This window comes from Culex quinquefasciatus, chromosome 2 (assembly GCF_015732765.1).
Source record: "Culex quinquefasciatus strain JHB chromosome 2, VPISU_Cqui_1.0_pri_paternal, whole genome shotgun sequence".
Lineage (NCBI taxonomy): Eukaryota > Metazoa > Arthropoda > Insecta > Diptera > Culicidae > Culex > Culex quinquefasciatus.
The window spans coordinates 141,006,749-141,078,837 of record NC_051862.1 but is presented as its reverse complement, the minus strand read 5'-3'; the positions used below and the strand labels follow the sequence as shown (position 1 = coordinate 141,078,837).

The following is a 72,089-nucleotide window of genomic DNA, read 5'->3' as shown; positions in this document are numbered from 1 at the left end:
AGCTAATTCTTTGATTTATGCTAGAAAAATGTAACATAGGGTAGCGTAGTCATCAATGAGACACTTTTGGTTTTTAACTTTCAACGATTTTTATATTTTTTTCATCAGCATGTTTCAATGAGCTTATTGTTGCATTTTTCTTTCTTTTAATGTGTTCTAACACTGTAGACGCACTTGGCAGGAACAATGAGACAGCTGGGGAACAATGAGACACTCTACAAAAATCAATACTTTTCTAGTAAAACATCGTGTTTTTATATTGTTCCATTGCAGGAGACTTCCTTTGAACATTTTCAAACAATTTTGTCAACATGAAACTTCAATTAACAAAAGTTATGCAAAAGTATTTAAATTTTGTAAAATCCTTATATTTTACGAAATAACTCTATATTTTTGGTTAAATGAAGTTCAAACTCAATAAATACGCCAAAAATCACTTCCAATTCATGTTTTGAAAGATTTCCATAGATTTTGAAAAGTTTATTGAAGAAAAATCAAAGTGTCTCATTGTTACCCATGGGCCGAATAGAGTGGGGAACAATGAGACAGCCCTGGATTCTGGGTATATTCTAATTCTTGGTCAAACCTAATAAAAGGACATTGTAGCCCAACTTATGCCCTGTGAAACGACGAAAGAAATTTGGAGAAATATTAGTTTTTGTGTTAATGGTAGCCTATGAGCGAAAATGTAATTTTTAGTCTAAATTTACTTTTACACCCCAGAATCAAACATGTATGAATAACTTGGCAAGGGAGCGCCCATAACCAAAGTCACTATTATGGCAGACGTGTATCTAGTAGATACTCCTTTCCCCCAAATATGAGCCAGATTGGTTGAAACTACGTCTTGTGAGAGCCATTTTATCATTGTTCCCCGTGTCTCATTGATGACTACTCTACCCTATATAATGAAAACATAGATTTTATGACTGCTGCAAAAAATATCCCGGGATCCCGGGAATTCCCGGGATTCAACAAATATATTTCCCGTTTCCCGGGAATTCAAAACCCGGGAAAATTGGACGCCCTATTAAAAAACCTTGTTCAGGTGGGGCAAGTTTACCATATGGGTCATTCCTCCTGAAGCGGAACACCATTTGAAAATTACCATCTCCGATTCTGCTCAAATTTGGCAGAGCTGTTAAGACTATCAAAACATACAAAAATCCCGAATTTCATCCAAATCGGACCACCCCCTCCATTTTTGTACCTCCCCAAAAAATCGACTTTTTGGCGATTTTTAGCGAAACCCCTATTTTCAAACGACGATAACTCAGGAACCACAAATCTTAGAGGGTCGGTCTTAGACTCAATTTTGAAGGAAATTGGACGTAGAATCCATTTCCGTGATCAAAATTTAGATTAAATTATTTTTGCTACCTGTATTGCGCAATTGAAAACTTTAAATGGCCGTATCTCAAAACAGCCCTATTTATTTTTTAAATTTGACCTCACCATCGTATTCCCCGTCCGATTTTACATAAGAATCACTTATCGACAGGAAGGAATATGTTTCGTTCCAGAGATATGGAATTTTAAAGTTTTGAGTATTTGAGATTACCTATAATATCTACACTCGCCGCATCTGCGAGAAGCACTCAGTCGTGCTGATCAATAATAACTACCTGGTGTTCTGTAAGATGAATTATTTTTTCAATTTTATACGATTTTGAGATAATCAATACCTTGAACAATCTATTTTTTGTTTAAGGAATATTTATTGGGTAATTTTTAATGCACTATTTTTCCTGATCTCAGTGTCATTGAACCATATTAAGTAAAATTTGAACTTTTAATATTTATTTGCAATACAATTTTCGAAAATTTATCATTATTCTATTATTTTCATATTTTTCCTAATTCCTCATTTCTTCCCACTTTATCAAATTATTTCTTTTATTTCTTCTTTTATTTGAAACGAGAACAAATGTAGAGCTAGTAGATGAAATAATTCTCATGGGTTCTAGAGCTTTTGCCATGTGCGGTAGCAAAATAGTGCCATTCAGCAAAAACCCCAAATTCTGCCTTAGGGTTTGAAAGATTGATCATATTAAACCGATTTTTATAATGTGTTTCATCAGAATAATTGATGATTTTTTTTTCAATTCTGGTACATTTAATTTCAAAAGCAATACCATATACTTCTGATACATGTGGATAGCAGCTGTATCGTCTTCCAAGATTTCGAAATGATTGACAAACAAAAAAAAAGATTATTGTTCGGACGGTGTCGAAATGAACACAACTGAATAATAACACAACTAGATAATAAATCAGATTGATCGTTGTGATTTTCTTACCTTTTTCCAGTTTTATACTTTCCAGAAATCCTCCTCCTTAATCATGCTTCACGAGAGTTTTATTCATATTAATTCATCATTTTTAACACGGTAATGTATCGTACACTTTTTCTTAAGTTACAAGATCAATTACAATTTCCTGCTAGCTCTGCGGGAATTCCATTCTGCCCTGTATTGCGTGTCGTTCTTGCTTTGTACTGTGGGCGGCTAGCACACAAATTCACCGTATACAGCAGTTTCCTACAGTGGTGTACATTACATTTTTGCCTAATTTGCTAATGATTATTTGGGTTGAAATCTTAATTCAATAAATAACCAGGTAGCAGTTATTGAACAGCGCTTCTGAGTGCTTCTAGCTTATGCGGCGAATGAAGCTAATGTAGGTAATCTCAAAAACTAAAAACTTTAAAATTCGATATCTCTGGAACGAAACATATTCCTTTCTGTCGATAAGTGATTCTTATGTAAAATCGGACGGGGAATACGATGGTGAGGTCAAATTTAAAAAATAAATAGGGCTGTTTTGAGATACGGCCATTTAAAGTTTTCAATTGCGCAATACAGGTAGAAAACAAATTTTAATCTAAATTTTGATCACGGAAACGGATTCTACGTCCGATTTCCTTCAAAATTGAGACTAAGACCGACCCTCTAAGATTTGTGGTTCCTGAGTTATCGTCGTTTGAAGATAGGGGTTTCGCTCAAAAATCGCCAAAAAGTCGATTTTTTGGGAGGGTACAAAAATGGGAGGGGTGATCCGATTTGGATGAAATTCGGGATTTTTGCATGTTTTGATAGTCTCAACAGCTCTGCCAAATTTGAGCAGAATCGGAAATGGTTATTTTCAAATTTGCATTTTTTCTTGCACACTTCAGGTGGAATGACCCATAGGGATTTTAAGTATGGAAAAAATACAAATTGTTCATGCAAAATATAGTGATATTTCAAAAATTTATCAATTATCTTCTACTTTTTTTTCGGAAATACGATCAAATTATTAGGAAAATAATATTATTTCATCTAAGGCTGGTACAAATTTTATTCAAAGTTGGTTCAAAAAATCAACAAAAATCAGGGGCACAAAAAATATGTTTGTCAAAATACTTCGAAATTTCAATAGAAATGTAAGTGCATTCAGCTGAAATCATATTTAAAATGAATTCCCCTGCGTTTAAAATCATTTTTAGCATGTTTGGGTTGATTTAAACATCTTTTAAATTTTTGAAAATTTTCGATGTTTAGTATCGCAAAAAGTTTGTTTTCGTCAAATCTTACATTTTTTTTAAAACTAATGATTGCAAAACAACTGAACTAGTGTAAAATGCATTTTAAAACACTTTTTGCATTCAAATGTTGAGACTATGGCTTATTATTTCAATTTTTATATATATTTTTTTGCCCCTCCCCCACTTTTTGACCAGAGCCAAGGGACAAAAACTTTAAAAAATATTTGCATCGGCCTAACAATTAAAGAATCAATAATTTGAAATCAAATTTTTATGGTGCATACAGGTTTTAAATGGGTTTTAACGAGCATTTCCTTAGCTTGTTACACTTGCCCCTACAGTGGTGTTACAATCATTAGTAATAAAAATTCTAATATTTGACGAAAAAAGATTTTCGGCGCATTTTTTTTTGTAAACCTGTGCATCGAAATTTTACAAAACATCAAAATATTTTTTGACTGTGTCAATCATGCTCAAAGTGATTATCAACGCAAAGAAATGCATTTTAAATAGTTTGCAGTTGATTGCACGTCTAATTTCATTAAAAAATTAGGCTTTTAGAAAAAAATTGTTTTTTGCTTCCTGATTTTACGAGCCATTATTTTTCGGATTTTTTTTTTGAGTACGCCATAAAATCGGGCGTAATTTTTTTTCGAAAAATCTATTTAAATTTGCTCAAATAATGTTGAAAACGTATATTGATTCTAATATATTGTTTTAAGTTTGTAAATGTTTTCAGGATCATAAACATATTTTTTCACTGCTTAAGAAAGATAAACTGTGTTATTAAGCTAAAATTTTCCATTGAAAATGTTTCGGATCGATTGTTAGTAAATCAAGTTATATCCTCCAATGTTTTTTTATTTTTTTATTTTGGAATCAATTTTGTAGATTAAAATAAAATATATTGAAAATGGGGAACTTTGGATCCACATAACAAAAAAAATGTTTTTTTTACAAGCTCCTAATTGTTTTTTAAATCTTTTTTCATGTTCAAGGCATGAAGTTGTGCTTTATGCAAAAAATAAAAATATTTGAATTAAGTATTTCGTGAATTTGATTTTCATACAAACAAATCTTTCCTTTTTTGTTTACTAATCTTTTGTGAAAAAGCAAGATTTGATCTTTTTAACCCATAAATTGTTCCATTTCTCCGAATCCAATTTTCTCCCAAACCCAAACCCTCAAACTCAAGGTCGTCCCTGTCTTGCTGTCGGGATACGTTCTCCACGTCCACGTCAAACTGACAACGGTGCAAGAAAAAAAAGTGCACCTCAGAGAAAAAGGAGGATCAGGAAGGACCACATCAAAATCCGCCTCGCCGATAAGCTCAAGAAGCCAGAGTCCAAGAAGTTTATAACAGATGCACCCAGTTATTACGCCCAGGCCTTAATAGTAGGATCGTGACGATATTAGCCCGAGGCGCGTGCCACAAATCCTTTTCCCCTGCTCTTTCTTTGCTTTTCTGTTCTTATTGTGAACTCTTGGTTCGTGGTGAATGGAGTGGGGCGAGAGTAAATGGGGGAGGTGGTTGATGCACCACCCTGATCTGTATATTGCATGCTGCTGCTGTTGCTGAAACGGTAGATGGTGTTTATGGTTCAGGATCGAATGCTCTTGTTTCGTTTTGGCTTAACTTGTTTCACTTCTTTCGTTTTCTGGTCAGTTTTTTTTTCATTGAGTTTGGCTTAATAACGCGCCGCCACATTTGTTGTTGCCCTGATTTCCCTCTTCTGATTTTGCGGTTATTGGTGCTTAGAGAGGGCCTTTACCTATTATTAGAGGGATCTCTTGATCTCTATTTAGTTGTTGGATTTTATGGAATTTTACAATGTGGTCAGACGCCTTACATATAACTGTTCACTGGATTCTTTGACGGCGAAAAGTGAAATCGAACATTTTAGAGTTCATGGATACTTTTTTTAAATGCTAGTGGAAAGGAAATTATGCTTGACAGGGTAGGACATCAATGTTCTGCATCAATAACTCAACATTGAGTTTATGCTCTAGAAACATTTTAGAATCAAAACGATTTTGCTTCCGCCTATTTACAATCAGCAGCACATAAAAAAACTAAAACATTTCCTTCCTTTTCGCTCTCTTCTTACAGAACTTTCGTGACCAGAGCATCGACGGCGCCGGGTTGCCACTGCTCACCGAGGAACACCTGACCAACTCGCTCGGCATGAAGCTGGGCCCGGCCCTGAAGCTCAAGTCGATGCTGGCCAAGCGGCTCGGCGGTCCCTGTCCGTGCGCGCTCTGTGCCACCCCGCCGACCCCGTCCAGCCGGATGAGCAACAAGGGGGACACGACGCCCACCAACCGACCCCCCAGCAACGGGTCGGTTGGTTAGAAATTTGTCAAAAAAAAATCAGAAAAGAACGTTTAAACCCATCCAGACCAGTGATTGATTTCCAATAATTACAACTAAAAGAAAAGAAAAAAAACAATCAAAATAAGGCGTGCAACACTGCCTTTTGCATACGTACTTAGAGACACGAAGAAGAAAAAGTTTATTAAAATTTCAAGTTAGGATCATTTCGCCGGGACATGTACAATATTACATTTTAATTCGTTACTTAGCTCGTAAGTCTTGTTATCTCCGAGAGACGCACGCGCCCCGTCGAAAGTGGGGCGATCGACCCTGTTCTGTAGCGATTAGCGTCGAATAGTAGATTCTATTAAAACATTATAGTTATTATCATTATTGCAATTATTATAAAGAAAAAAAAATATTATGAATATTATTTGTTACGACGATTCTTACACACAGATTCTTCCTCCAAAAAACAACAACATTTAATGCTAGTAGATAGTGAAGGAAAATGCACGCAAGAAAAACAAAAAAACACATATTTATTTCTAATTAGTTGCGATTTGTGGATCGAAAAGTTACAAGCAAGCGTTAACTTAAATAAACAAAAAACACACATAAAAGACTTAAACTAACTTTGAAGGAAAAGACGACGGTACTAGCGCATCGAAATTCTTCAGTTTTAAAAAGAAAACATTTGGTTTTAGCTGATGATGATTTACGAAATCAGTTCTTTTAGATTGTTTTAGGAGAAAAAAAATTCGTTTCGAAAGTAAAAAAACCCTCTTGTCAAAATTGTACACGTACACTTATATTTAATTTTTAAAACGTTATTCGGTAAGACCCTTAGTTCACACATTATTATCAGTATTTATCATGATTTATATATGGATGCGAAGCGAGAAGCGCAGTTGTACTGTATCTGTATGTTAGAGTTCTGCTATTACGCATGGAAAACAATAAAAATAAACTATGTTTTAAACACTTCAACAGTTGGTTTTGTTTCTTCTTAAAGAAATCTATCCGTATTCGATGGTTTATCCAAGGGTTTCCAGAAGCGTTTATTACTTGCCAGTCTGCCAATTAATTACTCAAATTACTGATGCAAAAAGATTAATTACTAAATTACTTTTCACTACGATAAAAAAAAACATTTAATTTAAATTTAAGTATTCGTTTCTACGGTTTTAACTGTTAAAAAAAATACTGTACTGTTTTACTTCAATATATGAATTTTAATATAATTAATTAATAATTCAAAATTGTTTTCAGTTTATTGCAAGTCGAATGCCTTTAAAATATAGAATATGTTTGAAAAAAAGCCACCTGATTTTTCGAACCAAACATAAATTTTGACAAATATTTGCAGCGGCTCTTCATGAAAATTGTGAAATTCATCAAAATAACGTTAAGTTTTAAAATATTTTTCAAACATTGGCTTGACATTACTTTGCATGTTTTTTTCCAAGCAAATTAAAAAAATCCGTTACTGAAAATACGGATGATGTGAAATGTGACATTAACATTGGATTTAATTTCTGCATCTGAATATTAGTCGATTTTAATTTCACTGAGTTTGATTTTTAACATTGAAACATTTGTCTCAGAAATATTTGGAAATTTTTCGGGAAAATAGCTTAGCTCTTAATAGAGAGATATAAGATAATTAAGTACATTTTGGTTTTAAATATTTGATACACATAAACTTCAAATAATTTTGACTGCCTATTAGAAAAAAAGCATAAAAAATTAATCAATTCTAATGTAGTTCTTGCAATTAAAAAACATATTTTTATAATGACTTAATAGAAATGAATTGATTTCGTATTCACAAAACATTTTTCACTAGGTAATAAATCATGGCGTTGCCTTTTGTTGTTCATCAGCTTCGATAAACAACATGATAAAAATAAATTTTAGGAGAGTTTAAGGAGAAAACTATGGTGAATAAGGCCTTCTACATACAGAACCGGTCTTTTTTATCTTTGTGTTTCACTCTTATTTGAAATTAATAAAATATTGTTATAATAGATCATATATAAAAAGTAAAAAGTTTCGTTGGAAAAGTACAATTTAAAAAAATCAATTAATTTAATTACTCAAAAATTACTTTAATTACCAATTATTTACTTTAAATTACTCTAATTACCATCAATTACTAAGTAATTAAAGAATTACCTAATTACCAGCTGAAAATCAAAGTAATTATTAATTACTTGCCAGTCTGAGGCCTTGCTGGAAACCCTTGGGTTTATCACTACTTTGGTTATGGTCGGAGTATATCATAAACACTTTCATTTCATTTCATTTTTTATCACACATCTAACAAAAAGACGTTACTAACTTTGCTGTTTTATAAAAGTGATGATGCTGAATAGAAATAATTTGAACAGGTTCCTTGAGCCATATACACTTACCAGGGAAGTAGAAAGGGGAGGGGATAGTATCATCTTTTTTATAAAATACTTTTTACCTTGACAATTATGCTTTAAAAAGTGAAAACTTTTTGAGTAGGTCAGTTTTTAGAAAATTTAGCCTTATTGGGGAGGCGAATAGAAAAAATAAATAAATTTTAAGCCATGTTTTCAACATTTAATGACTTCTATACTACCCATGTTCGAATAAATGTCCCATATGCATAAACAGCAGGGTGCCCAGAAAAAATGACCCCCTACTCCAAAAGCGGAAAACGTTTTTTTTTTGGGTTATTTTGAGCATCTGTGAAAATTTTGAGCGAAATTTTGCTCATATTTTGCCCAGAGTTCCTCAATAGCTCAAGCAACAATATTCAGCTTGTGGAGCAAGGTTTTGAGAAAAAGTGTCGTATTCTGGGCCCCCTAATAAACAGCCGATTGTCCCGCCCGTGAGGATCAATCGGACCGCGCACTGGACTCACAATCCAGAGGTCGCCGGTTCGAATCCCGCGGCGGGCGCTCTAAAATTAAATTAAGTGTAAAAATGGGTATCCGGCGCTTACGCTCCGTACTCAAAACACTTAGCAGCCCAGGACGGCGAAGTCCTTGTAGATTAAAAGGAAGACACTAGTGGTTGGTACTAGCAATGGTGGCCGACAGCTATAAAGTCAACTTCTAATAAAAAGCCATCTGGGAAAATGCAAGAAAAGTTTGTTCCACACATAAGGCTACATGTTAAGTTTTCACGAAATAACTGGATTTCCTCAAGATAAAAAAAAAAAGCACTGGATATTTTAGGTTTTTCTGAAAGAACACACGTCTTTGAACTGAATCAACAACTCGAAAGTGATGAAAATGCATATGGGATATTTATGCGAACAGAGGCAGTATTAGCAACTATTTGTACCGTCATCAAGGGTGACATTGGGTCTGGGGGGTGAGATTGGGTCATAAAAAAGGCTGAATTTTGTATGACCAAATCTCACCCCAAAATTGGATTAAGTTTGGAGTTAGTTATTTCTCCTCGACAATTTTTTTTAGTTTCCAATCCAAATTAACCAGATTTCTAGCTTTCTTTGAAATAACCCCAAAATCCAAGCTGGAAACCTCAAAACGACTGGATAAAAATATTGTCTTTGTACAATTCGTCATTAAAATATAGCAAGAGTTTTACCGGATACAAATTTGAGCATAAAACACAGCTAAACTGAGAGTATTTCATTTAAAAGCTAATAATTACCCAAAAGATTCCCAATATTTTTTTTTAATCCTCTGCCATATAACACTATGACATTTTAAAATTTTTTCGAATCAATCAAATTGTAGAGAACATTTTTCTGAACATTTTCCATAAAAAAGTATCAATTTTGGTTCAATATAAGTAGAGATATACCGTCAGTGGGGGTGACATTGGGTCTTTGGGGTGAGTTTGGGTCAAAGTATTTTTTTACGGATTTTACCATTTCTCAGGTACTTCTCAATGAAACTAAATTCTGTTAAAAGGGTTGTGCAAGGGACATATTAAGATAACATTGCTGAAAAAATCTCGATCTTAGAACAAATCCTGTCATTTTAGCAGCTGTCTAAAATTTAGGTACGTTTTTGGCAAAAAAAATGACCTCTCGAAAAATCAACTTTAAAAAAAAAATGTTGGAATTGATCAAAAAGTACCCAAATGATTGAAAATCTCTACTTCAAACATTCTAGCATGTCAATACGGATTCCCTCGAACAAGAAACACTGTTGGATGACTTGTTTTTACCATATCTTTGTATTTGAGCATCATTTTAGTTTCATTTGACCCAATGTCACGTCCTCTAAGGGGTGAGATCGGGTCAATTTTAAAAATATTGGCATTTAAGGTAGTGTTCATCAAAATCCACCATATTTTGGGAAAATGTTAGTAAACTATCTAAGAACAATTCTACGATAAAAGATTTTTGATGTTATTTAAATTGTTTTTGTTATTAAGAAATTACGAGAGGTCCAACAAAGTGCACACCTCAAACTACACCAGAAAAAAAAACTATCCAAGACACACACCCTAGTTTGAAACTGTTCTAAAGTGGTCGAAAGCATCAAAGCTCAGTCGAGACACGCACCACTCTAGGCGACCTGGGGGAGACCGGGTAAGATTTCAAGTGTGCAAATATTTGATGTGCAGATATTATTTGCAAGGGTGGAGAATTTGGTGCAAAGTGTGCAATAAGAATTTTTTAAAACTTCAAGGACTTCGCCGTCCTGGGCTCCTAAGTGTTTTGAGTACGGCACGGAGCGAAAGCGACGGATACCCATTTTTACACTTAATTTAATTTTAGAGCGCCCGCAGCGGGATTCGAACCGGATTGAACATTTTTAAACTTACAGGTTTGAAGATGATTCTGAAAACTCCCCTGAATGGGCTTTTATGGCCTACTAAAAACCTTAAATGTTGGACCTAAAATGTCCAATGGTTTTCAAAGATCAGAAATCGGTTGAAAATAAGAGTTTATGCTTGGTTTATGCAACAAAGTGCAAAAAGTAGATTCGATCATTTATCCAACAAGGCTCTGCCGAGTCGAGATCGAAGTTTTTCCTTGCCATTCTTGACCAAATTGGATGAAATTTAAATTGGAGGCAGTAAAAAAATCCTAATTAACATTGTGCAGGAAGAATGAGTTCATTTCATCCAATAGTTTTTGAGAAATGTGAATTTGAAGTAAAAAATTTGTGGTGCTTTGGTGCAACCATGGGCATAAGAGGTTTAAGCTTTGCTTTTTCATTCTTTTCATTGGTCGTAAATCCGAAAAACTACTCCAACTGATATTCTCATTTATATTTAAACAACATTCGATGGCAAGCTTCCCTGCACCGTGCGGTACACGCGGTTCAACTGTACCTCGGGTTTGCTTTGCGCCTGCTTTGTTCGGTTTACACCCGTACCCGACTCACACGAACCGAGGGTATTTTGGTTCATCGTACCAGCGCACCACGACACTCTCGGTTCGCCGCGTCGGTTTTGTGTCTGGCACTCACCCATGGCATGAACCCGGTATATGAGCCAAGGTGCTTCACTCGTTACGAGCCGAGGTACGTGCCGTGGTACGCGCTGGCGGTACAAAACGGGTTCAATACCACGACACGTACCACGGCACGCTGGGTTCATGCCATGGGTGAGTGCCAGACACAAAACCGATGGGGCGAGCCGAGAGTGTCGTGGTGCGCTGGTACGATGTACCAAGATACCAATACACAAATGGGTTCAGGCACGTACCGAAGCTAGAAAACCGAACCCGCGGTGTGCGTTGGCACTGGCGCATGGGAAGCTTGTTCGATGGCATCCCACTTTCAGCCTAAAACTAATTGCTTCTCATACTATGCATCTTGTTTTCGCTCCTCACCTTCACTTGCACACAAGTTAAGATCATGCAAGCAGTGGTGAGTTTACCGACGGCGAGCTTTTTCGTGCGGAAGCTTCTCGGAAGTGGAGTGCTGGCGATGCCCAGTGATTATTCACCACAGTTCATCACTAGCAAAGAAGCAGCGTGGAATTTCCCGGAAGTGGAATGCTTTATAACTTTTATCTAATAAATAAAACCTGAGTTTTCTTGTTGTGTTTTGGTAATTATTTCTATTTTAAAAGTATTTTAATGACTTTTTTTTTCTTGATAATTGATTTCATTTGTCTAATTAGTTTTCATTGTAGAAAAGGAGAACAAATAAAAACTCCAATATGATTAAATATGATGAAAGGAATCGTTTCTGTATCCAGGTTTTTAAGCGAAGATGGCGTTCGAATGGTGAACGCCCGAAATGTCAAAATCGCGCAGTAGCACCAACATTAGAAAAAATATGTGTCTGTCATGCCATATTACACATTTTCCGTAATGTTGGTACCACTGCGCGATTTTGACATTTCGGGCGTTCACCATTCGAACGCCATCTTCGCTTAAAAACCTCGATACAAGCATTTTTTATTATCATAAAATTCAAAACTTTTTGGATTTCTATAGAAGTAAATTTGTATATGTATTATGTATATGGGTCATTCCACCTGAAGTGTGCAAGAAAAAATGCAAATTTGAAAATTACCATCTCCGATTCTGCTCAAATTTGGCAGAGCTGTTGAGACTATCAAAACATGCAAAAATCCCGAATTTCATCCAAATCGGACCACCCCCTCCATTTTTGTACCCTCCCAAAAAAATGACTTTTTGGCGATTTTTGAGCGAAACCCCTATCTTCAAACGACGATAACTCATGAACCACAAATCTTAGAGGGTCGGTTTTAGACTCAATTTTGAAGGAAATCGGACGTAGAATCCATTTCCGTGATCAAAATTTAGATTCAAATATGTTTTCTACCTGTATTGCGCAATTGAAAACTTTAAATGGCCGTATCTCAAAACAACCCTATTTATTTTTTAAATCTGACCTCACCATGGTATTCTCCGTCCGATTTTACATAAGAATCACTTATCGACAGAAAGGAATATGTTTCGTTCCAGAGATATCGAATTTTAATGTTTTGAGTATTAGAGATTACCTACATCAGTTACACTCGCCGCATCTGCTAGAAGCACTCGGGCGCGCTGATCAATAACTGCTACCTGGATATTTATTGAATTCGCAAATTAGGCAAAAATTGAATGTACACCACTGTAGAAAACCGCTTTATAATCCTTATTTAAAAAATAGTATACGGTGAATTTGTGCTAGGCCACGGGACAGAGCTAGAACGACACGCAATACAGGGCAAATGGAATTCCCGCAGTCGATCTTTTAAATAACACTTAAGTGTACGATACATTATCGTGTTAAAAGTTATGAATTAACATGAATAAAACTCTCGTGAAGCATGATTAAGGAGGAGGATTTCTGAAAAGTATAAAACTGAAAAATGTAAGAAAATCACAAAGATTAATCTGATTTATTATCTGATTAAGATCAACTTCAGTGGTGTTGATTTCAACACCGTCCGAACAATAATCTTTTTTTTTTGTTTGTCAACCATTTCGAAATCTTGGAAGACGATGCAGGTGCTGTCCACATGTATCAGAAGTATATGGTTTTGTTTATCAAAATTAAATTTACCAGAATTGAAAAAAAAAACATCAGTTATTCAGATGAAACTGGCTCACAAATAAAAATCGCTTTAATATGATCAATCTTTCAAATCAGATTTTGGGGTTTTTGCTGAATGGCACTATTTCGCTACCGCACATGGCAAAAGTTCTAGAACCCTTGAGAATTATTTCATCTACTACAGCCAGCTCTACATTTGTTCTCGCTTCAAATAAAAGAAATAATTTGATTAAGTGGGAAGGAATGAAGAATTAGGAAAAATATGAAAACAATAGAAAAATGTTATTTTTTTGGCAAATAAATATTAAAAGTTCAAATTTTACTTAATATGGTTCAATGACACTGTGATCAGGAAAAACAGTGCATTCAAATTTACCCAATAGATTGTTCAAGGTATTGATTATCTCAAAATCGTATAAAATTATAAAAATAATTCATCTTACAGAACACCAGGTAGTAATTATTGATCAGCACGACTGAGTGCTTCTAGCATATGCGGCGAGTGTAGCTAATTTAGCTAATCTCAAATACTCAAAACTTTAAAATTCGATATCTCTGGAACGAAACATATTCCTTTCTGCCGTTAAGTGATTCATATGTAAAATCGGACGGGGAATACGATGGTGAGGTCAAATTTAAAAAATAAATAGGGCTGTTTTGAGATACGGCCATTTAAAGTTTTCAATTGCGCAATACAGGTAGAAAACATATTTGAATCTAAATTTTGATCACGGAAATGGATTCTACGTCCGATTTCCTTCAAAATTGAGTCTAAAACCGACCCTCTAAGATGTGTTATTCCTGAGTTATCGTCGTTTGAAAATAGAGGTTTCGCTCAAAAATCGCCAAAAAGTCGATTTTTTGGGAGGGTACAAAAATGGAGAGGGTGGTCCGATTTGGATGAAATTCGGGATTTTTGCATGTTTTGATAGTCTTAACAGCTCTGCCAAATTTGAGCAGAATCGGAGATGGTAATTTTCAAATGCTGTTCCGCTTCAGATGGAATGACCCATATATGTATAATTCAAGCAACAAAATTAAACGCCAGCAGTATCCGAAAATCCCACATGAAATTGGCCGAGCTCCTGTAGCCTAGTTCTACGGGTTTCGAATTGTAAGCGGAAGGTGATGGGTTCGATTCGTGTCTGCCTCAGAAAAATCAGATTTCCTTCAAAGAGTAAAACATGCTCACTGCGATTCCTGGAAATGATGAAGTTACTGAAGATTGAGCTTATCAACATCGACCCACCTGTGGAATGTGAACGACGTGCGACTGTTTGTTAGTCGATACATATCTAAGTTTATGCTTGGTCCTACGTGTTTGAAGAGGGCCAATATTTGCATATCCGTCTTGTCGGGCAGCTAGGATATTCTTTACAAATCATGTGAGGAGAAAAGGAGTCGTTTCATGTAGCAGACACCTTGTAACTATTGAGCTGGAGGCAATTTCCCAGGTTTGCGTGCAGATACAGATGTTGGTGGAGGAGTTTTGTGTACGTGAGGTTCCATCGAAAGTGTACAAACGAATTCTGTTGAAGTTGACATTGAATGTTTATCAGAGTTGGACAAGAAAATGTGCGACATGAGTCCTACCGCCGAACAGCGATTTTACCGAATTGAAAATTGAAAAATGTTGTTAGTTAAATAACATTTTCGTTCGTAAAATTTCGATCGAAGAATTTCTGGCTTTTGTCAGCCTACAACATCGATGGATAACGTTTTGGAAACAAATTTGAATAAAACTCATGTAAGACATCGTGAAAGTAAAACAGTAGCTGCCACATTTTATTAAACACAAAGAGTTCAATCTCACAGATGCTCTTACATCATATTATACAAATACTGGGAAAGTTGCGTGGGTAACAATTCCATCTATTATATGTGTTTGGCTGTATAAGTGTGCGAGTTTGCATATATATGCAATGGTACGTAATATTCATCAAATTTTCCGTCGCTTTTCTACATTTGTCACCTTATCGTTGTGTTTCCCATTTCCAGACCAGCAATCACCAAATTATCGGATCGAGTCCCTCAGATGATTAACTATTTCTTCTTGGTGCGAACTCTTGCTCAGCAAGGTGTTTCACTATGCTTAATTACGCTTTGGGGTGACGTCGTGACGACACCTGATAGTCACACCTTTTGCAGGGTGCAGTGGGGAAAAAGGAAACCGAATTGGCGAGGCGATAAAGATGACATCTTTTGTCTGTCTGTTGGGAGGAGGGATTGGCCCTTAGTGATTAATAGGATTCTTCCAGACCAGTCGTAATTCGAACCTCCCTTTAGATGATTTAGTAACTCTGTTACGCCACTACCTGTTGTGTTTGTTCAGTGGGTTTGAGTTGCTAACAAAAGAATTATGGTTTATTTAATCATTTCATCATGATTTCTACAAGTTTTATTCGTCTCAAGTAAATACAGTAGCGTGTTGCAAAATAGTAACCATTATGACACAGTTGGGGTCTTTTAATTGTATTATCTCACAGTGTATTTCCAATAAATTTACAAATAATTTAGTTATAGCGCTGACTAGTTTGATTAACTTCCTCAATCTTCTTTTTTGCTTTCCAAAGAGAAACGGGCAAATCGCCTCCGGGTATTGCACTCACTAGCGTTTGGTTTTATAATATTTATTTAGTTTTTCCTGTCTTTTCTGGTAAGATGACTTACTTAGCGAAAATCAAAGCAAAATTTCATTCACTTCCGGTCTTGCTGGAGAAGATGTGATGGTTGTGTGTGTGATTGAAGGTGTTGTTGGTCGCAGATCCTCCTTAAACACTAGATAAAAGTCGATTTGTTGGCTTTTTTTGTTGGTATCTTCTACAGAAATTGTCATATATGTGCTTTTGTGTAATGGGGGCCTGTTCTACGTCCTACTCCGTAGTACTAACGAGTAGCTCTTAACTTTTCCCTTAGTAGTACCGATGGTAGGACCATAGCGATTAAACTCACTGTCTTCAGAGTGGTTTCATTCATAAATACAAACAGTTGTGTTCTTACAACGAACTTGAGGGGGACAGTTGGGAATGGGGGAGGTATTAACAACTTGAGGTTTCTTGCATTCAAGTTAACATTCTGTGGTGTGTGGTGCGGAGGGAGACGCCTTACTTCTTGAAGCACGAGATCGGGTTGAAGTAGCACTGGCGGTACCGGATCTGGCGCTTCATCTCCGGTGCACGGTACAGCTGGTCCCATCCACCGCCGCCGCCGATGGCACTGAAAAATAGGGCAAATGAGAGGGAAACTGTTAAGACAAACAACATAATTGGCTTCATGGAATAGGAAATTGAAATGAATGATAAACAATTGATTATCGCTTAAAGAGTTTTTAGACCAAATTATAACAAAATTTATAATACAAAATTAACAATAACAAAAACACCGGGCAACTCGAATTTTCGCAACAAGACGAGTCATGTCACTTTTTTCTCACGTGTTTCACGGATTTATGAAACCGAAAAACAAATTAATTTCGAGCGTATCAACCGGAATTTTTAAACGCTGTGGCCCCAGAAACATGCCTAAAAATATAAGCTCATTTAGTTAAGGTTTAGTAGGTCCAGTTTTCTCCTGAAGTTAAAAAATAACAAAATGCGATTATTCGATATTCTTAAGACAATGTAAACATAAAAAAAAACTAAGCATAAATAATTCAGTGAGTTAAATATCAATAAAATTGATTCGGATTCGGTGGCAAAATTATTATAACAAAGCATATGCTTGCAACGTGGTGTAATTAGTAGGCCTTGCCTGTAAATTGTAAGAAATTTTGAAAATTGGCACATTTTTCTCCCTTAATTTCAAATTACTATCTCGACAATGAAGTGTCCAAAATTCTGAGAAATGTACTTGGGGAAATTTCCTACAAGCTACATGCATTGGTTTTACAGAAAAAATGGACTTCCCTAAATTGAATGAGCTTTTCTTAAAAAAGTTTTAAATAAATACGATTTTTTACATGAATCCGCCTTCTTAATTTGGTCAAATGTTGATAGTGCATCTTAATCTATGGACAGAAACCTATCATTAAAAAACTAAATTAAACAGATTGTGTATTGATTACGAGCGATTTTAGAAAATTTGTTACTTTTTCAGTAAACTAAAGAGAAAATGCGATTATTATTTTTTTCTTGACCAAGGATACATTTACCCTAACATCATATTCTATCATTTAAGAAGTAAACACCTAATATTCCTAGGAATGACCTCAAAATGGGACAAGTTAATTACATTCATTCAGACATGATGTTATTGATTGTCCAATTACAAGCCATGATTTCTCAGCTTAAGTATGTAGTATCTAAGAAGCATTTTAAACAGATCTCAAGAAATAAATGGGTTCATATCAAAAGCTTTGAATTCCGCCATCAGGGATGACATTGGGTCTAGGAAGTTAGATTGGGAACTTCAAATTTCTTTCTTTTTTTATTATTCATACAGTTTATAAAGTGAGTACCATAAATTGGGGTGACTTTGATAGGTTTAAGATATAAAGGTAAGGAATCATACTGATCGTGGTAAAGAAGTGTTCAAAGTACTGCTAGAAGAAGTTTTCATAGAATTTTGAAAAGTTGAAAAGGTTAGTTAACTATAATTAGGAAAATTTTGATGAATAGCATTATTTTAACATTCTCCAAGCGTCATGATTTTCTCAATGAAAATGATTTCAAATCGGAAAACAAAATGCATTTTCGGATTCTTAAAACAATTTTCCACAAGGAAAAGGTAAAAAAAGTTTGAAAATAATAAATTTTATGTGTTTTTTGAAACATAATTCAAAAAATCTTCAAATTTATAGGCAAAATTTCATATAAAATATGAAAGCTTTTGATTCGTGCTTCGAATTCACTTTAAAATGCATTATAAATTGATATTTATAATGCATTTTATTTAATATTTATTATATTTTGTTATACTTAGTTAAATAAATATAAACATTGATTTTTTTCTTTAAAAACATATCAGCAACCTTATTGATGGTACATTTGACTTAAGAGGCATTTTTTGTAAATATTGCTCGGTTTGTTCTAGAGGTCGTATCGATGTGCTCCGATTTGGATAAACTCATGCCAAATATGAGCCCTTTACGACAAAAGGAAGTGGGGTAAAACTGGCTTTGAAGTTTGAGGTCCAAAAAACACAAAATAAAAATAAGAATTTCTAACGCAACTATTTTTTAACCACTATTGAAACAACTTTTTTTTTAAATAATGCATGGACCTTGTGTGGCCACCCCAGTACATGTTTTAAAAATATTAGTCCATAACCTTACCAATTGGAAAATATTCCAAAAATAAATTGAAATCCTATCAATGTCACCCCGGTTTACGGCCGGAAATGGCACATTGTCACATTAAATTCCGTACAAATCGTGACTATACGAAAAACTCCTTTAAAAAATCCGGCCTGTTAAAAATCCACGAAGAGTACAGTGTGTTGCCTTGGGTTTTGGAAAAGTACGTGGTTTAAAGCCCATTTTTCATTATTTATTTGATGGAATCGGTTCTTAGATGACCAGTGAACATAACTTTGACAAAAAATAGGAAGAATATTCTTGCAAGTCGTTTTTATGTATGTTTTAAGTGAAAAACTGGTCCTTCCCGCGGGCTGGATTGATTTTTAACGTAAAATGCAGAAAAAAACGACTTGTATAAATATTTTTTAAGCTTTTGGCATAGTTTTGTTCACTGGTCATCTAAGAACCGATTTCATCAAATAAATAATGAAAAAATGCCCAATTGTTATTTTGACGACCAGAAATGTGAAAATTGAGCCAAAAAGGTTGGGCAGGCCAGGTTTAAAGTAAAAAAATATATATAAATGAGTACTAAACATAATTAAGAAACAATCGCATCAAAAACTCACTTGTTCTGCGCGTACTGGGCCAGCAGCTGCAGCTGTAACCGGTCCAGACCGTAGTCGTCCAGCTGGTTCGAAACGTACGGGTTGTAGTTGCTGTACATTTTCCGCAGCTCGTTCAGGTTCACCTCGGGGGCATCCTGCAAAAAAAAAATCCGAATGAAAATTATCGTGTAAACAAATTTCCTAATGATGACGACAATGATCCAAAACAGCTCGCCCACAATGCTCTAAGCGTCTGGTTTACAAGACGGTTGACAGTGTTTTCCATTTCGCAAAAAGAGTTAATTGGTTCAACATAATGATTTAGTTAGTGTGGGGGTGGCAAAAATTGGTGAGCCACTTGCCTTGAGGGAAAACTGAAAAGCTTAGGATCGCCAATGCCAACGGTAGCAAGCACTTTCTTTAGTGGAAAGTCATAAACAAAATGGCAAATTTAGTTCAAGATTTTGTTCAACTCACAGCATCATCAAGTTTCAGAGTTTAAATTACCGTCGATTAGTTCTGAGAAGAGCTCACACACACACAACCAGGAGATGAGGAAAATGTTTTCCGCGAATCTCGGATCAACGTTTTTCGCGGCTAATTAGCGAGAGAAAATAGTTTTACTCGTGGGAAGGGAAGGACAATTTTCCACCTAATGATGAGTGAAATTATGTAAATTCCTAAATTGGACGTAATTTTTAGCTGTGGGAAGGAATGAAAGGCTCTGTCAAGGTGGGTTTTTATAGAACTATGTGGATTAAAGTTTTACAGAAAAAGGTGACACAATTTTCCTTGAAGTTAAGAAAGCAATAATGTTCGCTTTTTCCGTGAAATTGTAAATGTCAACACGTGGCATTTATCGTCCTGAATCCTTTGCAAACCTACATATTCTCACGACACGATTGAAAGTCACTTCTAGGTATTTTCACACTGCACTTCACAGCACAAAAGCAAGGATACTTCCGATGTAGTTCCGTTACGCACACAGGATTTGCTTTTATGTTCTGGTGCAATCCCCCAGTCGACCCAAGACTTCAATCGATCGTCAAAATGTCAACATAAATTCCCGCCAAGTGGCGTAACGCACTCCACGTGTGCCACTTCACAGTGGTTGGTGGGAATTTTTACTACTTCCTTCTCTGGCCGGGATGCAGCAGGTGGTTGCACCGTGCATGTTTAGTGTTGCGAGCATATTGCCATTCGTGGTGAAAGCATAGAAAGGGATGTTCAAAAGTTATCATATATTTTTTTAAACATTTGATTTTTAAAGTTAAAATATGTCTTAATGGCCCTTACATGACATACAATGTTATTCAAGCTGGGACATACTTTTTTCTTTTTTGCGAAATTGACAATCTTGCCACTGTAGAGCCTGATAGTACCCAATTTGTTTGCACTTTTGTTTCATCATGAAGATAAATTTATCCCATTTCAACATAAAGATCGGTACAGCACGTGTTATTCCGAGCCACGAGGGATGTAGTTACAATCTAATTGTGTGTAACAAAAATTTGGTGGATACCTCGCATATCCAAGATTACTGAAACCACCTCTGGTTACCCGATAATTGCCAGAAATTAAAAAAAAATATTTCCCCTACAGCAAGGGCAACTAAGGGAAATACAATTACAAGTCTCTTATATTATTTTATAGTTGCAAATATTTTCAAATGTATTGGTTAACCCTACGAAAAATTGAGGAGCAAAAATATTTTTTTCGGAAACTTAGAAATTGCAATGAAGTGTATGAAATAAGACTGAGAGTTCCATTTCACCAATGAGTTGCGCCAAATATAAAGAATTTATTTATATGTTGAATACTGTCAAACTGAATTTCAAAAATCGTTTTTAGATACAAAATCTAATTGGCGATTCTCTGCAGCAAATTTCCTTGATATTTTTTTTTTACTTTGTTGATTGAACTGAAGGCTGCTTTAAAGCTTACTTTTTCCGAAAAATTATGTTCTCTGAGTGTCAGCTACACATTCAAAATAATTTCGAATGTTAAATCTTTTGTTATCATGTAACACTTTTGCACGCCATTGAACATTCAAATTTAAATGCAATTTGATGTAAATTTGTTACATCAAACGTCAAATTTCAAGTTTACTTTAAATGAGTTTACATGTGATTCACCATTTCTGTGTCGAGTGAATTCACACTTTTTTCTTTAAATCAGCCTTAACTTATTAACTCGCTTTTTTGCCTTTCTCATCTTACTGAGGAAAGGCTATAAAATCACTCGAAAAATGAATTCATAATTTGACCACCTATACCCACCTTCATGTATACATATCGACTCAGAATCAAATTCTAAGCAAATGCCTGGGTGTGTGGTGGGATGTTGATAAAAAAAAATGCACTGGATTATCTCGGCACTGGCTGAACCGATTTGGACCGTTTTGTTCTTATTCGATCCGTCTTTGGGTCCCATAAGTCGCTATTGAAAATTATAAAAATTAGTTAAGTACTTCAAAAGTTATGCTAAAAAAACGATTTTAACAAAAGTCCGGAAGATTGTAAAAAGGGTGGTTTTTGTAAGAAATCCCGTCATGTAAAGTCATGTAGAAAGTTATTCAAAACTATATTTACCTTATTTTTTCAACTTCTCAGTAACCGTAAATCCAACAAAGTCAAAAAATTTAGGAAAATTTATCAACTTCTCAAAACATATTTTTGCGGAGATGCTTTTTCTTCCTGAAGGAAGTTGCAAACAAATTACATTTAAAAAACTGAAAATGTTATAACTTAAAAACGGTGCACCTTATTGAAAACATAATCTAAACTTTTTTTGTAAGATCGCGATAACTCGTGATGTTTATAAGCAAACCCCTTACGTCTATACATCAAAATTTTTGTAATTGTCTGCTCTACAATTTTGTAGAACATTATTACACTCTAAAAAATAACCCTGCAAAGTTACAAAAAACACGAAATTTTAAAATGAAAAATTTAGTTCTAAATGAAAAAATGACCCTTCTGGGTCAATGTAGATTCGAAAAGAACATTAAATTTCCCATAAAATGACATGTTCCAAAAAATTTCACAGTCGAGTAACGGAAAATGGGAGAATTTTTAAAACTTTTTTAGTGTTTTTTTCGATGAAAAATACGTTTTTTCGGAATCCTGAGTACGCCATCAAATCGGGCGTCTAATTTTACATAAAAGTCCCCTTGACACCAAATTTCTATCTCATCACCGTTTCAGGCTGCAAATTATTGAAAAAACACCTCTTTTTTCGCATGTTCAAAAATGGAAGGGGTCGTACCGCCCCTCCGTCACGAGATATAAAAAAACGGACCTCGGATTCGTGATCAGGGACAAAAGTTACCCCTTAGGACAATGTTTCACGCAAATCGAAGAATTGCGGAGAATTACCCAAATTGGATTCGCAAGGGTCAAATCATATTGGAAACCTACAGCCAGAGTTGAAAATATAAATATTTTTGAATTAATCGGCCTTACCTTAATAATAGTTAAGGTAAGCAGAGACAACTGCTGGGGAAAGGGTATGAGCGCGAAAAAAAAGGACTGTAAACCTTAGAAAAACTTACAAAACAATGAAATAATTCAAAAAGATTTATGCTGGGGTATGTTCGATTCAATGTGATGTGCTTGGTTGATTAAAATATAAAATTAAACTGTTTTATGTACCTGAACGGTTTGTTGGCTACCATTCCAGCGTGCGGATCAGAATGAGCAACCATTAAACAAAAGTCATTCCGTTTAATAAATCGTTCAGTGCTTGGAAACGGCTGATCATTTTTATAAAGTTAATCTTTCTCTTTCTCATTCTAGAAAATAGGGTAAAATTGTTGAAACAGTTCTCTTTTTACAAAAAAAAACTCCAAATTGCTAGTGTTTGAAATAACTCATTTGAATGAAATAATATAAATTGTCATTGTATTGTTTTAGCACATAAAGAGTGGCTCCTCTTTCGTCAAGTAAATTATATTTAACACTTCCGCTACCAAGCCTCTGAAAATATTCAATTACAGATTCAATAAATGATTTTTTGAATATGGACTTTCTCTAAAATGTTCCGAATATGAGGGATGATTATAACTTTTATAAAGCTTACTGCTGTTTTTTTTAAAGGTCCAATAAAACTTTTTTTTTGTGTTTTTAAAACCGCCTTGAGTTAAAACTCCGGATTCTAAAAACTTAAAATGAACATTTTTTTCTAATTGTGTCAATTAATTCACTTTTTTGTACATATCAGTGCATCTCTTCACGTCAATGAATGTTTACATTAAGAATGAGTTAGCTCTTTGTTAGCACAATCAAGAGTGAATCGTTCTGCCCTTTGGCTATTTAATTCTGAATTTAAATAGAACAGATATTTCAGTTCGCCGACTAAATCCATTTCATTGCATACTTAGGTTTGTTTGACCACTTTCTTGTTTGTTTTTGCTGCCTGAGCTGAGATAGTTCTAGAAACTTCGTTTCAAACAGGCAGATGCTACAATAGGGAAAAATAACTACCTACTTTGGCTCACCAGCTCACGTGAGCGCAAAACGCTCCGGTGAGCGTGAGCGAGCACGAGCTACCTGATAAAAACTCACGCTCCAGCTGGAGCAGCACGCTTTCCGTGAGCGCTCGCTCATTTGCAACCCTGCTTTGTTTGTAGAAAACCAATGAACCAATGGGAAAAACGATTTTAGCTTTATTTCCATGTGACTGTACTCTTAAGCTCTTAAGAAGAACTTTTAAAAACTCTTTGATTAAATGTACTTTACTCTATATATCTCCTGGGTTTCAATATTATCACTCGGGATCTTCGAGAGCTTAAAATATTTGCGTAATTGATGTACTCTAATCAAGGGGACAACATGTTGGGAATCATCTACGCGAAATTCCGGATGCATGTCTGATCATGATGCTAAAGGTGTATTCACATTATACCGCATCCGCAGCCGCAGTCGCATCCGTATAAAATTTGACAGTACGGACGCACAGTGCGGACGCGATTTCTCCAATGCATTTCATATGCAGCCATTCACACTGTTCCGCATCCGTATACGGATCCGTACTGCGGATACGGATGCGGAACAGTGTGAATGGCTGCATATGAAATGCATTGGAGAAATCGCGTCCGCACTGTGCGTCCGTACTGTCAAATTTTATACGGATGCGGCTGCGGCTGCGGATGCGGTATAATGTGAATACACCTTAAATGGCTTCTTTTGACATAAGGAGTTATCGACAAATTTGAATTCAAATTCAAAAAAGGCGATTTGTGAAAAGGTAGAGAATTACTCAGGAGCTCTTTTCGCATCATGATAAACTTACTTCAAACCTTCGTTAAGGCTTTCAAAATAGGGGAACTATGCCCTTTCTCAGCCTATTTCTATTATCGGCCTATCAGCACTTTGATCATGAATTACAGCTTTCATAAAGTGTTTTTAACTGTTCCAAAGTAATAAATAGCTCAAATAAAAGTGAGCAAGCAACTCTCCATTGTTGATACATCTGAAAATGTTGATTTAATAGCCGAAAACGGCAAAAGTGATGAGAATTGGTCGAACGGTTTAGAGTGATTAAAATGGGTATATTTCCCCTATATACTGAAACTTCTTGCTACTTGGGGTGGCTAATTTTGAATCTTATTTCGGCTATAGTTGTGACAAAATATTCTGTTTAAATTTTCAAATGTGATAGAAACACCAGTTTTCAGTCAAGTTAGATCATTCTCACCCAACACTAACATTTTTGTTGTCACGTCAAAACCTCTTTCAGGCTATACTATTCTCACGTTGTAACTCAATTCAGTCAAACCCCGCACTCACCTGGTTGTCAATTGCATTTTGTGGTCGTCCGCTGGTCAGTTTGACCACACACAGCAGCACCAGGACGAGCGCCAGCACCGTCTGCCGGGAGGATGTCGTCGATAAGGACGTCGACGCACTGGGGGACACCATCGTGTGGGTTGGCTGGCGGTTTACGTGTGTGCTTAAAAGGGCGATTTGACGTAATTAACGGTGTGTGAACCTGAAAAGAACATCCAAGGGAGAAAAAGAGATTTCGTTAGTTTAAAGTGGATTGATCTTGTTTAACATGCACTAAAAGCTCCGTTAAAAGGAAGACCCCGAAGAAATGCAATTAATTCACTGCAACTGCACTTTTTTCCAACCGTCGAGCAAAAACAGACACTTCGATGGCGGAAGGATGAAATAAATTTTCTATGATGCTTCGCGATAGTAGCCATTCAGGGGTTGTTTGTGGTGAAGCACGTTGCGTTACATGATGCATACCAGCAGGCGAAGATTATGTGGCAAATTGCCTTACCGCCAAGACCTAGTAGAAGAAACGGATACACTTTCCCTGTGTGTGTTTCTTATGATGAAGATTAATATTTATCAAGTGGTTCCGTATCACCGCCAACATCCGGGAATTTATGTAACACACGCCAACCAGATTGGTTACACACGACGATGATGTTGTAGAATTCCGAATGGGGTGAAAGGATTTAGTTTCCGCTGTGATAAGATTGTGTTTTTCCCGCCTCCACTCGGATCAGAGAGGACAAGGGCATCAACACTCTTATCATTCAAGGCCGTCGAATCTTGAACCAGGAAGAGAAACCTGCTGCGAAATGTCATCATCTTCGATTTTTCGAGGGTGCTCAAAGTTATGCTTGGTCACACGACGCCCCTTGAAGAGCAGCAGCCAAGGTCCCGCGAAACGACATTATTTAAATTTATTATCGTTTTGTTTTCTCATAAGGACAGGAAAACGGATAATGACTAATAGTGGCGAACGGGAGGACGACTTCGTGGTTGGAATACAGGGTTGGATGGTTGTTTTCATTTTTGCCATCCGGTTGACAAATTGGTTGTGGCTTTGGGTAAGGACACTCCTTGACAGATGAAGCGTGACCACTTGATGGATATTGATTTGTGGAGTTGGACAATAGGGTCTTTATTTTGTATTCATTCAGATTATTTATTTAATTATGTTTTAACAGTTGAATAATGAAGTAATAAAGAAAGTAACTTATTTTTGCAAAAAAAAAATCATATGAAAAAATGTTCACATTAATATCCAATAAGTCATCAGACGTAAACTGATAACACTTTTGAATTCGAGCTCCACCGATTGGAATAAAACATGTAGTAAACGATAATGAAATAAATGTCCTAAGGTTAGTGCAAATTACACCCTTAATTTATTGCTTTTCTTCTTCAAAATTATATTGCTTTTGCTCCCAACTCTAAAAACCCATTTCTAGAGTTTTTAAAGTTTTTATAAGCTGTTGTATTTCATAAGCTAATAGGACCTTTAAAAAAAATACGTTACTTAATCCACCTTTAGGTAGTTGGTGCCTTCCCCTCATTTATAGAGTGATTCCAGACACTGGAAAAGTTTTAAAAATTTTCCAATTTTCCGTTACTCGACTGTAAAATTTTTTGGAACATGTCATTTTATGGGAAATTTAATGTACTTTTCGAATCTACTTTGACCCAGAAGGGTCATTTTTTCATTAAGAACAAAATTGTTCATTTTTAAATTTCGTGTTTTTTCTAACTTTGCAGGGTTATTTTATAGAGTGTAACAATTATCTACAAAGTTGTAGAGCAAACAATTACAAAAATTTTGATATATAGACATAAGGGGTTTGCTTATAAACATCACGAGTTATTGCGATTTTACGAAAAAAAGTTTTGAAAAAGTTAGTCGTCGTCGATCATGGCCGTTCATGGTCACCCACGACAGACACGGACGACGAAACAAAGAGAAACACAAAAAGTTACTTTTCCAAAACTTTTTTTCGTAAAATCGCGATAACTCGTGATGTTTATAAGCAAATCCCTTATGTCTATATATCAAAATTTCTGTAATTGTCTACTCTACAACTTTGTAGAACATTGTTACACTCTAAAAAATAACCCTGCAAAGTTAGAAAAAACACGAAATTTTAAAATGAAAATTTTTGTTCTTAATGAAAAAATGACCCTTCTAGGTCAATGTAGATTCGAAAAGTACATTAAATTTCCCATAAAATGACATGTTCCAACATTTTTTACAGTTAAGTAACGGAAAATGGGAGAATTTTTAAAACTTTTTTAGTGTTTTTTTCGATGAAAAATACGTTTTTTCGGAATTCTGAGTACGCCATCAAATCGGGCGTCTAATTTTACATAAAAGTCCTCTTGACACCAAATTTCTATCTCATCACCGTTTCAGGCTGCAAATTATTGAAAACACCTCTTTTTTCGCATGTTCAAAAATGGAAGGGGTCGTACCGCCCCTCCGTCACGAGATATCAAAAAACGGACCTCGGATTCGTGATCAGGGACAAAAGTTACCCCTTAGGACAAAGTTTCACGCAAATCAAAGAGGGGCGGGGCAACTTTTCCCGATTTCGTGTGAGTTGGTAGAGAATTACCCCAATACCAAGCTGTAGGACCTGAAAGTGAACCGAGTGGACTACATCCGGACAAAATTCGTGCAATCAAAGGCAAGAAAATCAAGTGCATATTTTTGATCAACATCCCCACACACGCACAGACATTTGTTCAGAATTTGATTCTGAGTCGATAAGTACAAGTGAAGGTGGGTCTAAGAGGTCAAATTAAAAAGTTCATTTTCCAAGTGATTTTATAACCTCTCCTCAGTGAGGAAGACAACACTCTAGATTTTACCAAAAAACATTCAATGAAAGATTTTTGTAAATAATATTTTAACTTTTAAATCCCTCCGAATCTTAAATTTTTATTGAAAATAACTATTTTTATTCATTTTTATTATAAGTCAAAAGTTTATGGGTTGAAACAACTAAGTACCAATTTTCTGATTTCGGTCATTCGATTTATTTTATATTTATTAATCCGGCTGAAACTTTTATGGTGCCTTCCCAAAGAAGCCATCAGGGTTGTTAAAATATCAAAATATCAGCTCTCAGCAACTAATATCATCCCGCCTGAATATTCATGCCTCAAATACAACTGCTTTTCTCTCCTTATTGAAACTCTCAGCGCCGAACATAGCCGAATACGTTTTCGTGTTTACAGACTCGCGATTGACATTTTCCTTTTCTCTCTCATTCCCGCTTCCACGATCATGCTACAAATTTGGCAGCTGTCCATACAAAAATGATGTATATAAATTCAAAAATCTGAATCTTTTGACAGAATTTTTTGATTGATTTGGTGTCTTCGGCAAAGTCGTAAGTATGGATATGACAAAAAAAAACAAAAAAAAAAAACAAAAATTAAAATTAAAAAAAAACGATTTCGTAGAGAATTGCTCTTTAGGCCTTTTTTGCAAAGGTTTTTTTGCCCACCCCCTTCAAAATTTATCCGAAAAATTAGGAGACAAAAAAATGTTTTTGAAAAAACTTCAATGAAAATAGAACTCTGATCAACTGAAAACAATCTGAAATGCATTTTTCTGCATTGACAATCATATTTTGCTTGTTTTTCCTGCTTAAAAATATTTTGTTTTTTTTTTCAATATTTAGCACCGCAAAACTTTTTTTCTGGCTACAAAAAATGTTACGTCCACTTAGTGTTTTGGAAACTTATGATCGCAAAAAAAACTGGATAGGTGTTTAATGCATTTTCAAACCCTTTTTTCATTCAAATGTTCAAATAATCGTGGCTTGTAATTTCATATTTTTTTTGCATTTTTATTTAACCAATTGATCCTCGCGGGAGAAAATTCTTTGGGAAAAATCGATCAAATTTATGGAAAACTAATTTTACCGCGATTTTGTTGCACAGCAAAAAAAAATCATGGTAATATTACATCTGGGAATGAGTACATTTAAACGAATTTCCACTTGAGGGACACCAACTGATTCGTGCCTTCAATAATTTTCATGGAAGCAATATGTATCTTCTTCTATGCAGTCAATTTCATCCATCATTCGGGTTTCCTGCAAGAGAGTACAAACAAATAGATTTTTTTTAATTATAACCTTATTCTTCAAAATGCAATTTAATTTTATTTTCAATTTGTAAAATTTAGATTTTTTTAATTAGTTAAAATTACATATTTTATATTTTCACAGTGTCAAAACGAATCTTATTGATTAAAATTGAAATTTGAAAACTTTTAAGAAAACATTGTATTACGCTTATTAAGGTATGTTTGATCACATAAAGACTTTGTAATCTTTGAATTTTCAATTTTGAATTTTTAGACCACAGATCGGTTAAAGACATAAAGCTGGTACAAATTCTTTTTAAAGTTTTTGTCCCTCAGCTCTGGTCACCGTCGAGGGGGTGTAAAAAAAATAAACGAAATTAAAATTTTAGTCAATGATTATTTGTTTTGCCCCTTGAGGAAATTTTGAAGGGGAAGAGGGGAGCGGGGACAAAACTTGAAATAAAATTTGCAATGGCCTGAACTGCCCCTGATCGCAGAAATATCCCATAAGCATTTTCATCGCTTTCGTTTTTGATGCAGTTTGGTTTAAAATTGTGTGATCTTTCAGAAAAGCCTACAACATCCAGTACTTTGTTTTAGTAATTAGGAGAAAATCAAGTTTTTTCGCGAAAACTTAACACGTAGTCTCATGTGTAGGACAAACTTCAAATGCGTTTTTCTTAGCTGGCTGTTTTTGCATATGGGACTTTTATGCGAACATGGGTCGCACAAGCATATGAAAAAATATGTTCATATTTTTTTATATTTTGTAAATTTTGAATATTGAGCTCAAAATCAGAAATTGAGTTTTATTTATTTATTTTAAAAACAAATCAAACAATGAAGAAACACAGTTCAATTTCAAGACATCACTTCTTATTCCACAGCAAATCTAAAAGCCACAAAATAAACCATAATTACCAGAAAGCAATCATCAAAAGTAATTATCTCAAGTGAGCATTAGCACACCCCCAACGACATCAAACGTGAACTTCCGCGTACATCATCAACACCATACCTATGCTCACCAAATTAACACCTTTTCCAGAAACATTCCCGGAAGGCATGGATGGATTCCCAAGCTTTCTCACCAAGCAACTTGTAGAGCTCATCATTTTCACCCTGTTTTATCTGTCATTTCCACGCCACACCTAACCACTGTTGCTAGCTGAACACATAAATTTGACCTTTTTTTGAACGGTTCCATGGTGGCGGTTGGAAAGGGAAAAAATAACATTTACACAAGTGACCCATCGCTTATCCCCGGCGTGTGTCCATGTGCTTTTGATTGGAGTCCTTCTGTGAAATTGTCATCCCTCTCTATCTCTTTTCAGATGATGAAACTCAGCGGCTGAAAAAGTGTGAGATCAGGAAAAGCTAATCACTTTTATTTTTGAAACGAGAATCTTCCAGAAAGCTTGCAAAATGTGTCGAAATTCTTAAGCAAACAGCCAGCCAGTGATAACTGACACCATCTAATCAGCATGCTACAAAATGGCCAAAAATAAACATGAGACCACCAGCAGTTTTCCAGAAGTGTGCTGCTACCTTGCTCGTTAATTTTGGAGGGTTAGGGTGGTTCATGGAAATGGATTTGTTCTAGAAAAGGTATTTGTTCAAAAATCTTTTAGATATTCTGCAGAATTTGATTTACTGGATTAGCTTTTTTAATGTATTTGCACAGTGAAATGCATTTATTATTATTAACTTTTGAATGAAATTGTAAAAAGCAGTGAATAATTTTCCTTTACATTGTGCACAGCTTCACCTTAACATTTCATTTTAAATGTGCCTTTGTTAAATTCATTTTACAATTGTTGTCGCGTATGTGTTTTGTTTCATAAAAGTTTTCTGATATTGATATTTTTGCCTTCCTCACTGAGGTAAGGCTATAATCCTGCTCGAAAATTGAACTTTTGAAAAACAGCTCGTAGACCTATATTCATGTATACCTATCGACTCAGAATCGAAAACTGAACAAATGTCTGTGTGTGTGTATGTGTGTGTGTGTGTATGTGTGTGTGTGTGTGTATGTGTGTGTGTGTGTGTATGTATGTATGTGTTCAAAATTCTTGCCAAGTTTTCTCAGCACAAGCTGGACCGATTTTGATCAAACCGGTTGCATTCGACTTGGTTTAGGGTCCCATACATCGCTATTGAATTGTTTGAAGTTTCGATAAGTAGTTCAAAAGTTATATATAAAAATTTATTTTCACATTTATCCGGATCTCACTTATATGCATGAAAACTATGCCCGCATCCATCATCCAACCCATCGTTGGTTAGGTAATCAAAAGACCTTTCCAACGAGTCCAAAACATTGAAGATCTGGCAACCCTGTCTCGAGTTACGACCGCTTAAGTGATATTTATGTACTTTTTTGAAGCCGAATCTCACTTATATGCATGAAAACTATGTCCGGATCCATCATCCGACCCATCGTTGGTTAGGTAATCAAAAAACCTTTCCAACGAATCCAAAACATTGAAGATCTGGCAACCCTGTCTCGAGATATAGCAACTTAAGTAATATTTATGTAGTTTTTGGAAGCCCGATCTTACTTAAATGTATGTAAACTATGTCCGCATCCACCATCCGACCCATCGTTGGTTAGGTTATCAAAAAACCTTTCCAACGAGTCCAAAACATTGAAGATCTGGCAACCCTGTCTCGAGATATGGCCACTTAAGTAATATTTATGTACTTTTTGGAAGCCGGATCTCACTTAAATGTATGTAAACTATGTCCGGATGCACCATCCGACCCATCGTTGGTTAGGTTATCAAAAAACCTTTTCAACGAGTCCAAAACATTGAAGATCTGGCAACCCTGTCTCGAGATATGGCCACATAAGTGATATTGATGCACTTTTTTGAAGCCGGATCCCACTTAAATGTATGTAAACTATATCCGGATCCACCATCCGACCCATCGTTGATTAGGTAATCGAAAAACCTTTCCAACGAATCCAAAACATTGAAGATCTGGCAACCCTGTCTCGAGATATGGTCACTTAAGTAATATTTATGTACTTTTTGGAAGGCGGATCTCACTTAAATGTATGTAAACTATGTCCGGATCCACCATCCGGCCCATCGTTAGTTAGGTTATCAAAAAACCTTTCCAACGAGTCCAAAACATTGAAGATCTGGCAACCCTGTCTCGAGATATGGCCACATAAGTGATATTGATGCACTTTTTTGAAGCCGGATCCCACTTAAATGTATGTAAACTATGTCCGGATCCACCATCGGACCCATCGTTGGTTAGGTTATCAAAAAAGCATTCCAACGAGTCCAAAACATTGAAGATCTGGCAACCCTGTCTCGAGATATGGCCACTTAAGTAATATTTATGTACTTTTTGGAAGCCGGATCTCACTTAAATGTATGTAAACTATGTCCGGATCCACCATCCGACCCATCGTTGGTTAGGTTTTCAAAAAACCTTTCCAACGAGTCCAAAACATTGAAGATCTGGCAACCCTGTCTCGAGATATGGCCACTTAAGTAATATTTATGTACTTTTTGGAAGCCGGATCTCACTTAAATGTATGTAAACTATGTCCGGATCCACCATCCGACCCATCGTTGGTTAGGTTATCAAAAAACCTTTTCAACGAGTCCAAAACATTGAAGATCTGGCAACCCTGTCTCGAGATATGGCCACATAAGTGATATTGATGCACTTTTTTGAAGCCGGATCCCACTTAAATGTATGTAAACTATATCCGGATCCACCATCCGACCCATCGTTGATTAGGTAATCGAAAAACCTTTCCAACGAATCCAAAACATTGAAGATCTGGCAACCCTGTCTCGAGATATGGTCACTTAAGTAATATTTATGTACTTTTTGGAAGGCGGATCTCACTTAAATGTATGTAAACTATGTCCGGATCCACCATCCGGCCCATCGTTGGTTAGGTTATCAAAAAACCTTTCCAACGAGTCCAAAACATTGAAGATCTGGCAACCCTGTCTCGAGATATGGCCACATAAGTGATATTGATGCACTTTTTTGAAGCCGGATCCCACTTAAATGTATGTAAACTATGTCCGGATCCACCATCGAACCCATCGTTGGTTAGGTTATCAAAAAAGCATTCCAACGAGTCCAAAACATTGAAGATCTGGCAACCCTGTCTCGAGATATGGCCACTTAAGTAATATTTATGTACTTTTTGGAAGCCGGATCTCACTTAAATGTATGTAAACTATGTCCGGATCCACCATCCGACCCATCGTTGGTTAGGTTTTCAAAAAACTTTTCCAACGAGTCCAAAACATTGAAGATCTGGCAACCCTGTCTCGAGATATGGCCACTTAAGTAATATTTATGTACTTTTTGGAAGCCGGATCTCACTTAAATGTATGTAAACTATGTCCGGATCCACCATCCGACCCATCGTTGGTTAGGTTTTCAAAAAACCTTTCCAACGAGTCCAAAACATTGAAGATCTGGCAACCCTGTCTCGAGATATGGCCACTTAAGTAATATTTATGTACTTTTTGGAAGCCGGATCTCACTTAAATGTATGTAAACTATGTCCGGATCCACCATCCGACCCATCGTTGGTTAGGTAATCGAAAAACCTTTCTAACGAGCTCACAACATTGTTGATCTGGCAACCTTGTCTCGAGTTATGATTACTTAAGTTTTATGTGTGTACGTATTTTTCTGGATCTAAAAAAAAATAGCTGAAATATGTGTCCAAACCACTCATATTACCCATTGTTGGTAAAAAGTGAGGAAGGCATCAACCACGTAGGTGGATTAAGTTAGTTTTTTTACATAATATGATTTATGTAAAAATAAAAAGAAAAAAATACTGATAAGGATTGTTTCAATTGTCAGTATTGTGTTTTAAATAGTAAATTTGTAAGCACAACCCTAGTGCCTCATACAATCAAAAAAAGAAAGTAAAAAACACCGTTGTTGACAGCTGCAAAAGTGTCTAACAATTTTGCTGGGGCCACCGTGTTGTTAGTTTCCCTGCTGGAAACGGTCATCCTACCCTCTTCGTACAAAGCTGTTGTCCTCCTCACCAAAGCTACTAACAAAGACAAACAAAACATAAACGCAAATCACATCTCTCCCGTGTGCTTATTAGCTGTGTCCTTTCGCAGTTCAACCCACCTCTATAAATAACTTACTGTCATTAGCACTCCCTCGGACAAAAGCTGGAAAAGGCACTTTGTTTAAGGTGAAACTCGTTGGTGGAAATTTTTCACAATTCTAGAAAAAAACCGCAAAAAAAAAGTTGTCACCTGCAATAACTGTGCAATTTTAAAAACAGGTAGCGTAAAAAAGGAGCAAAAAGGTAAAACCTGAAAAATTGCACTTTTCCGCCCGTTTTGTGCCGTTAGGCTTTTCCACGTGACGCGTACACTGAAAGCATGCCAGCCCACATTAAAATATCATTTTTCATGTGTCCACAAACATGACGTATACGGCTGGCTGGCAAACACAGCAAACAAACTACTCACTTCCTGGGTGCCAGATTTTTTTTCACCCAGGTGTTCATTCCTCCCACGTGGAGTTTTTTTCAATTTTCCCCGGCACAAATTAGGAAAATTCTTTTTAGTGAGTTTTAATCAAAAGTGACGTACAATGTTTTACCTCAATTCTTATTTTTTTTATATATGGGTAATTCTCTACCAACTCACACGAAATCGGGAAAAGTTGCCCCGACCCCTCTTCGATTTGCGTGAAACTTTGTCCTAAGGGGTAACTTTTGTCCCTGACAGGGATGGAATAATAGCGAAAAAATAAATTTCGCTTGCGAACCTTCTTCACCCGCGAAAGAGAGAGGAGGCAAATCACGCAACAGAAAATCGCTCTCGAACTTCTCCAAGAAAATCAATCTGCTGATGATTTTTTTGGGAATTTCCTTGTCAGCACCACTTAAACATATTTATTTCACTTTGTTTACACACATTGCCCATCTACAAAATGTGACAGGTCATATTTCGACGTGTGACGTTACACTTGCAAGTGTATTAGTGAAAAAGATGCTCCGCCGAATAATCAAGATGATGATTTTTTTAGATTTCTTTTACCGATCTTTCGTGCGCGAGAGAGGAGAGCCATGCTCCCTTCGGATTTTTTCTCTTGATGAACGTCCAATGATTTTCTTTTGATGATGATTATTCCATCGCCCTGATCACGAATCCGAGGTCCGTTTTTTGATATCTCGTGACGGAGGGGTGGTACGACCCCTTCCATTTTTGAACATGCGAAAAAAGAGGTGTTTTTGAATAATTTGCAGCCTAAAACGGTGATGAGATAGAAATTTGGTGTCAAAGGGACTTTTATGTAAAATTGTACGCCCGATTTGATGGCGTACTCAGAATTCCGAAAAAAACGTATTTTGAACATCACGAGTTATCGTGATTTTACGAAAAAAAGTTTTGAAAAAGTTACTTTTTGCGTTTCTCTTTGTTTCGTCGTCCGTGTCTGTGACCATGAACGGCCATGATCGACGACGACCAACTTTTTCAAAACTTTTTTTTCGTTAAATCGCGATAACTCTTGATGTTTATAAGCAAACCCCTTATGTTTATATATCAAATTTTTTTATAATTGTCTGCTCTACAACTTTGTAGAACATTGTTACACTCTAAAAAATAACCCTTCAAAGTTACAAAAAACACGAAATTTTAAAATGAAAAATTTTGTTCTAAATGAAAAAATGACCCTTCTGGGTCAATGTAGATTCGAAAAGTACATTAAATTTCCCATAAAATGACATGTTCCAAAAAAATTTACAGTCAAGTAACGGAAAATGAGAGAATTTTTAAAACTTTTTTAGTGTTTTTTTCGATGAAAAATACGTTTTTTTCGGAATTCTGAGTACGCCATCAAATCGGGCGTCTAATTTTACATAAAAATCTCTTTGACATCAAATTTCTATCTCATCACCGTTTCAGGCTGCAAATTATTGAAAAACACCTCTTTTTTCGCATGTTCAAAAATGGAGGGGGTCGTATCGCCCCTCCGTCACGAGATATCAAAAAACGGACCTCGGATTCGTGATCAGGGACAAAAGTGACCCCTTAGGACAAAGTTTCACGCAAATCAAAGAGGGGTCGGGGTAACTGCTGTGTGAGTTGGTTCTAATCATCCTGTTTAGTTACAAAAACACTTATTATTTATATCCTTAGTTAAATTGCTGAAAAATATGTATTTCAAAATCAAACTTTTTGACTAAATTTGAGCATCTCATCTCAACGCAAATGAAAAACGCTTCCAAACCTGTTGCTTCCGATTTTCCACACTCCCACAACTCTGTGGTCGCCGTTCAGCGTCCAACCCTTGTCACGCAACAAGTGCCACTTGTTGAGCGTTCCAAGTCCAATTAATTTTAATCTCCCGAGCTCTAGGGGCAACGCGGTATGAAAGGCTTCAAACGGCGATGAATGCTGGATGGGCTTAATTTTTCAATTTCAGTTGTTCGATGTTTTTTGGGGCGGTAATTAGGATTGAATCGATTTGGAAGGGGGGTCATTTTTGACTTTTGAGAGAAAGAGTTTAATGTGTATTGATTTTCAGGCAATTTTTTAATGCACCCAAAATACAGGGTCGAGAGAATAGTTCCACCAAAATTTATTGAGAGCTGAGTGCTAAATTTGAAAGAATAATGCTACTAACTCACACCATCGAAACAACTGTGTTCATTCTGTAATTGAAACAGGAGATATTCAACAAGAGTCATACATCGAATTCTGACCAAACTTGAGTCACCAAGCTGTGGTGAGTGATGCAGTTAACCCTCTACCGCCCAAATTTTTTTCGATTTTTTTTATTTTTCCCGTGTTTAGCAGGTCATTTTGAGCAACTTTTGTTCTACGAAAAACATTACTTCTCTTGTTTTATGTTTTTCTTGTTTCATTTTTTGTATTTTAATTTGCATTTATCTTGTTTAGATTATGTTTGTTTTTGGTAGTTTTTGGCCTATTCTACCACCTCCTATCATTACATTTTGCCTATCTAATTATTTTCATGTTTTTACAGTCATTTTTTCAATATGTTGCTTGTTTTACACATTTTCTTCTATAAAGTAACACCATTATCATTTAAATTGTAAAAAATGCGTAGAGGCATAGTCTGGGATACTAGGGAAATCAATAAAACCACAGCCAAAGTTGACCCCTAAAAAAATGAAATTTTTAAAAACATTGGCAATGTCACATTAAACAAGTAAAACTTCCAACTTACAAATTTGCTAAAATTTTAAGAGTTCTTCTTTCCAATGCTTTTTAAAGATCAAAAATTGGTTGAAAATGGATTTGTGGCGATTTTTTAAATCGAAGCCCGTCTAAAGGCGGGGTTGGGTTGTAGGGGGTTTAGTTATTGCGTTATCATATCATAGGTCCCTGATTCGATTCCAGTAGACACAACTTTTATCTTTTTATTTTTACGCATGAACTTCGCTTCTGAAATGAACTCGAGGCCATTCTTGCTGCTCAGTGTTGGGTGTAGAAAATCTGCTGATATCATTGATCAGTTGAGAGATTTATCATTGCCAATAAATAATATCAAAATTAAAATACAACGAAAATAGGCATGATTGCTTTAAACAAGTGTTTCGAACTCTATCGAATGTTCGAGTGAATTCTATATTTTGAACATGAGAAATAATAGCAAACCTAGCACTCATTGTAGATCATTTTTTTTAATTATTGGCCGCTCAACAACTTTTCATATCTTTGTTCATGCAAAGTAACAGAAAACGTGATATTCTAAAATATTTTTTGTTTCCAACTTTTCAGTTTGCGAGAAATTTTGTCTTAAGAAGTAATTTTGATGCCTGATCAGTGATCACAAATCCGAGTTCCATTGTTCGGTATCTCGTGGCGGAGGGTCAACGACCCCATCTATTTTTTTACATTCGATAAAATACGCGTTTTTTTTTTAAAAAAAGCAGTCTGAAATGGTGATCAAAGGGACTTTTATGTAAAATTTGACGCCCGTTTAAATGGTGCTCTCTAACATATTAACAACGAAAAAATAGAACAATTTTTTTTAATTTTGCCACTTTCCGTTACCCAGATCCCCCAGGAACAATTTCTGGTATAGAACAATATTTTTGTATTCTAAAATTTTGTTTTTGTTTTTTGTATCATTGCATGTTTATTTTTAAAAGTCTATCAATGTTCTATTAAGAGCAGACAAATATAAAAAAAATGTGATGTATAAACATAAGGGGTTTGCTTGTAACCATCACGAGTAATCGTAAAAACGTTTTGAAAAAGTAACTTATGATGACCTTGAACTGAACTGATAACTTTTTCCAAAAATCGCGATAAATCATTATGGTTATCAGCAAACCTTTTAGGTTCTGTAATTTTCTGCTCTGCAATTTTTGAGATCATTGTTAAGCTTATTAAAATAACCCTGCAAAGTTATAAAAACACGAAATTTCAAAATGAAAACTGTTGTTCTAAATGAAAAAATACACTTCGGGGTTTTTGCAGATTCGATAAGTACATTAATTTTCCCACAAAATTAAAAGTCCCAACAAATTTTAACAGTTGAGTAACGGAAAAAAGCACTATTTTTAAAACATTTTTTTTGTATTTTATAAATGAAGAATACGTTCTGAGTACGCCTTTAAATTAAGCATCAAATTTTACATAAAAGTTCCTCTAACACCAAATCTCCAAACAATCATCATTTCAGGCTGCAAATTATTCAAAAACACGTCGTATATGAAACGTTCAAAAATTAAAGTGGTAGTACCGCCCCACCGTCACGAGATATCGAAAATTAGAGCTCGGATTCGTGATCAGGGACAAAATTTACCCTTTTGGGCAAAGTTTCACACAAACCGAAGAAGGGTCGGGGCATCTTTTTCCGATTTCGTGTGAGCAGGCAGAGAATGTCTCATAGTGCTTTTTAAAAGAAAGTTTCGTTGAAATGGTTATTTTAAGGAACTGGGGTGACTTTGACAGTTAATGTGTTTCTTAAAAAATTTTGCCTAAAAATGTGCAAATAGTAATAATTAGTTTAACTTGGCCATTGGCTTTGAATATTCCGTTTGAATAATTCGTGATAAAAAGTTTGTTGAACTTAGTTTATTACCTTTTTAGTAAATGTATATTAGGGTGGTCCAAATCCGTACTTTTTTGGGGCTACCCTCTGAAATCAAAGATTGACCCATCACTAGGCTAAATTCCAAATTTGAGCTCATTCTGACCACGGGAACCCCTCCCTCCAATCGCTTAAAGTTTGTATGGGAAAAATCGTCAAAATGTATGGAGAAAAGCAACTGTTTTACTTTTTTACCTGTGGAAGGCGCCATAGTTATCCGAACCAGGAACGCAGCGCAGCGGATAGCAAACGAAAACGACGACGACGACAAAAGTCGAAGCAGAGAAACAGCGCGCGCGCTTGTAGGTAAACAGGCAGGCAGGCAGGCGAGCAAGCTCGTGAGAGAGTTTGAACCTGAGAGAGAGCACGTGCGTGTACGAATTGGAAATAAACATCGTTGTTAGGTAGCCCCTTACAGCTAGCCGCGCAAAAATGGTCAGTTTTGAGCGCTAATAACTTCGCGGGAAAAAATCCTAAAAATATGGTGTCTTCGGGAAAGTTGTTCTAAATTTAATGAAGGTTCTACATTTGAGAAATGGTAAGAATCGGATAACTATGGCGTCTTACACAGGTAACAAAGTAAAACAGTTGCTTTTCTACATACATTTTGACGATTTTTCCCATACAAACTTTAAGCGATTGGAGGGAGGGGTTCCCGTGGTCAGAATGAGCTCAAATTTGGAATTTAGCCTAGTGATGGGTCAATCTTTGATTTCAGGGGGTAGCCCCAAAAAAGTCCGGATTTGGACCACCCTAATGTATATCAATTTTAGGTTAGGTAATATAAATGTTCCAAATATAAACAACATAAATTAGAAATTGTTTCTTTTAATAAGAATATCATGATTTCAACATTTTTCAATTCTGTTATACTGTTCATGTTCGCATAAATGTCCTATATGCAAAAAACAGCAAGCTGAGAAAAACGCAAGGCAAGTTTGTCCCACACATAATTAAGGCTTAAGGCTAAGTGTTACGGCTAAGTGATTTCCTCCTGATTTCTACAACAAAGTACTGGATGTTTAACGTTTTTCTGAAAAAGCATACGATTTTGAATCAAACTTCATCAATAACTCAATAGTGAAGAAAATACATATGGGACATTTATGCGATAAGGTGCAGTATAAAAGTTGTTCTATCGAAAATGTTATAAATCAAAATATATTTTTTAAATATTTTTCAAAACACCTAAAACTTGTAATTAAAGAACCAAATTAAACTGTTTTTAGTGTAAAATTGACGAAAGAATCCAAATAATGATGCAGTCCGTTTTCCGGTTCAATTCTCAAAAAAAGGAATTCGTTTTACTCCTCCAATCCAAAAGATTGTCGATGAAGCTATAATTCAAAAACAGTCCACCATACTCAGTGCTGGCGTAGCAACAAAATTTGCCTCAAACCGAACCCAATAAATCGTTCCCTCCTTGCCAAATGGTTCCGTCTCCCGGAGGTTGACTCCTTGCTAATCGTTTTTCATATTTTCAGCACTGAAAGAAAGCATCACAATGGCATCAAAAACAACAAAAAAAAAACTCAGTCGAGACCACTTGCAAACAAACTGCAAAACAATTCTTAATTGATACAGCCCAAGAGGATATTGCACAGTGGGTTGTTGTTATGCTTTTTGGTTCTAAATTATGGATTTAAAGTGTTTATGTTTGACGTTTTTTTAATATAAAACTGATTTTATAATTTAACAACTTGTAAATAATTAATTTGTTCGTGTTGTTTAGAAAGCAAAAATTCTATACATTTGTCTATTCAGGTTAATTTTAATTGAAAACATAATTTATTTCAAATTCAACCACAGTCCCGAACAGAAACAAAGGACTCGCAGGACACACAGGGTTTTTACGAACGTCGGCTTGTAGCTTAGGTCATAAACCTAACGACGCCGAATGGAGTTTGTCATAAAAAAAGAAACCTTCCGGACTGGGCGGACAGTAACAAAACAATGCGTTTGGGCGCGTCGTAAACCTCGAGCGGGAAAACTCCTTCAAGTGGGAGGAATGTCTGTTTTCCGGGAGCGAAACAACAAACAATCAGCCACCCCATCCCCTTTTGAGCCGAGTGTGAGGTTATGGGAAAACGATTGGAAGGTGTAGGGTGTTGATGGCTATGATTGATCTGTTGAATTTCTGGACCATTTATAGTTTTGCAGGTTCTTGTTTTTGCAGGATTTTTTTTTAAATTCAAAATTTTTTTTAGTAATCTAAGATTAAAAAAAATCTGTAGTTCGTGCAGACCTGAGTAGTCGAATTCGGAGTCAATAAATCTCCAAAAGCCGGAGTGCCGAAGTCTGCAAATGTCAGCTAATTTTAACAGTAATGTAGGAAGAAGACATTAAACTTGCCTAAGTTTTAGGCCAACAATTGAACGACCTACCTTACGCAACTGAGCCGGAACTGCACGCGGCCACCGATGATTGGGAGTAATTTTACGTGTTGCACGTCCGATATTAAGCAATTATCGGAAGTCGTAAAAAGGTTCGCATTGTCCTCGATTCAGCCGTTGTTGATTGATTTGGCACACACAGAACGGTTACAGCAACGGATGTGCGTGTGCGTGCGGAAATTGAGTGTGGTTATGATCGGGACTTGTAAAAGTAGGACATGGAAAATGACTCACACAATTAATGCGGGAAGAAATTGTAAATAGTATGAGGCTGTAGAAACGATTAGGCTTTTTTTGATGCTTTACATTTACTTAGTCTGATCGTCGATTTTTGATATTTTGACTAATGTTTCGTCAGAGGTGTGTCATTTAAAAAAAAAAAAACGAAAAAATATTGGACCACTTCAGATTACATTTTCGATTGATTTAAGGTGAACCGGGAGGCCAGTTCTTGAACAACTTAAATCAATTTCTGAACTCGACAGTTTGCTTGCTATCGACCTATTTAGCATCTGCAAGAAACAGAACTTCGTAAGATACGGCGTTTTCCCAAAAAGGTGCTTCCAAAAACCGGGGTCATGGTGTCAATATGGCGCTGCCTTCTCGTTTCACCTTAAACAAAACTTTAAAAAATGGAGTCTATTCAAAAATGAAGCATTAATCCAAAATGAAACCCTTATTTAGGCAGTTCATACAATCACTGGTTTTGGGTACCGTCATCTGGGGTGAAACGGGACACATGGGGCGAATTGGGACAGCTGTTTTAGCCTTGTTACTGCACAATATTTGGATTTTTTTTTTATTCTCTATTATAGAGTTTTTCAGCCAGAGGCTGGTTCACCTCTTTTGGATGATTTGACTTCGTGCTTGAAGTCGACCCGGTTGCAATGTTGTTTTTAATAAATATTGATTATAGATCATAGAAAATTTTTGAATCTTTCAGAAATTGTATAAATTTTTCCTCCATGTTCTTGTCGTTCGCAAGACAATCTTTGGATGTTTTTGATTGTTTTTGGACAGAACAGACATAGATCAACAAAAATAGTGGATCGATTTCCAAATTTCAAGCTTTTAAGTGCTCTAAAATTCGTTGTCCCTTTTTAGACTGTAGTCCCGATTCGCCCCAGATGACGGTAACACTGTTTGTTCTTTTCTGTCATGTAGAAAGAATACAACAAGACAACAAAAATGTTTTCTAACTTTTTGGACCCACAGAGAAACATTGTAGGGGAGAGTGGGGAGACTTGATCCCCGGGGAGACTTGATCTCAAGCCTGTATCTCGTCAGTATGTGGGTAAAACAATTAGCTTTGTTCTAGAAAGTGGTGCGAAATTTACTAAAACTTATTGTAGAAAACAAAGAAAAAAATTAAAAAAAATTATATTGAATTACACACATTTTTCTAAAACGTGCTGCAAAAAACTTCCAAGAGATCTTTTTTCATTGTTTTGATAAGTGTAGAAAACACTCAAAAATTATTCAAAAAAAATATTTTTTATACATGGATTGTTTGATAAACATATCAACTCCAAAATCCTTACGCATTTGACGTTGAAATTATCGTCAAACTATTTTTACAATCAATTGTTTAAAAAAGTGCGTTTAGGGATACTTGATCCCTGCATTTTTACAGTCACTGGAATCAGCCTCAAGATCAAATAATTGGGCTGGGTTTTCGTACATAGTTTCCTTAAGTATAGTTGTACATAACTTACTGCAGTTTGAACCATTTTTCAAAAGTTATGTGAACAAAAATTACCAGCTTTTGTAAACATGCTCAATTTTGGTCTAAAAAAGACAATTTTAAGTTTTTAAATATTTTGCATGCTAAACATGTTATATTTTGAACACAAACGTACAGGTTCAATGTGATGTTGCTGTAACTTATAGAAAATTCAAAGTTTGGATGAATAAGAAACATTTTGCTTAAGATTTTTTCAAAATGTTGAAAGGGGGATCAAATTACCCCCAACATTTTGAAAATGCCGGTTTAAAATATTTTTTTAAAGCGCTTGGCATGATTCTAAGAGTTTATCTGATGAAATACCCTTACCAGCCAAACATAGTTGAATGTTTAAGCTTTGAATTTATGCAAAAAGTTCATAGTTTTGTGAGAAATTGACAGAGTTATGTGCGATACAAAAAAAAGGGATCAAGTCTCCCCTAAATGATAGATTTGATAGTCCTGGTTAGTTTTATATTATTAAGTGATCAATATTTATTGGTTTAAAATTTCCCGGGAATCTCGAAACGAGTTGTAATGTTCTCAAATCAGATTTTTAGCTCTGTACACAATACTGAATAAAACGAAGCAGTCATTTCTGAATATCAATGTTGAGTACATAAAATAAAAATTTGTAAAATACCATTTAAATAACAGGATCCAGGCTGATTCATTAATATTGTTGTTGTTTTGTTTTTTAATATGAATTAAACAAAATACAATTGTCGTTATCATTTATAACAAATCCTCCACTAAAATAGGATAGAATTTACGATCGTTTTTTCTAAATTTGAGTTCAAATAAAAAAAAATGGAAATAACAGGTTTGTTATTTGAAAAGATTTTTTTAATGGAAATCCATTGAACAAGTCCTGAATTTCATATATATTTTTCTTTTTGCTACTAAAAATACCAATATTTTCAAATTATTCCTAAAATGATTTATTAGTTAAAACCTCAAACATAAGATAGTTTGTAAAAAATCAGTTAATAGTTTTTGCGCAATTTTCATAATAAAAATATATAATTGTTAGGGCTAGTGATTTTTCGTGATTTCGCGGAAACCGCGTAATCCGCGAAATTTGCCTCTGGCCGTGAAGTTTGGTGAATACCGTGAAATGCCGCGAAATTTCAACAATTTAATGATAAACCGCTTCTCAGTGCATTCATGCTTTATTATTGAATTCAAACAATTCACAAGATTTATAACAAGCATTTTGGAAGCAAATTGCAAATAAAAAAATGCATGTAAGATTTAGAACTATTTTTGAACATATTTTTCATTACAATATTCTAAGAAAAGCAGGTAATTGATGGTTCATTTCCAGCAAAATGTCTTTATTTTCAAAAATCGAAAAGGTTGTAAAAGAACATTATTAAACACTTATTTTAAAATCTTTGTAAAATTAATGGACGATGAACAAGTTCCATTTAATGTGAGGAAAATAAGGCCAAAATATTTGAATGTTTTTATTATACATTTTGCTTTTAATAAATAATATAAAACATGTTGAAATAAAGTTTACTAAATATTTTGCAATGTAAATGAAAAAAAACTGCTATTAATGAAGTATTGCCAGAACTTAATTAAAATACTCCAATTTACCTCTTTCTGAAACTAGATTCTACTTTTGCTGAATATGACATTTAGGAGATATTTTAGCAAATTAAATTTCTTAAATGTCAATAAAATTATAATATGTAGCTGAATCAAAAATTCAATAATTCAACTTCTTCAAAATTTCTCCAAATTAATCCAATGCAGTTTTTTCCAAAACAAATAAATTGTGTCAGAGAGTTTTATTTTCTATCTTTAACTACTGTTAAATTTTAAGACACTTTCCTGAACAAAATCATGCTAAAAGAACACATGTATTTTAAGTCAAATTTTAGCAGTTTTCCGAGTACCGTGAAATTGCCACGAAATTTCAATGTTTTGTTATTGGCATGCCGCGAAATTTCGATTTTGCTGCCGTGAAAAATCACAAGCCCTAATAATTGTATAATAATACTAAATAAATGAAGAAAATGAACAAACCGAGTGTGAAAAATTTAGTCTTTGAGCACAGAAAGATTACCCATCAAATTTGAATAAAAAAATAGACATATTTTTAAACTTGTATTATGAATAAAATGCAAAAAAGTCAACATTCTTAATAAATTTCAAAGAACATGTTTCATGTTGTTGATTTTATTAGGGGAACTTTAACCCTATGGATCATTCGCTCCCGTAACATGTTTCATATATTAATATAAATGAGATAGTCAAAAATATAAAATTCATGTGAAGAAAATAATTGAGCTTTTCTGCTTTTTCTGCTGGTAAAACTTGACTAAAACTCTGTAACAAGAAGAGTCCAAAAATGTCCAAGTGTGAGATTATAAAAGGAAATTTAATTCCCAAAAACTTTGTCGAAGAGAGCATGAAGATCCGAGTTTCTACCAGGTTCTACGATCTGTCACACCTAAACAGCGTTATTGTTATAAAACCAGCCTAATATCCACTTTTTGGTACCGTTCCAGGAAATTAAATATCAAATGTATTATTTTTTTGCGTTAGGATAATTAAATTAAATTAAAATGTTTCTTTTAATGATTTATTTTAAAATAATACTTGAATATACATCCATATTTGACCATCTGACAGTTCAAAATATAGACAAATCTGGATCCTTTGCAACTGGAAGCATCCAAATTGGTCAATTCTACCAAAAGTTATGAGATTTTTAAGGAAAAAAAATAGGGTCAAATGACTACCCGAGCGTTTCAGTGTTAAAGTTGGAACTTTTTCTTTAGAAAATCTCAAATCTATATTAATCTTAATGAAAGCTAAGAAACCTAGTTAAATTTTTCAAATGAAACATTAAAAACTTTACTAATGATCAATTAGACGTTATTAACTAAATTTGCTTACTTTTAGGCTGAAATTTGTAAGGAAAACAGTGACTACCAAAGTCATCAACGGTTTTTTTTATAAATGAACATGGACATTGTAACTAAGCGTCCTTCATGTTGAAAGACAATCACACCGTCTTTGCAGACTGAATACTAATATTAGACGGGACAAACATTGAACGAAAAGCTCCAGAAGGCGGGAAACGAACTCGCACCCCATAGCAACTTAGGGATCGGCAGCCGTAGCCGCTATCTACCGCGCCACGGGGCCCTTCAAAAATATAAATCATGAGAAAAATCTTATAGCTTAAAGCATATTTGAATAATTAATTGACATCCTTTCAATGTCATTAATTTCACCAAAAACAATCATGTCAATTTGAAAAAAAAATATATTTTTGCCTTTTTTTAATTTTTAAAATGAAATAAAGGATAGGCAGACTGCTTTAGAAGAACAGTTTTAAATAAAAAAATACAAAATCTAATCAAAATACTATTTTTGGGATTTTAAATTCAAAATGTAACTATCTGTTTTCATTACCAATTTTATAATATTCGAAAAATTTTAGACATTTAGCTTTTGATTTTTTTATATTGAAAACAAAAATTCAACTCATGTTTTAAATCTTCACTCATCATTTTAAAATTAAAAAATAAATAAATACGTTTTCCATCACTTTAAACAAAAATAACACCAACTTGTCACATCAATCAAGCGCGAATTTTTCATTTCGTCCAGCGAGTCACACAGAGCAGGCCTGCACCACGATTTTCAATTAATTTTCAATTAATAAAGCTACCGTTTCGTCGTCACCCCCCAGTGTAGCATAACGACTAAAAATGTTTACTCACTCTGTTGCACTACAGCGAATAGTCCACTAACTGTTGAAAACCCGAGTTTTAGCAGTCACTCAACCGGAAACCACCAAGTGAGGGCACAGGAACAGCTCACTATTAGCACAACAGAAAACTAATTACCCGGCAGCTCGAAAACCTCAAAATCAATTCGGATTCGGAATTCACTTTGGACAAGACCTGGGCAACACCTTGGGAGGACCTGACTTGAACTCTTCACCCTGTCGAGAGGAACGGTTAGACGCGATGTGAACGGCTCCGGTGGAAACTTTCATTATTTATACCCAGCCAGCCTGGGCCCAGAGTGTGGAGACAGTGGCAGGCAGTTTGGCCGTTTTTCCTGCGGGAGCACGATCGAGGCGACATCTAGCGAGCGGTGCGCCAAAGTCGTGCAGTATACGCATGTTCCCGGAGTTTGGCGCGAAAAACACGAAGCAAGAAATTTGTACCATCAATTCATCGTAGTGTGGAGTTTACCACCAACGAGCTGGGCGGAAAGGGGTGGTGGGTGATGGCTTTCTCATTCTTTCACAGTCACTTTTATCTGTCCTCGTCTAATCCGAGGTGTCGTCGCTTGCGATGTTCGCATCTATCTATGATTCTGTGGTAACATGTACACAGAAAAAAATCTATTCTCGAAACCGTGAAGTCAGTTCACGATTATGAGAACCACGAAGGAATATATTCACGTTTATGGTGCAAATGCACCATACTCATGAATAAATTCCTTCGTGGATCTCACATTCGTGAACTTAATTCACGATTACGGGAATTGATTTTTTTCTGTGTAACAGGTTGTGGGAAAACAGGGGATAATTTTACTACTGGCGTTACCTGTTGATCCTTAGCAGAAGGTTTCACAACCAATTTCAAACAACTTTTATAGTTGTATGAGAGAGAACAATGAAGAGTTTAAAAATTGATTTATTCATTCCAGTTTTTTTTTCACGTGTATAGAGAAAACTCTTTTTACGCGGTGGCGCTACGCTTTTTGTTTCGTAAATTTCTCTGAAACCATACAATATTTTTGCTAGCTTCTAAAAGCGTTTTGTAGATCTGAACAAAACCTTACGTAGAAAGATGTTTCACTGTATGTAACGCGATGCGTTACGTTTTAAATTAACTTGTTTCACAGGCATTCAATTTCACAAAATGCTTATTTTTATTTATTTACATTTTTGACGTCAGTTTTCAAAGTAGAACTAAATTCAAACTTGAACTTAGTCGAAATATTGAAAAACTGCACCATTTTCTAAATAGCCCCTTAAAATTTGATTTTAACTTGAAAAAAGGCGATTTTTCTTAACAGTTTCCAGAGTATAAATTTCTGTAAATATTTTCATCGCATAGTTCCTGTAAAATTGAAGAAACATTGAAGATTTGATCCTAGTTGCTGAGATACAGCGGTTAAAAGAGAACAAAACAAGACAAAATTTGAATCATGACTAGCATTTCAAAATGGCCAAATATTCAAAATAACTTTCAGACCTTTTGTAATTTTAATCTTAATTTCAAAAATTTCAAAATATTTTTTTTCGAAAAGATCAGGAAAATTTCAAAAAGTTTAATTTGTTAACATTGAAAATTAAGCCAACTAACCAGATCGATAAAGAGGTTTCTCTGTAACAAAGTTATTGAATTTGGCGGGCATAAGAGATAATGATACCCTAGCTGTACTGAGCTCAAATCCCAAATTTGAGCTTGATTTGTTTTGACACTACTTGGCACTCTGGCTTTGTGGGATAAACTCAAAAAAAAGAGCTTTCTAAGTATTGCCATATTTGAGTCTCTGGCAATTTTTGTAATTTTCAAAAATCTGACAAACTTATAGTTTGTGTTCCAGGGAACAACTTTGCCAAAAAACTTCTTTGGTTCATCTGATTCTTGACATGTCAAAAGCTTTTACATTGCTGGATAAACTTTGTAAATCACATATTTTACAAGTTGCGGCAACTCTTTAAAAATATTATTTTGTGATAAGGCAGATGCAAATATTTTTCAAAGTTTTTGTCCCTCGGCTCTTGCCGGGGTCGAGGGGGAGACAAAAAATAAAAAAAAAAAAAATATTGAAATAACAAGCCATAGTTTCAACATTTGCATGGTATAGTGTTTTAAAATGCATTTTACACTAGTTCAGTTGTTTTGCAATCATTAGCTTTCAAAAAATGTAAAATTTGACAAAAACTAAAAATTTACGAAACAAACATCGAAAATTTTCAAAAATTCAAGAGATTTTAAAATCAACCCAAACATGCTAAAAATGATTCTAAACGCAGGGGATACATTTTAAATTGATTTAAACTGATTGCATTTAAATTTTCATTGAAATATTAAAGTTGTTTTTAAAAAAATATTTTTTCGCCCCCTGATTTTCAGGCCAACTTTGAAGAGGGGGGAGACAAAAACTTTTAATAAAATTTGTACCAGCCTTAGATGGTGTCGATAGTGATGTTCCATTCAAATTCAAAATTTTCCCTAAGTCGTAAGTTGTAGTTTGTTTTTTTCCCAGGAATTTCCGGAGTCCAGGTTTGCACCCAAACAATATAGATCCGTTAGAATAAGGAGGGTTTCCAGCTGTCAAAAAATAGTTAGCTTAAAAACCAGAATTTATACGGAGATTTTTTTAAAAATTGAAAATTTTAACATTTCCTGGGCAAATTTCACCTTTTTTTTCCTGTAGGATTGTTTAGCATGTCAAACTGAACCAAAAAACGTTTTTTAAACAAAAATGTTTTTCGAAAAATAAAATTTATTTAATAATTATTTCAATAATTTATTTGAAAACCCCGCATCACCTTATCTAATTTATATGCCTTGGTTTGTACATACAAAATGCTATCAAAACTACAATTCTAGGACGAGTGGTTTCGGAAATAACTCTTACACAAAATAAAGTTCACGCACATACATCTCACAAGTGAGATTTTTAGGGCCTCAAGGATGCTTTATTACCATAAATTCTTCAACATATTTATTAGGGTGTAACACAAATGACTTTCTGGCGGATATTAAAAATTCAAATTCAAAGCTCCTGCTCTTGTAACGTACAATCAAGCTCATATTTGGGACTTGGTCTCAGTGCGCCCACCGGAACAAGCCCCCGCCTTAAAGTTATGTTTGTTACATCCTAATATTCATAGAACTCATCAAAATGATAGGGCAGCGAATGACCAAGAAGGTTAAAGCTGCCAGAAATAAATGAATTAACAACAACATCAAAATGATCTTTTGTTATTTATTTTTGTTATATGTTACCCGTTTACGGATTCTTTGAATTGCTTGCGCAGATAATTTTTCAAAGACAAAATTGATATGATTTTGTGAATTCGACTGTTGTTGTTCTTTTTGATGTGCTTTGTCAGTCAGTTTGATGTTTACCTATTTAATAAAATTATCCAAAGTGTCCCCTTAAGAGGTATCGTTGGACAATCTCAAATAAATGGTCTAGTAGTTTTTGACTGATACGCCGAAAAAAGCCACCTCGCTACTTAAAAAAAACAAAATGCATATTTCTTCAAAAAAAGCTCATAACTCGATAGCAAAGTTTTTGCATTTTTCTGTTCCACTTAACATACAGCAATTCCCCACGAAAACAGCATGGAAAAAAACAAAAGTGCTATTTTTCTGGGGGTTCCCTGGCCGAAATAATTAGACCCGTATTTTTTTGTTTGGCCATTATGGTGACCTACGCCGTGTTAGGGTGGTCTGAAAAATGGCCATTTTCGTCGATATTTGCAAAAACCACTTTTTCGAAAAATCATAACTCCTCGCCATTTCAACCGATTTCAATTGTCTTATACGCAAATGAAAGGTGATAATTTGGCCTTTCAATGAAAAATAATAAGAAGTTTCAAAAATCTAGCCTAACATATGAACAGGGCGTATGAAAAATTAAAATGCCGTTTTGATGGTGTCTGGACCAAAGAGCCTATGTCTGGAAATATTTTTATCGGATTTCCTGGACATTTTTACGTAACATATAAAAAAATGGGAGGAGTTCATTAACAGGATTCTAAGATATGATGTTTTGAAAATAAAATCCGTGTTTCTCGACGCGCCGCGCGCAAAAACCGGAAAATGACGAAACCGGCCAAAAATTAACTTTTTTCACTAAAACTGAGATAACTTTAAAATTTCAGCGATGACCTATACATGTCTGGGTACCAAAAAGACGCAACTTTTGGTACCCAGACATGTATAGGTCATCGCTAAAATTTTCTTACGCCGTACGATGTAATGCACCAGACCCATCCCAAGAAGGTCTTACAGTTCATTGACTGTATTGCGCCGAATTGGGATAAACCATGTCTGCAAAATAACCCCTCGTCTTCCGATCCAATGGATACGAGTAATTTGTAGTATGGACAGTAAACAGGGTACATCACAAAAGATAGCCTTCTCAGGTGGTCGCAGTGAACTTAACCCAATGCCCATTGGGCAACAATAAAAAAATACGGCGTAGGTCACCCTAATGGCCAAACAAAAAAATACGGGTCTAATTATTTCGGCCAGGGAACCCCCAGAAAAATTTTGAGCCCGATCCGACTTTTGTTTTTTTCCATGCTGTTTTCGTGGGGAATTGCTGCATATATAAAAAATAAAACAATAATACGGTTTTTTAGATTTAAATTTTGAGTTGTGAAAAGATAGTTAATATATTTGGTATTTTTATAGATTGTAACAATATTTATATAACCTTCAACTTTTCCCAAGACACCTAATCGATCAGAAAAAAAACCTTCGATTCTTGTTTTGTATGGATAGCTGACAAAATTGTAATGTGATTTGTATGGGCAAACCAATGATGCAAAGTTGGAAAATTTTAGTGAAATAAAAAATACAGATTCGAGTACTGAATTGCTCAAATGGAATTTAGCCCGAAAAAAGAAAAAAAAATTCAGGCTAAATACCATTTGAGCAGATTGCAAAGTGCACTGGAATATTTTGCAGGAATCTACCGTAGCTAAACTAAAGAACCGAAATCATTCGATTATGCTAGAAAAGGTTTTTGCAAACAACAAAAAATTCAAAACTCCTTGGCTCAGAAAAGCTCAAAACGCCACTTACTAATGTGGAAATCAGTAACCAAATTGACCAATATACTCAAATAGTGTATTAGCTGTGTAAACAGTAAGTTAGCTTGAGTTCAGTGCTATGAAACCAAACAAAAATACTCACAGCTTGTTAGTTTTGACCGTATATTTGGAACCTTAGGAGGATACCTTGTAGCTTTGGTGGTTGAAAATTACAAACAATGTGCGTACGAAATACCGTCATCTGGGGCGAATCGGAACTACAGTCTGAATAGGCACAGCAGTGTTTAGAGCACTTAAAGGTTTTAAATTTACCATGAAAGGAGTTGGGGTGAGTCTGTTCTATCCGAAACCAATCACAAAAATAAAAATACTGTGCTCTGACATGGTTAAAACTGCTGTCCCAATTCGTCCCAGTTGACGAAACTGGTAAATAATCATTATTTTAGCTGCTACCTGTTATTAAATAAAGAATTTTTTAATATTTTTTAAAGAGGAAATAATCAAACATCGATTTAATTTCATTACAACTTAATAAAAGTGAAATATTGAAATCACAATTCATAACAACAGCGAAACCTTTAACCTCGGTAAATATGGTTTGAAAATACAGGTATGTTGTATCCACCTCATGCTGAATAATGTAGTGCATACTTTAACATCACCTGTATGTTAAACAGAACAAGTTAGTAAAGTATGATATAACGAAACAGGGAGCAGTACATAAGCAAAGCATATGCGTTGACTGGGCGAATTTAATACACGTCAAAGATCAATGGAGGAGTCACATTTGCATAGTTATGGGAAAAAATCTAGAAGTGACGTTCATGTGCGTCGCCAACGTGTGTAAAATTCCGTGGAAAAAAGGGAGAAAATATTATCTTATTTGACGCGGAATAGGCTCTGTATGAGGGGAGTCTTGCCCACGTGCTGCTGGGTAAGATGTTTTAGTAAGTGATTACACCGCCAAGTACGCCGTCGAACATAACATATTTACATCATTAGCTCAGATCAAAAGACTTTATAGGCTGAAGCGTGAATCAGTATCAATAAGATAGCTTAGAAGAGTTTGACAGTGATTGAAAGAGTGACCTATCGTCATTTTTATTTGAAAAAGTTTAAAGAATGGCGATTTATTTAAAGTACTATAGTGGTTGAGACATTGATTCAGAAATGTAAATTTAAAGCGACAGAAAGTTGTATTTTACTAGACAAATAAGACAATTTTATCTTCAACATAACATAGAAGAAATCTGCCTCCAGCTTCGGGATGAGTTGCTTATGAGTCAGCATAAAATTGGCAATGCTCGGAAGCCTAATGTTTCCCATAGCATGAAAGCCACGTAAATACAGCAAAGTGCGCCTAATTGAACCATTCCGGGGTGGGTGCAGATTAGGGTGGTCCAAATCCGGACCCAGGGGTTACCCCCTGAAATCAAAGATTGACCCATCCTCCCTCTATTCGCTTGAAGCTTGTATGGGAAAAATCGTCAAAATGTATGGAGGACATTCATTAAATTTAGAACAACTTTCTCGAAGACACAATATTTATAGGATTTTTTGCTGAAGAGTTATTAGCTTGCGAAAAGGTCCCTTTTTGCACGGCCGGCTCAAAGGGACAACATAACAGGCGCACTTCCAGGCAGGCAAGCGAGCACGGACGTGCTTTTAAAAATATGGTGTCTTCCGGAATACATCTGAGAATTGATAAAGAATTGATCCATACATTTGGACAATTTTTCCCATACAAACTTCAAGCGATTAAAGAGAGGGGTTCCCGTGGTCAGAACAAGCTCAAATTTGGAATTTTGTCTAGTGATGGATCAATCTATGATTTCATCCCCGAGAAAGCTCGGATTTGGACCACCCTAGTGTAGATGCATGTGTGTGACAAACACTTTAAATCTGCAACCCACGCCCACCCACAGCCGCCGGTGTTGTCATGGAAGGGCGAAGTTGGCATTTGAAGGATGTTAACTTGTTGCAGTGTCATTTAGGGCGGTAATCAATCCGTATTAAGCTTAATTGAGCGTAAAAATAAAAATTTAAGTATCGGGCGCCACCGGAACTGGTCACTCAGGGAGCAATCGTTTCACTAATTGCACAATAGGGAGCATGTCATTAAAAATAGTATTAGTGAATGATGTTGTGATTATATTACTCATATTTTTTTTTGTAATTTTTCGTAAAAACAGTGTATGTATGTATGTATGTATGATCCCCATACCCGCAGGCAACATGGTCCCGAAACACATGTGAGCGCTAGGTGAACAATTCGATCATCTTTTACTCCCTAATCTGTACACCCACGTGCATAAGTTTTTTTGCACGAATTTTAATGCTACAAATACCGGCGCATAGAACAAAATGCTTTCCCGCTTCCCTCCCCAAGCGCCGGAAATTTGTAGCGGGTGTAGGGACACTTTGCATAGACGCCCTTGTTCCCATCACGTCACTGAGGGTATGGAGCGACGAGAAATTAATAAGCATGCCCCCTCAGCCGAACCTTCATTAGAGAAGCAGGCAATCCACAACTCACAGCGAACGACTAAGGGAACACTCTACCGCGTATTTAGTGGAAATTGGCGTAGTTAGTCTTGAGTGGAATGAGTGAATGTTAGCGTATAAGTGAAAGTTTTTTTTTGTATTATAACAAGAACGGGCTCACCAAATTATGTATCTTCAATACCAGCTTCATCTTCAGTATCAGGAGTGGTCCGATTTGATTAACTTGAGATCCGTCGACAAACTTGAAACAGCCAGATTTTCGCCGAGTTTGAACACGTCACCGACGGACCCAATGGTTGTCCGAGGAAACGCACCGGATGAAGATCACCATCCGCCGATAAGTTGCTACCAGGAAATGTTGACGTTGAAATCCGGAAAGCAGCTCAATTTTTTGCAACAGGCTCGGAAAATCCAGAAAGATGTGCTCCTGAAGTCACGCTGGTACCCACCGTCAGGACGCCTTTTCCGCGACCACCACCTTCTCCACTGGAAATCGGCAGAAATAACGGCAATTTTTTGCATTTTTTGAAACGAAATTGTAGGAGGAAATTGACAGCGAATTTTTTTTCCGATCCGAACACACGCGAGGCTTACTTCGATCCTTGTAATTTTTCGTAAAAACAGTGTATAGATTATTGCGCAATTCTCACTAACTTGGACATCGCACTAAATTATTGCTATCGATCGCACTATTGCGACTTGTCAAACTAGCTTAGGAAATTTTTAATTTTCTCAAAAAATGATCAAAGCGAGCCGATGCTGCTCACCTGTCAATCGCAATTTTAAAGTGCGAATGTCCAGTTTGGTGGAAACTGCGACTGGAAATGTAAATAAACTGCTGGTTGCCTAGTTTTTGGAAATTTTGCTGTCAAAAGTGCGAGAGAAAAGTGCGGGCCAAATCCAAGTTACAGTGCAAGGATCAATATGTACCCTTCAAATTAACACTGACTTTGTATGTCCTTATGAAGCAACGAAACGGGTTTTTTTTTTCATCACCCAAAATAAAAGTTCTGAAAACTTCAATATCTCCTCAGCACTCTGTTCAAAAACAACAGAAAAGTTTAAAATGTTTACACTCTTCTTAACTACGTCATAAAAACTCTAAGACTAGTAAATTTTATTTCAATAACACCAACCAACAAAATTTCAGCAAATTCTCATTTCACTTAAAGATAATAAAATTGTATTTGAGAATGAAAAACATTTGTATTATTTAGTATTGTAATTTGAACGAAAAATGAACCACACAAATTCTTCATGAAATTTTGATGGAAAATGTGTGATTCTGAGGCTTCTATTTTTTGCTTCCCAAGAGTTGAGAGGGTTCAGAAAAGTTGTTAGTAGGTGTAATCAGTTAACATTTTGATATTAAATAAAAGAAATGTTTAATGTATTGAGTTGCAACCTTGGTAAAAACATGTTCTTTATGAAAATCATTGCACGGGTTAATCCCCAGTATAATTACGCCAACCATTTTCTACATTAATGTTGTGTGGTGTTACTCAACGTGCAAAGGTCAACCACGCCGTCAGTTCAGGGATCATTCTACCACTAACCAACACTTTCCATCAATATTATGTTCTAGAAACACATTGCACTGTGGATGTCGTAACGGTTGGTTACCTTCGTGGCTAGGATTACCTACAGGGCACACCAATGGCTGATGAACCTAGGACGGCCCCGGCCTGCCACCAGATAAGGTCAGACTTGTTGGCATAATTGATACTGATTCATTTAATACGACTTTGGCTTATCAGACAGACCCCGGGGGAGAGGGATATCCATTTCCTGTGTGTGGGTTATAAATCCGCCAAAATCGGGGATAATTGTATGCACTTGCGTGGGTGGCTTCGGTTGAGGCTTGGGAGAGATTAAGCGCTCCCAAATCCTTTCATCCCTAGCACTTTCACACTTTTCCAGGTGACTAGCAGCCCGGTCCCGGGAAAAGATAAACACCCCCTCTTGCAAATGTGGGATTTCGGTAATTTGAAGCTACGCGTGTATTTTCATTGCCGGTTCGTAAATCACATATCTAAATGTAAATGTGTGTGTGAGTTTTTTTCGTAGTTGGTTTTACCAGCACAAAAAATAAGAGAGACTTGTGATTAACTTTGACATCAGACGAAACCGTACTATAGGTGTAGTATACGTACCAACTCAGTTCTTGTGACACCCGGCAGCTGCATCAGGAACGGGTTGTGAATGTTGGTATGACGATGTTAATTATCGCGTAACCTTATCTACATGTGATGGTCTGAAGTTGTACAGATAAGGACCGTTTCGGGGAAATTTACGTGGGAAATAATTTAACGCTTTGATTGTTGTTGTTTTGTACATGTGATGTAGCATGTTTTAAGTTCAAATCAAATAAAATTCATGTTAATGGTTAAATTAACACAAGCACTATATGTTTAATAATAATTGAAGTTACTCGGATTTTCCGAAAAACAAAATGAGAAGTTTTGACGTAGACTTACGTCTTTGTCGAAGGTACTGGGGTGTCATTCCAAAAAACCCGGGCCGAAGGCCCTGGATTACTGCGTCATCCGTCAAACGCTTATATCTTCCTTCCCTCTAATCGAATCGACACGATTTATGTGCCATTCGATTCGAAAATTATTCAGCAATTTGCTATAAAACTTTCATTGTTGGCAAAATAGTTTAACTATTGAAACAATTGAATGTTTTAAAATGTTTTCAAAATGCAGAGATTTTGCAAGCAAAATGAGCGCTTCCCACTCACGGACGGGAATGTCAAGTACCTATTTTGAGGGGAAAATCATCCGAGCAACGCGACCGAGTGTCGGTCGCGAAAAAGGAGGGGAAGTAGCGGGCCGAAATCATACATAAGAACGTGCGCCAGAGCCCATTCCATCATTCACGTCTCAGACGTCGGACCGGCAGCAGCAGCAGCAGGAAAGCTCAGCCCAGAGCAGCAGCAGCAGGAGAGAGGGACCAGAACTGGAAAAGAAGTGCGCATCGCCTTCTCGTCGTCATCGTCAGCCAGTTGCCTCTCGATGGCCGGACCGTTTGGATCTTTCGTGGTTGCTGTGGTTCGGAGGTGCTTCAATCCCCATCCCTCGTCCCACCCGGGACGAGGCATCAACAAGATGAGGCGCGTGCCTGCTGCCTTCCGCCGAAAAGCCTCTCGTGGGTCAAGCCTTGGTTGTTAAACAATCGGGACATCCAACTAGCTCGTCGCATTCGCGGCGAGCGCTTCTGAAAGATTTACGTCTCATCAAATTCTAGTGTTGAAAGAGTTGCCCTCGTCCCACCCGGGACGAGGCAGCGAGCTAATTTGAATTTAAATTTCAGGAACAAATTTTGGTCTTCGGGGCGACAGATTGCACAGCTTTCTGAGGCTGCTCTCGCCCCCAACCCCTATGCCCCCTCTCCCCTCCCCCATTCGGCTCGCTAAAATTCCTTCGTCTCTTTCTTTCCTCTCTTTGCCGTTCGAATGGGTGTTCCTTCCAATATATATAGCTAATTCTTCAAATTAATATATGGAAAACCCACATGTCCACATATCTAAATTTTACGTAAGTCTACGCCATTCCGGTTATGTCTGTGACATAACTACTTTGACTTTTGGTGTCTACAGAAGAGTTACAAAATTAAGATTAAATTGGATTTTCCGAAAAATGTGATGTTTTGGAGACTCAATTTCTTCTGAAGGGTTGTTGCAAATGGAAAGAGGCAACTTCTGGCTTGGTTGAAAGTTAGGATGGTTATTGATTAGTTTGCTTGTTTTGGGAAACCTAACTTTCAAGGAGTATTGATACTTGCACAGCAATTTGAATTTAGCCCGCTCTTTCTCTCCCAGTTTTGACAACAAGAATTCGAAAAACTAGGCAAACTTTCAAACGGATTTTCCACAAAACTGAAACTTTGCAAATTAAAAAGTTTTGATATTTTTTTAGGATTTTTTTAGGAAGTCCAAGTTAGAGGGAATTGCGGAATATTTTTGGAATTCTAGAGTAAATTTTTAAAACAACTTATGATTCATGGGTTTCCTATGCAGACAGGACCTTTTGAAAATTTATTCTAGAATTATTATTTCTTTTCTGGAATGTTGTTAAGCATACCAATCCAAGCAGCTTTGTCCAAAACATCACATTTTTTCGGAAAATCTTATTTACACTTAGATTTGTTATCTGTGCAGTGGTGTAATTACGGAAAAATGGGTAGGAATGTTAGTCTGAAGCTTGAATGATAGAGTCCGCTAAATCGGCTAAATAAAACAAAATATTCAAAAGTTGATAACTATTTATTGCGCTGGAAAATTCGAGAAGATATGAGAAATTTCTACTAAAAAGTGTTGAATTGTGATTCCAAGGAGATGGGAAAGTTATTATTAAGAATATTTTTTGTTACCGTAAACTGGGGTCAATCGGGACACATGGGGCGAATTAGGACAGCAGTTTTAACCATGTTGGAGCACAATATTGTGATTTTTCTGGTTGGTTTCGGTTAGAACAGACTCAGACCAACAAAATGTGTACATCCATTTCCAAATTTAAAAGCTTTAAGTGCTCTAAAAACTGCTGTCCCTATTCAGACTGTAGTCCCGATTCGCCCCAGATTACGGTATTCAATATTCTCAGATAGAATTAAGGTCAATGTATTTTGTTTTATTCTGTTATTTTTGGCAATGCGTTCTAGTATCCGAATATTTTCAGAAGAAAATTCCTCGAGTTTTACGTAATTGCCTTAAGATTGTCATCTTCTCAGTTTTTATTGATGACCACTAATATACGTAACGATTCCATGTGTTCAACTTTTTCCCAATGCAGAGCCTGATTTAGAGGGTAAATGTTGTGTTTTTGTGTGTACTGCTCAATCTATAATGTCTTTAAAGAGAAAATGGTAATCTTGAGTAGAGTAGAAGACCAACAAAGAATTATGTATCCATATTCACTATAAAAAATGTCAACAATAAAAAAATGCTGAATAAATCAATGTTTGTGCTTGAAAATAAAAATAAAAATAAAAGATTCTTGGTACCTTGAATATTTTGTCAGTGCATTGTGTGTCAACAGTGACATTCAGTGTAAAATGAAAGTTATTTTTTTATTTTTGCTGTGTAGCCCAGGCGCTATTGCCCACGATACCCCAAAGATCATCATCTTAAGAAAAGTGTAACATGATATCAACCTCTTTCTCAAGTTATGCGAACACTGCTAGGGATGATTGGAGTAAAAATGTTGCCCAACACACCGCAGACGCATGCAGGACCTCGTCCAAGGATAATGATGTACCATCATAAACCTCCAACACGTGTTGCGCTGCCGAAGGCTCTCTTTCTTCGTGTTGGTTGATCTCCGAAGAAACTGAATTTTCCGCGGGAAAACAACCCAGCAGCAACGTGTTTGTTGCAGTGCAAAGTGCTAATAAAAATTATAATCCAGTAATTGAATTTTATGCAATCGATTCGGTATCGGTGTGAAGCTGTGGTGTAGAGGAGCAGTCATAGTTGTGGGTATAAAAGTTCAACGGTTTCATGCAGGAGCCCACATTATCTTTTTAGACCCGGTGACGAGCGTGGCTCGAAAAAGAGCCTTCCGGCGATTGATTGACGTCAGCGGGTTCCAAAATTGAGTTCAAAATGTTGAAAAACATGAAAAACAGTCTCAGCTTTGCTATTAATTGACGAGTATAAATAGATGCGAATTCAGGGCTGATTAAATTCCTTTTAAAACATCAAACTTCCGACGAACTGTCTCATTCCGAATAAAGAAAACATCGCTTCTATTGTTATGTTTTTTCATGTTCAAACTTTCTATGGCCAGTTTGTCAGTATTTTAAAGTATAGTAATATTTAAAATTTATTCTAAACTCTACAAACACTGCAAAACAAACAGAGCATCCTTGAAGGACTTGGTTAAGGGCTAAATTTTGAATCTACAACAAGGCACTTGTGAACGAAACTTCTGATTGAAATGGTGTGTTTAAACGGTTGAAAGTATTGATGAAGACTGTTAAAAAAATAAAAGAATAAATATTCTAAAAATATTTCACTTTTTATGACAAAACAAAAAACAAAAAAAAATAGTTTGTTTTTTTTTCATGGTGTTAGGCTATTTGGCGAAATATTTTCGAAAATTATTTTTGACAAACTGTACTCATTACGACCGAGCCACGTAACCCAGTGGTAACGCTTCCGCCTCGTAAGCGGTAGATCGGGGTTTAAATCCCGGCTCGGACCAACAAAACTGGTGATCTTTTCCCTTCTGGATTCGATTGCTTTGTAAAGGGAAGGTAGTGTATCGTCACAAACTGGACCTTATCATGACACCTTAGGGAGGCGACCTATGGAATGTTAACATTAACCTTAACATGTTAACATTAAGTTGATTAATAAACTGTCACTGAATCCGCTTTGTAAATGCCGGCCCCGATACTCTTCACGGCTGTTCCCATCAGGAACAGGGAGAGATTTACTTTTTTTTACTCATTAATTTCAGATAAATTCAAAAATTTCTAAATCTATCAATTTTAGATAGTTGAAATTACGAATTAATTTTTTTTTGCTTATTTTATTTAAATTTAATTTAACTGCATAATTTAGGAAAAGTATATGAAATTTACTTATACAAACACAAAACTCTTTCATGAACTTTAATCAAATGCGCAACCCAAAAGAAACTATTTTTTTGTTGATCAATTTCTCTACTATCATGTATTCTTTCAATGTTATTTTTATTTATTTTAAGTTACCATTTTTTTTGGCTTTTCATTATATTAGATTATACTATAGAGGACCATTCATAAACTAAGTGGGCACATTTTTAAAAATCTTAGACCCATTATCATCCGCTTACAATGCGAACAGCGTAACCATTCATGTAGGTCAGAATTTCTCTAATATTATAAATATTAAAAAGGCCGTTGCAAATATTTTTTTAAAGTTTATGTCACTCTTTTTAGATGTTGGACTTAAAAAAAATCTGCTCATATTTGAAACAATGGAAAATCTTCAAAATATTTCAACCATCAAGAATAGTTTTTATAGAATGGAACATCTGTTTTATTTGGTACAAGAATTTTTTTACAGAACTGCGTGTTTGAAAGAATGGAAAAAACTCATGTTTGTTATAAAAAAAAATCGAAAAACTATGAGAAAAACTGTAATTGGCCAAAAAGTTAATTCCATCCATGTAATTACCTAACTTTTGACCTATAGGAGTATGGATGTTGGAGGCTGTTGCAAAAAGATACTAAGGTTGAAAAATAACAATTTTTAACAGAAAATTGAAAAAGCTGTGAGAATAAGTCAAACAAATCCTGGAAGACCTTTCGAATGAAACTAAGAGAGTTGGCATTGATGAAGTTTTACAGAAATGCGAGCAATTTTAAGATTTATTTTATGTTTTTTTTTACCTCATATTTCAAAGCCCGTTTTACCCCACTTCCCTTTGTCGTAGGGGGCTCATATTTGGCATGAGTTCATCTCATGTACATACAAATAAACACTGAAAGTTTCATACAAAAACTGCCTCTTAAAAGAACTGCTCATGTTTGAATTAATGGAAAATCTTTTTCTATAGAAAAAAAAAAGATTTCAAAATCCAGATGAACTTTTTTTTAAAGAACGGAAAACTCATATAAAAATAACATTATTTTGTTTTACTTTTTCAACATTTGATCTTTTGTTTTTCTGGCCTTTTGTCCATTCAACCTTTGTCCACTTTTGACCTTTGATCCACTTGACCTTTTGACCATTCTACCATTTGTCCTTCGACCTTATGTTTTTCGACCTTTCTCGCGCATCCTTTTGATTTATTACAAAAATTGCTTTGAAATACTTCATTGCGATTTTAATGCTTATGGTTTAAGTTTGCCTAAACAAGTGTAAAAAGCAATGGAAAATCGAAAACTTGTATGGAGAAATATAAAAGACTGCAGCTAGGCAACAGTGATTGGAATTTGTATAATAGGCCTGAAACTACTAGAAAAATATAAACTAAACATGATCAAATTCATCCATCTTTTCTATAACAAAAATTGTTCATACAAATGTCGAAAAAAACTGTAGAAAAAATCGACATTCAGCAGTTAATAGTTTCAAAAAAATAATAATTCTTTTCAATGTAATATTTTGTTTCAATTAGATGTCGCTTATTTTTGATTAAAAAAGAGCTGGCTTAACGGACTTTTTGACTGCCATAAATTATAGAATTTTAAGAAAATAAAAAAGATTCTGCATTTAAAGGCTCAATCCTAGAACGATTTGATTGTACATAATTTTAAATTTTGTAAGAGAAATTATTTCATCTTTTCCCTTCGTCGAATAATTATACCCAGAGAATACTTGTCCCCATAAAATGATAAAAGCTCTCTCCAGTGAAACCCGTTTCTGATAAAAGCCCTCCCTTTCTACTTTCAACTTTTCCTCTCACGCACTCTGTGATAAAAGCTCTCCTCGAACGGAAAGCTTCCCACTTCGGATAGGGCCGCCTTTTTTATCGAACCGCTACGCATGGAAAGCGTAACACTTTCGCGAATCATTTCGTTCCTGATAAGTAGTGTGTTGTGTTTGTATATTTAACGAAACAATCAGAGTATTTACAAACAAGTGCGTGTTCGTTACGAGTAAAACATCGAATTAAAAGCTATTCACTATATGTCAGTATTGGGGATATTAGGGTGTGTATAATTTTATTATACAGCAAACGGTGAGTTTAAAGTCTTTGTTTGGAACAAAATTTCAGTTCTTTTCTGCATTTTTTTCCTTCTTCCACTTCCTCTGGATGGCCTTCCTTTGAGATGTTTCCCCCGTTCAGTGCTCCAGACCCAATCTTGAGCAGCTTCTCCCGTGCCGCAATCTTCGCAAAACCAGCTTAAAAACAACTAACAGCGTTAAAGTAACACTTCCAGTAACGGCCCTTTTTCGTCTTGTCCTCGGTGCCCCTCGTGTGGATGTCCATCTAAAAGGCAAACAGGAGCCCCCGTTAGTAACGCCTTTGGGTTCACGCCGGAAAAGGGTTTTTACTTGACCACACCAATTAGGAGAAAGAAACGATTTTTGGTTTTAGATTGTGTTTACCATTTCGTCCAGCAGCTCCTTGCGGCCCTCGAGCTCGTCCAGCTCATCGGGTATCACGTTGGCCGTCTCGTCCGAGTCCCCGGCCTCTGCCTCTGGAAGAAAGCACACAAACTTTGATCTCACGAGTGTCACGTTTGGAAAGTTTGCAAAGAATGGTCAGGGCATTTTCAGCTATAATCTAACTTATCTGTGTTTTAAATAAAAAATGACCCTTCTGGTTTAATGCAGATTCATAAAGTACATTAAATTTTTCATAAAATAATAGACAATGACGGAGGAGCGGTACGACCCTTTGATTTTTCAACCTGCGAAAAAATACGTGTTTTTCAATCATTTGCAGCCTAAAACTGTGATGATTTGGACGTCCGATTTGATAGCATACTCAGCATTCCGAGCATGAGCATGAGCATGAGAGACCACCCATGGTTGTCCTTCTCCGTTGCTGAACAGGACCGTAATATCCTATCAACACAACCGGTCATACGCTTCAACGATCAAATAATGTTTCCCTTATCAACAGCATGCATGAATGCGCTGAAAAGATAAAACATCACGATCATCAAAACTAGAGCCGTTGCTAATAGGAAACAGTCGTTGGCCACCAACGGCGCCCGCCATGTCAGTTTGTAGATCTCGAGGGGATGGGACGGGAATGTTAGTTAGCACAGGCTGCTACCAACTTCGGATAGCATACTCAGCATTCCGAAAAAAAAACGTATTTTTCATCGAAAAAGATAAAAAATAGTTTAAAACCTCGGACCTTGATTCACATTTATTGAAAATCAAGTTCGTTTCCAAGGATACTAGATGACATAAAAAAGCAGCTTCTTATTTTTTTTAACTTTCATTTTTTAAAGGATCGAAATGGATAAAAATTAACATTTTTGTGCATGTTTCTTTGATTTAAGGGGTCCCGAGCAAAAATTTACGGCCAAAAAATTCACTAAAAGTAAAAGTATCTATTTAATATGTTAAACTGCCTTACCTAAAGCGTTCTCAGTCTCAGATGGTAGTCTCAGATGTCCCGTACAAGCTGCAGGTCGAACCGAGTTGATATCTGGATGGAACACTTTTTTATTTGAGTTTGAAAATTATGCTATTTTTTCACTAAAATGCCAATAACTCTCTTTAGATTTAACCAATTGGGGTGCTTCTCCCTGCATTTTGCTGCATTTTTTAAGCCCTTTCAGATGCATTTTGAAATTAAATGGAATTTTGCCTAAGTTATAGCCTTTTTATGATTTTTGACGTTTTTGAACCTTCAAACTGTCCCGATTTGCCCCATTTGGACTCGCCTGCCTGCGCGAGTTTTCGTTACTCAACTGTAATGTAATTTGTATGAGACATATCATTTTATAGGAAATTTACTTACAGACAAATTTCTGTGATTTAATGTACTTTTCGAATCTACAATAACCCAGCAGGGTTTTTTTTTCATTTAGAACATAGATTTTATTTTAAAATTTCATGTTTTATGTTGGTTATTTTTCAGAGTGTAACAATTTTGAACAAAGTTGTAAAATTGTGGATTAATAACGCGAATCACGTATTTATTATTACCGTAAACTGGGGTGACTTTGATAGCCCGGGGTGACATTGATAGAAATTTGATTTGGTCACTAATTTTGATACATCCAATGAATGTAACAGTCACATTTTTGCATATATGTTCGATAATAATCCATCCCTTAATGCTTACATACTCAAAATTCTCAAAAATGATTAGATATTAATTTGACGGACATTTAAAAAACCTATCAAAGTCACCCCGGGCTATCAAAGTCACCCCAGTTTACGGTATATGACTTTTCAGTAAAATAATGGTTTACTGAATAAAATCCTTTTTTTCTATTGACTAAAAAAAATATTCCCAAAGTACGTATTTTTTATCTAAATATATTTTATGTTTTATGAGACTAAAAAACACATCTTTTGAGCCATAGTTCATGATGGTTTTGCATTTTAGATCAAATTATAAAACTACAAGTTAATTAGGTGACAGAGAAATTCGTACTTTTGGTAACGATTATCCCATTCCTTGCAAAGTTATGGAAATCGCCATTAATCAATGATTGCCAACTAGGACGTCAATGACTGTTGCACAAAAATGTACAAACTTTGAAGCACAATTGATTTAAATCAAAAATTCCTTCAGTGGCTTCAAGAAGGCAATAACCGGCACATGCTGATTCATTTTGGTCGAGAATTTCGTTAAATTGTACTCAATACAGAGAATTTTACAGTGATGATCAATTATCTTCGAAAATGATCAACAGCTTCACCTTAAGAATGATTTAGAATATAAATTTGAAGGTAAATGAAAAAATTAAAAAAATCAATAATTTCAGATTTAATAGACATTCAAACAGATTACTTTTGCATTACAGAACCAACCTTGACCACTCCTTTCGCGTTATAATCTTTTTACTCCCACCTTACTGCTCCTAAACTTACCGGCATAGTAGTTCTTCATCAGTTGCTCTGTTTTGCTGGCGGCCGGGGGCAGATGGTGCTGCTTGACCATTCCGGTCGCAACCGGGTGGCCACCGTACTTGGCGTCGCGGTACACCTTGTTGATGGGCCGACCCGTGCCCTCGTCACCTTCACCCTTTTCCAGCGCGTGATGCAGGGCCACCATCAGGCGGTCCAGCAGCATGGCCGCACGCTTCGGCACCACCATCTGGGGAAAGGAGTTTAGAGGAGGGGCAAAATGACAAAAGTTAACGACACTTTAAATGCTGTTTGATTGGAAAAAGTTCTTCAGAACAAAATAAATCCTGATTGATTTGTTTTTGCATTGTAAGCAAAAACATGTAGTTATTCCAAGTTTTAACAATTTTTTATGAAATTTCGTTGTTACACTTCCCTTTTAATGCTTTATATATACATACTCTGTTTTTGTTATAGTTTCCATAGTTTTCTATTTAGGGTTGTCGATTAAATGCTTAATTTTTCAATCTTCAGTTTTAACAGTAAATACCATAACTTTAACAGTACATTATAATTATTCTAATTTAAACCTAACATGAAGCTTTACAAGCAAGTAGAGTTATCAAAGCTCTTAATCGTAGTTTCTCCATTTTTATGAGATTTTACACTTTAACCGGCTACATTAGAGGTCATACTACGACATGTCCTTGAAATTGAATATCACTGCTCATGGTTCACCATTAATCTTGCCTCGCCGTCGTGGCAGGCATTTTTCCGGGTACGATCGTTATGACAGCAGCATTAATAAAATCGCAATGAAGAAGGCCCACGAGTTTCCACTTGCACATCCTTCCGTCAAATCCTCTCAAATTCAGTTTACATCGTGGTCTTGTGACACTAACGTCTTTTATCTTTTCACGAACAACACGTGGTATCTTCTTTTGAAATGTCAACATTTCGGGGCCAAAAAGATGACTTTCGTGGACAAGCCTTTTGCGTTTGCTGATGGGAAAGACCATCCTCCACAGTGCCTGAGACTGAAGGAGTATTTGATTCAATCAAAGACCCACAAAAATTGGAAAAGCTCATTAGCATCACCCAGCGAGCGAGTGTCTAAATTTAACGACACGTGTTTTTGTTACTTGAAGGTTGTTCAATTTTCGATACATTCTGGATTTGTAGGATTTCTATAAAAAAAAAATAGGTACAAAAAAGTATGAGTTTTACTCTTTTTCTGTTCAGAACCCTTCTGACTTCAAACGGATTTTTCTTATATAAACGATACTTATATTCCGTATAAATTCAAACTTATAAGAAAACTAGCTAAATTCACCTATGCGGTTGGTGCCTTCCTCACTCCTTTAAAAGATTCTCAAAGATCTTTACAATTCAAGATTAGTTGGAAAGGTCTTCCGATGGATGGATCCGGACATAGTCTACATACAAATTGGTGAGATCCGGCTTCAAAAAAGTATAAAATATCACTTAAGTGATCATAACTTGAGACAGGGTTGCCAGATCTTCAATGGTTAGGACTCATTGGAAAAGGTCTTTTAATCTTCCATCATGGTGATATTTGGTACGATTTCAGGTCATTTATCTAACATCCGGATATTTGCGAAAACACATTTTTATACATAACTTTTGAACTACTTATCGAAACTTACATTTTGTTGAAACTCGATCTATGGGACCCTAAACTGAGTCATATGCAACCAATTTGGTCTAAATCTGTTCAGTCAGTGCTGAGAAAACTGAGTGACAATTTTGGTAACACACAGACAGATAGACATTTGTTCAGTTTTCGATTCTGAGTCGATAGGTATACATGAAGGTGGGTCTACGATCTTTATGTGAAAAGTTCATTTTTAGAGCAGGATTATAGCATTCCTTCCCGCCCGTGTGGATCAATCGGACCGCGCACTGGACTCACAATCCAGAGGTCGACGGTTCGAATCCCGCGGCGGGCGCTCTAAAATTCTTTGTGTAAATATGGGTATTCGGCGCCGTCGCTCCGTGCCATACTTTCATACACTTAGGAGCCCAGGGCGGCGAAGTCCTTGTAGATAAAAGGAAGACACTAGTGGTTGGTACTAGCAATGGTGGCCGACAGCTATAAAGTCAACTTCGTTTATAGCATTCCTTCAGTGAGGAAGGCAAAACGTAAACTTACAAACTAAAATAAGCTTACACCAATAGTTTAACCGACTTGATCAGTATATCTTCAAAATCAAAAAAATGGAATTGTTTTTTAAAAATGTGTATCAACATAAATTTTTGAATAATAAGAAAATTGTTCAACATTAGCCAACAATTTGTATGACGTGTCACAAGAAAGCAAGATCATTTTGATGAGAAATTGGTTCATGTCACATGTGTGTTTTGCGATATCCGGGAAACGGAAGCGAATCTCCAAAGTCTGGTTAAAGCTTCTGGTGTTAAATATAATAAAACGGTATCATTAACTCATTTTCGATCAAAATGGACATTGTCACAAGATTTTAGGTAGTTGAATGTATCGTGAAAATTAAAAAAATAAATAAAAAAAAGCTTAAAAGAGCCAAATTTACATTTTCAATAAAAATATTTTTTTCTGATCAATTTTGAAGTGAGGGAGAGAAAAAAGATTACATAAAATTATTATTAACCTAACTGCAATCCTGCTATTTTACTTTTCTTACTTTGGTACCATTTGATGAATCCGAAAATAAAGTATGTTCTTTTATTTAAATCATTTTTATTAACTTCAATTAGATATTAAAATTTATTTCTATTTAAATATGGTAACGATTCTATTTTAATGTTTGTGTTCCTTTCAAATATAAGAGTTCAATTCAAAAGTTAAAAATTTAATTTAAAAATTTTTTTCACTCGACCCCAGTCAAGGTTGAGCAGGAGGAGTAGGCAGAAAAAATATAAACCAAGTTTCAAGCTAAATTTTCAAAATTCCAAATCAAATGCATCGCAAAATGCTTTGTACAGCTTTAGAGTTATGCTGCGCAAAATATGAGGAGCTCAACAAGATATATTTTTCTTAAAACTTTATTTTTTTCCAATCTGTGGACTCAAAATTCAAATTTGTTAAGGGCCTCCAAGTGCCCCATTTGATTTAATTTGCAATACATTGAACCATTTTAAAGGAAATAGCTAATTGCAGCAATAATATGTTTTGCCCTTAATTTTTCAAAATTGAGGTGCGAGAGAGTAACGAAAAACTACATTGGTGGTCTATTATAAAAATGGCAAAATTATCGAAATTTCACATGTATCAATGTTTAAAAATAAATCATATCTTTGGTCAACAACTTATATGGCAGTTTCATTGGCACATCTTTTTTGTTGAACAGATGCTCACAATAAAAAAAAATCATATTTAATTTAATACAATATAAAATAGTCAAGAACCTAAATATGATAAATTCTTCCGAAAACATTTTTTTTAATTTCATAATCATTTTACCACGAAACGAAACTATTGGCACTACGCCCCCCGGGGCATGGCCTTCCTCTAACGTGGGATTTCTGCTCCAGCGCCTCTGACGAGACAGGAGAAACCGGGACCGACGTTTTACTTCACCATCCGATAGAAGCTCAGTGGATAAGGCGGGAATCGAACCCGCGTCTCATAGCATCATCGGGATCGGCAGCCGAAGCCGCTACCCCTGCGCCACGAGACTCATTTTACCACACCTTTTGTAAATCACCACATTTAAAAAAATATATTCAAAAAAAAATTGAGGTTGATGTGATTTAATGCAACTACTGTTATTTTTTATTTTATTCGTATAGAACACAATCTTAAGTATCGTCAGTGCAGTGAGGTATTGAGTCACAAATTGGTCACAAATATTTTTTATGGATTTTGAAATTTCTGTGGTTAATTCTCAATTAAACTTTATCCTGTATAATGGTGGACATCAACCAAAGCATTTTGCACCAACATTTTTGTTAAACACATTTTAGTATCTTCAAAACTACGGGAACTTTCGATATAATATTTCTTAAGAAAACTTTGCTGTAAAAATCACGCTCCTAGAACAAATCCTGTCATTTTGGCAGTTGAGGTAGGTTTTTTGCCAAAATTGACCTCTTGAAAAATTAACCTTTTATCTTATACCTATATATTATTTTAAACACTCGAATAATATATAAATCTTTTAACTTCTCCACTTCCAACATTGTAGCATGTCAATACATTGCCCTCGAACAAGTAACACTGTTAAATGACTTATTTTGACCCTATCTTTATGTTTGAGCATCAATAATTCTACCCAATGTCACCCTCTTTAAGAGGGTGAATTTTCAAATGATTGGTATTTAAGTTATAGTTCTTCAAATTCCACCATATTTCGGAAAATTGTTGGAAAACAATCTCAGATAAATCCTACGTACGCTAAAGTTTTTTGATGCCATTTAAATTGTTTTTGTTATTTCGAAATTACTAGAGGTTCATCGTTTTTAAAATGAATTCTATTAACAAGATTGCTGGCTAACTGTCGTTTGGATCAAGAATTAACTAAGCTGAAGTTCAATTTCTACATTTTGAAAAGAAGTCATAAAACTACGTCGCATTATTTAAATTGCTAAGTAAAACGAGAATCCATAAAATTATGTTATTGAATTTTGAGTACAACAGTTTACAACAAAAAGATAATGTGAGCATACCAATTTACTTTGAAATGTTCAGTTTCCCTTTTTAAAATATGTTTATATAACTCGTGAGTATCATTGAACGCACACCTTTCTACTAATTCCTGTTCAACCTACCGGATAGTCATCGTACTGCACTTCCAGCGCCTTGGGCACCTCCAGCGATCGTCCGTTTGGCCCTGGCGAGTTCCCTCGAGTATTTCCGTTGACGGCCTTGGCCAGCACCACTTCCGACTGTAGCAACAACACCACCACCATCCACAGGGTTATTTGCAGTACGGCTCGCTTCATGATCGCCTCGACCAGTCTTCAAATCACTGTCCCAAAGGTTTAAAAGGTAGTCCTCCTGCCTCAAACTCTCACAGCACAATTTTGTTTACCACCGGTATGAATTTTTAACCAACTGCATTCATCATCGTCGTCGTCGTCACTGGCGCGCGGAGGTGTCCTCCCGGGAAATTCCGAAACGGTCAATCAATTGCCCAGATTGCGGCGCCGATAACTGTCGCTCACACACTCGCTTCAAGAATATCCTTTGCTTCTTGGCCACACGAACCACCTTTGAACACGCCGGAAACTGCAGTCTTTCTAAACGGTTGCGACGAACTTCCACGCTCTTTTATAGAGTGTGATTGTGCGGGAAAAACACAATTTGCGCCCCGTTCCGCGGGTATCGAGGTACAAGGGGTGAACATTGTGGGTTGGGGGTTGAGTGGAAATGGCAACAAGTGTCGTGTGAGTTGTTTCCCAACAGCGAGCAAATGTAGTTTTGGGTGAAGATAGTACACGTTACAATTATTTTATTACAATTATTATAAAATTGTAATAAACAAAACTGTAAAACAAATTTTCACAAAAATGAAGGACAACTTGTTGTTAATGTTATATCGTTTAGCAGAACCACGAAATTATCAGTTTTGGAATTACAGTTCAGACTCAATTATGCGAAGCCTGCATTATCCAAATTTCGATTATACGAAGGTGTGTATGGGACTTCGGATAACACCGACCAATAAAATTTCTGCGCAGGTTCAACTCCAAGGGAGAAAACTTTGGAGAAAAACCATTCGGCAATGTCTCAATATTTTTGAAAAAATCAAAGTGCACGTGTTTCTGGGGAACCCAAACTTCATGCTTTCCCTCAAGTTGAGACTGCGTAGTAATTTTTGTAATCGAATCATGACTCTGCGACTTTTAGTCACTTTAGAATAGTTTAGGGGTCGATTTTTTTTTACATTGAGTGTCAATTTGAATTAATGAATGTTTTTATAAAGTTTTCAATAAAATATAATGTTTTCAAGCAATTAAGCTTTTTTACGATTGTTTCAGCTACGATTAGCTAAACTATCAATAAATAAAGTTTCAAAAATTTCTTTCTTTGGAATTATGCCTTAACTTCCCAAAACTGAAAAATTCCAATTTGCTGA

General features: G+C 35.7%; 3 protein-coding genes across 4 annotated transcripts in view; 1 reads left to right on the top strand and 2 right to left on the bottom strand.

The window, feature by feature from the left end:
- Window positions 1–6,826, top strand: part of LOC6031856 (homeobox protein 5) — a 180,600-nt gene extending 173,774 nt beyond the window's left edge. The window contains exon 8 of the mRNA XM_038258286.1: window positions 5,637–6,826. Coding sequence (XP_038114214.1) covers window positions 5,637–5,879 — 243 coding nt within the window. The 3' untranslated portion in view covers window positions 5,880–6,826. The remainder of the gene's footprint in view (window positions 1–5,636) is intronic.
- An 8,245-nt stretch (window positions 6,827–15,071) lies between these two features.
- LOC119767749 lies at window positions 15,072–47,257 on the bottom strand. The gene is made up of 4 exons (XM_038257123.1): window positions 46,993–47,257; window positions 24,952–25,153; window positions 19,184–19,317; window positions 15,072–16,534 (listed from the first exon to the last, which is right to left on the bottom strand). The coding sequence occupies exons 2-4, from the start codon at window positions 25,081–25,083 to the stop codon at window positions 16,423–16,425; spliced, it is 378 nt and encodes a 125-aa protein (XP_038113051.1). The 5' UTR covers window positions 25,084–25,153; window positions 46,993–47,257; the 3' UTR covers window positions 15,072–16,422.
- A 15,804-nt stretch (window positions 47,258–63,061) lies between these two features.
- LOC119767171 lies at window positions 63,062–71,239 on the bottom strand. 2 transcript variants are annotated; one of them, XM_038255069.1, is made up of 4 exons: window positions 70,780–71,239; window positions 66,037–66,262; window positions 63,539–63,674; window positions 63,062–63,463 (listed from the first exon to the last, which is right to left on the bottom strand). In XM_038255069.1, the coding sequence occupies exons 1-3, from the start codon at window positions 70,951–70,953 to the stop codon at window positions 63,568–63,570; spliced, it is 507 nt and encodes a 168-aa protein (XP_038110997.1). In that variant the 5' UTR covers window positions 70,954–71,239; the 3' UTR covers window positions 63,062–63,463; window positions 63,539–63,567. The 2 variants fall into 2 exon arrangements, with proteins under 2 accessions (XP_038110997.1, XP_038110996.1); XM_038255068.1 differs by having other exon boundaries at window positions 63,583–63,674.
- Between the last annotated feature and the right edge of the window lie 850 nt (window positions 71,240–72,089).

Excerpts from the sequence above, each read along its gene's own strand:
- LOC119767749 (XM_038257123.1), bottom strand. The coding sequence starts at position 25,083 with ATGGTGTCCCCCAGTGCGTCGACGTCCTTATCGACGACATCCTCCCGG. Across the intron at positions 19,318-24,951 it reads AAAATGCAATTGACAACCAG|GATGCCCCCGAGGTGAACCT; the intron begins GTGAGTGCGGGG and ends TTTTTTTTGCAG. Across the intron at positions 16,535-19,183 it reads GCCCAGTACGCGCAGAACAA|TGCCATCGGCGGCGGCGGTG; the intron begins GTGAGTTTTTGA and ends CCTATTTTTCAG.
- LOC119767171 (XM_038255068.1), bottom strand. The coding sequence starts at position 70,953 with ATGAAGCGAGCCGTACTGCAAATAACCCTGTGGATGGTGGTGGTGTTG. Across the intron at positions 63,675-66,036 it reads GATGAAGAACTACTATGCCG|AGGCAGAGGCCGGGGACTCG; the intron begins GTAAGTTTAGGA and ends GCTTTCTTCCAG. Across the intron at positions 63,464-63,582 it reads AGGAGCTGCTGGACGAAATG|ATGGACATCCACACGAGGGG; the intron begins GTAAACACAATC and ends TTTGCCTTTTAG.